We start from the raw sequence: 71,228 nt of genomic DNA on the forward strand, positions 1-71,228 counted from the left end.
ACCTCTCCAGTCGTTTTTTAGAAATTATTTGAGACAGAGTCTCACTAAGTTGTTGAGGCTGGTCTCAAAGTTTCCATCCTCCTGCCTCAGCTTCAGAGTCTCTGGGATTACAGGCCTTTGTCACCGAGCAGGGTGGATATGCTTTTCTTTTGGAAAGTGCAAGAATGGTGATTGTGACCAGAGCCATGGTGCAGCTGCATGAGGCAGCTGCCAGGTTTCAAGCATATGGTGTATAGGAAAGTCTGACCCAAAGGTGAACCTCCAGGAAAGTAAAATTAGCACTGCCCTACCTAAGTCTTGGAACGTCTTTTCAAACAACAGAATCACAAGAACTGTTTTTTGTTGTTGTTTGTTGGTTGGTGCTGGGGATAGAACTCAAGGTCTTGCACATGGTAGGAAAGTGCTCCACCGTTTGAGATGCACCCCCAGCTCCTGAAACCCATTTTCAAAGACTCCTGGCTTGGACTATGGTGGTAGTGATGAAAATGGGGAGAAGTAAGCAAATATGAAAGATATTTGGTAGGCAAAATCAATTGAACTTTGTGTTGGATTGGACAGGGATTGGGGACATTTAGAGAGATGACTGGTATAACTTATAATCACTGTTGGCATTCACCTGGCTAAATCACACTGCTCCTTAAAGCAGTGCTTCAGTCCATGTGGCCAGTCCGTAGACCCAGAGCCCAGTCAGGACCTGTGGAGGTGAGGCCTGAGAAACTTGGGATTTGCTCCCACTAGAAGGTTCTCTGCTGCTAGGGTTCACCTCTCCTGCTGCCTAGGTTTAGGGATTCCCCCAGTCCTGCTGACTTGCCCCGCGGATTTGTAATTGTCAAACTTCCTGAGGACAGCCTGTGTGCCAGTCTGGGTTCCCTAACCCCCTGTGCTCGACTATACTCCTTGATCTTCACTCTGTCCCCTGCCATCTGTGAAAACACCACATACGGGTGCCACTAGTAGCTAGGTGAGAAAATGTCAGGCGCTCACACCGACCCCCTCCCCACCACGCCACACGCAGTTTGGCCATGCAGCGCGGGCGTAGACCCTGGGAGCCCTCTTCCTTGAAGTTCCCGCCACCGAGTTTGTAGAAGGGCAGCTGCCAAATAAAGCCTTCCTGTTCCTGGGCGGCCGAGACTACCACTCCCAGGATCCTCCTGGAGGGCGCGGGTGCAACCGAAGGCGCCTGGGGATTGGAGAGGGTGAATAGTCCCTTGTAGGGTGCGCTGAGCCGCAGCTCACGCTGCGGGCTAGGAGGCGGCCACCCAAGAAACGCGACTTCAGGTCTGCAGGAGCCTCAGAGGGTGCCGTGGCAGCGTTAACAGTAGTGGTGGTCCCAGTTGGGACCAGGGCGTGGGGCGCGTGCGCTGTACGGACACAAACTGACCCGGCGACTTCGCAGAGCCACCAGGGACCAGTGGAGGCCAGGAGGTAGGACGGCTGCTGGATGGTGGTGACCAGTATCTTCTATGGCCACGTTGCCATAGTGACCACCATGCTTTGGCATGTGTGACAGCTATAGGAGGAGATCGGCATGGCTGGACCTGCTGACTACACTCCCCACTTAAGTGGCCTGTGCCCTCCGTCCCAACAGAAGATTCTAAATGCTCTGATTGTAAAAGGCCCTGAGCAGGAGCTCTAGTGGACCAAGGACTTGGTATGGAGGCCTCTCCTCAAATATAAAAGAACAGAGACCATGGAAGAACCAAACCCTGATAGCGGAGTGGAGAGGTAAGACACTCGGGCTGTGGTGGACAAGGGCAGAATCAGTTCCTTCTTTCCCCAAACTCAGTGACGGGGGACAGATGCTGTGGGGTGGCTGGGTCAAAGGAAGCAGGGAGTGCCAGACTGAAGGGTTACACCTAGAAGGTCTCTGTTGCCTTAAGAATGTCAAGTTATCATGCAGTGGAGTGCCAGACAGCAACCCTCAGGGACTGTACTGTTCAATAGAAACATAATGAGTCACATGTGCACTTTTTAAACCTTCTAGTAGCCTTACTGAGAAGAAAAAAAACTGGTGAAATTAATTTTAATAATGTGTTTTATTCAACCCAACATTTGCAAACGTATTAGTTTAACATGTGATAAATACAAAAAACTGTCAAAGCAATATTGTACATTGTTTATTTTTTGCATTAACAATCAGTCTGTAGTTAACAACAACACATCTTAACTCATACTGGCCACATTTCAAATGCCCTACAGCCACACTTGGCTCACTGCCTGCTTCATTGGACAAGACAGCTCCAAAGTTTTCTCTTGGCTACACCTACCATGGGGCTGGGTGTAGAGGAGTAGCTTACACATCACCTCCCAGCCTGATGGAAATGTTTTGCCAGGGTTTCCATCACCTTGGCTTTCAATCATCCCTTTCATCCTGGCTTCCATTTACCAACACAGTGCCATGCCTTCTATGTCATTTTGCAGTCCAGTGCCTGTGAGATGCATAATGCAGGCAGGGGTACTGTTTCACAGGTGAGGAGCACCCGAGCAATGTGGACTTTGCCAGTTTAGGTGCATGCATGTTTGCTGCAGGACATGGTTTCTTCCTTTTCCTCCAGTGTTTTCCTTCCCAGGACTCTGCTAGTTCCCACAAAAATGACCCAGAAGAAGGAGGGCTTCACTGATGAGCTCTTGATAGTCTGTCTAGAGGTGAGCTGGGACTTCTTTACCCAGAAGAGGTTCCTTCAACTTTTCGAGACATAATACATATATCATCCTCCCCTGCTGTGCAGTGTCTGTGCTCTCCAGCAATTTGAGCCTCTCATAGGACATCTTTCTGCAGTTTTCTGCCCTTCACTCACCATTTGACCATTTGTCACACCATAGAGACCTGCTGTGTGGCTCAGAGTTTTCTGTTATGCCAAGTATGAAACCCAGCCGTGGGCATCAAGGAACTTAGGGCCTTTTGGGGGAGAGGGAGCAGGACAAGCTGTGAGTGTGAAATGGTCAAATAACAAGAAACTGCAAAATGAATAACATATAATATAATTATATATGATATTAATCTTATCTATATAATAATATATGTTAATACATATAATGATCTATATGATATTCATCATATATATAATGATATATAATATTAATCACATATATAATGATACAATTTTTTTGGAACTAGGGACTGAACCCAGGGGCACTTAACCACTGAGCTACCTCACCCCTCCTTCTTATTTTTTATTTTGAGACAGGCAGTCACTGAGTTGCTTTCAGCTTTGCTTAGTTGATGAGGCTGGCCTTGAACTTGCAGTCCTCCTACCCTAGCCTCCTGAGTCATTGACATTACAGGTATGTGGCATCCCACCTGGCCCCCTTTTGATATTGTGAACAGAAAGTAATATGGGGAACTAAAGAAGGAGAAATTTAAGCTGTATTTGGAGATGAAAAATGGTGGCTGGCAATGATCCAGACTAAAGGAAAGTAGCAAAGGTTCAGGGAAAGAAATAAACACAGCCTTTTCTGGGAATGGTGAGAGACAGGCTGGAGTAGAAGGTGTGTGGAGGTCCACATTTCATGTACAGAGTGAACTCAGTGGGGTGTCTATAATTTTTTGTATTATGATAAAATATACATAATAAATATTTACCATCTTGACTATTTTAAGTGTATAGTCCAGTGGCATTGAGCACTGTTTGCAATTGTCACCAGCATCTGTCTCTAGAACTTTTTCATCTTCTCCAGCTGAAACTCTGTATCCACTAAACACTAAGTCCCCAATAGTCCCTGGCTCCCACCTTTCCACTGTCTATCTATATGAATTGGGATGTCCTATAAGTGGAACCCTCCACTATTTGTCCTTTTTTGTCTAGCCTCTTCCACTGAACATAATATCCTCCACATTGAGGTTGACACTCTTGGCTTTCAGCTTCACTGGAATTTATTGGAGACACCGAGAAGCAGGACAAAGTAAAAGATGAGCATTACTTGTCACAGGGGGTCATTTAGGAAAAGCCTATAGGGTGTGTGTGGAAGGAAAAAAGATCCAAAGCATCCTTTTTTAACATGGAAGACTAGCAGAATATCAATACCCATATTACTTAAGTGAGAAACCATTAGCAGGTCTTAGGAAACCCTCCAAAAGTCCATTGTTTTACACAGTAGAAATATTTTAAATATCTAACATGCTAAACCATGCTGATACATAAAAAAGAAAATAAGCCCCCACTTTTTCCCTGCCAGTTAGCTCAATTAGTAGCTCACATATTGCTGGAGGATTTCCTTCCAGGGTTCAGTAATGAGGGTCAACCTAGTCAAACCTGTACAAGAGATCCCCAGGAAATAGTTGGTGGCTCTTCAGTGCCAGCTAGTTCTTTTCACTGGGTGCAAGGAAACCCAGGCAGAAGAGAATTTAATCTTTTTCTGCTGTATTAGGCAAAATAAAGTTGTTTAATTCTAGTGATTTAAAGTCAGATTTCAACTAAGAAAGTCAGATCAATTTTCAAAGTAGTATGCTTTAAAATAATACATTGTATATGAGATGTACACATCTAATAACATCAGTGGAACTCTTTTCAAAACCAGGTAAATGAATTTAGAACACAAAATAAATGAATAAGATTTCAGGTTTCCTTTATCTTGATTGCTTGTATAAGAGGTATGAATTAGTACAAAGATTTAGGAGACTTTGAGATCTTTACCATAATTTTGGCTCATTTGTTAAATATAGCTTATATAGTCCAAGACACTGAATTTAAACTGTGATGCTGAGACACAGTTTAAGGAATCAGCTCTTTCAAATATATTAGAATAAATGGAGTTCTGTGGTATTTTATTGGCTAGCCAGAGTATACAACACTTTAGTTTGTATTACCTCCATTATATAAAAATGTTTTCCATCACATTTAGAATACCGTGTGAAAATTTGACTGTGTGGCAGGAATGTGTTGTTACCAGTATCGACTTTACAATACCAGTCTTAGTCCCCCACACTGGGACTGGTTGGTTTACTTTTCATTAGTGACTTTTGTGGGCACAGGGACTGGAGCACTGCTATTTGCCTGTGGGCTACAGGGCCTACTGATCTCTGGCCTACTCATCTTTCCTGTGGGTATATAGAAATGCCTGGGATTCTAGAGTCAGCCTGTGACAAAGACAGCTCTTGTAGAACCTCTCAGAGGCTCTAGTATCTGAGATGTGTACCAACTTGAGGTACCAAGCAAGTATAGTCAGACTTTATCTTGCCTACTTTGCTATAATTTGGTGCGTTACTGCTTGTGGTGGTATTTTTCAATAATCAATAAAATGTGCTATAGCAACATTAATAAGTTGTTGAAAAGGAAATTGTTCATATCTCTGTTACTGAACACAGCTGATTTCAAATTTGAGTATTTCCTTGTGTCTTCATTCACTTCCTCATCTATTCCTGTCACCAAACTCTCCTTTTTCATGTTTTCATGTAATTTTGAGTGTCAGAATATTTTTTAAATACCTGAGGAAACAGTAAAGGGATTCTTAGAACCAGGTGGTAATTGCCTTTGAACTTGAATTGTTTTAAAGGTAAGTACAGTAGCATTGGAGACATAAAAGAGCATAATATACTAAAGGAGCAGTGGAAAGGACAGATTTCCTGGAGTATGGGATCTCTGGGGCCAAAAGTAGGAGAAGATGAGGCCAGATAGGTAACTTTGGTCTAGGTTGGGAAAGACCTGGAATGCCACTTAAATGAACTTGATTTTGTCACAGAAGTACCTGAGAGGAATTTAAACAGAAGCCTACTATGCCTAGGTTTGCGTTATAGAATAGCTATGCTGGTACCATGTAGACAGTAGAACAGTGGAGTGTGAGGTTGGAGGTGTTAGGAAGACCACTTATGAGATCATCACAGTAATCCAGCAGAACTCTCCATGAAGGCCATGACAGTGGAGACACCCCCCCAACAAAACAATGGAATAAAAGGGTCTTGAACCCCTGCTGTAAGGAATTCTCCTGACATAGGCCAAGGGTGTGAAGCATCCTATTCAAATCTTACCTTCCTTTAAAAGCCACCTCCCTATAAAGCTGCCCTTGTTTGTCCAGCATCACCATCCTCATCCCAGACTCCTCCCTTCAGCAGACCACATGGCCTACACCATAATGTTAGTCACTTGGACTGGGGGTACAGATCAATGATGGAGTGTGTGATTAGCATGCATGAGGCCACTTGAATTTGAAACAAAATCCACTTGAATTTGTACTTAGGGCTTTAATTCTCAAATCATTTCATTCAACTGATTATCCTGTTTATTATGTGAATGAAACAGGCATAGAACTGAAGCTGAAAGGGATTGGAGTTGGGAACTCTCAGTATATACCAAGGGATAAGGGAGTCATTTCTTTGCCACTGAATTTCCCACCCTGTTATGTCCAGCATGTGAGAACATTTTGAAATGTGCTTTAACTCTTCTTCCTAATAAAATGACTTTCTTCTCAGGAGCAGAAAAGCATCAACTCCTTTCTGTAGCTTCTGTGAAGTAGAGCACTCAGCTAGGCACATACTAGGTGCTCAGTATGCATTGGACTTGGTGAAAAGGGGCATTTAAATACTTTTGCACTCTTCCCGTCAGTCTTCGCCTCTTCCTACAATGCTGCCCACTCCAGTCCTCCCTGAGGAGGTTCAGGGTAAGTAAGAATGGTTTAGATCTTTTATGAGTTTGTGACATTCATGCCAGGAGGAGGGCGGTATACCTGGACCCCACTCAGAGGGATGTGGTAAAGATGAGATGCTTGCCAGGTACAGGCTCCTGATCTTCCTGGGTAAGAACAACATTCCTTCACATGGACCCTCTGAGCTGGGACTGGAGAACCAGGGGTCAGATTTCCATTTCCTTGGCAAGCAAGACAGATAGTTTCTGTTTCTCTTCCAGGTTGAAAGGCCAGTGCCAAATGGCATTATTGATAAACTTATTTAAACTGCTTCAGAGACTCGGGTCTCTCTGTCCATCTGATCTTCTAGACCAGGGGTATTATCATATCAGGTCCCTGTGATTCTTGTGCCATCCAGGTGGGCAAAGCCAGTTGTTCCTTGCAGCTGTCAATTTCTTGCTTCTGCTGCCATGCCCATCCCCCCTCCCTACTTTCAGGCCTTCTTGAAAATTGAATTGAACCTGTAGAAATAGTCTGTAGGATCTCCTAAGATGCCCTTCCTCCCTGAATACCAAGCAATTGGAGTGGAACTCTAGGATATCATTGTGTTCCAGCACAAATACCTAAGTCTCCTTTCTTTTCCAAAAACTAGGGATTCCAATTTCCAAATCAGACATGTTCTCCCAATTAGAACCAACAGAAGAACCATGGGTACTGGAAAGAGGAGGGTTGCAAGGCTCCTGTACAGGTGAGTGGGTGAAAACAAGGTAAGTCAAACCATTCTGGTCAGTGGAGGAGTACATGACCTCTTTCAAGTTCTGCTACTGAGACTAGTTTTCTGTTTATTGTGTATCATCTGTTATAGGCATTTCTATTTGATCAATTCATACAAAGCCTGGAAAGTAACCATTTGGAGGACCTGGATTGAATAGGGTTTGCAATTTCCAGTTCTGAAGAGAAAAAAAGGATCATTTTAAAAGTATGGGCATTTCGTTGGTCATTGGTACCTCTCCACATTTAGTATTCGTTGTTTATGATATGTTCCTAATTGCATTCTTCTCGACAGGACATTCACATTCCAGTTCAAAATATAGCATATTTAATGACGGCACCTGAACTCCAAAGAAGGGACTGGAAGGAGAGTGACAAAGGAAACAAGTTGTTTTTTGTTTTTCAAGACATTCACTCATTCATTTAACAAACAGATATTTTACCCAATTGAATTTGTCTCATTACCAAGATAATATGAGCCTATTCTAGAAATAAAAAAAATAGAGACATGAAGAAAATGCAAAAATCTTGAGATTCTACCACACAGTCCCATTCACTATCAACTTTTGCATGAGCATTCTTTCAAGCAGGCCTCTGCAGTTATGTGCAGGAACATGAATATTTTGGTGCATGTGCTGTGATTCTCTACCTGTCATTTTACCCTTAGTCATGTGTTGTGGACAGCTTTCCATGTCAGTGAATATGTATGCATACCTAGATATTCATTCTCTGGAATGGCTACATAGTATTCTGCTGTACCCCTATATCATAATCTATAACCAGCCCACTATTAATAACTATTTAGGTTGTTTCCAGGTTTTCATTGTTCTGTGCAACACACAAATGAACAAACTTACATTACATCTTTACAAACTTGTCAGGATATATATTGTGACTCATTTCCTTAGAGTGAGATTGATGAGATAAATGGTAAAGGGTAAAATGTCTAAAAACCTCATTTCCTTTCCATGTGCAACACTCTTGAGTCATTTTAACTAGATACAAAGTAGAATTGAATTGGTCTTTAAAGATCAGCAGATCCAATTAACTTCAATTTCCCTCCCCCTGCTTATTGTGTGTTAGCATCCATATATCAGAGGGAACATTCAGCCTTTGGTTTTTTTGGGATTGGCTTATTTCACTTAGCATGATAGTCTCCAGTTTCATTCATTTACCAACAAATGTCATAATTTCATTCTTCTTTATGGTTGAGTACTATTCCATTGTGTATGTGCACCACATTTTTTATCCCTTCATCTGTTGGAGGGCACCAGACATAAGTTTCCTACATTCATATATGAACACACCACCAGTGAAACTCCACATCATGTACAACCACAAGAATGGGATCCTAATTAGAATCAGTTATACTCCATGTATGTGTAATATGTCAAAGTACACTCTACTGTCATGTATATCTAAAAACAACAACATCAACAAAAAAGATTAGCAGAAAAATTCCCCAGGCCTATGAGGAAGATGGATGATATTGGGGTGGGGGCAGCATTGCCTTTAAACTCCTTATCTTCACCCAAGCCTCTCATTTATTATCCCCACTTTTGGGGGACTCTAACAGATTGAAGTTTCCCTCTATTTCACTGCTAAACCCTTTACCATTCACTCATCCTACATCAAGATGGGAACAAATATTAAGAACAACAAACCTTGTGTAGCATTTACAGTGTGCCAGGCATGCTTCTCACATACAACTAAGTTGGTCTTCTAAAATGTCTTAGGTAGAATATTCCATCCTCTGTACTTTGTACATGAAGAAACTAAGGTTCTGAAGAGTCTGTAGTTGGTCTGAGTTCATAAGGCAAATAAGTGGCTGAGTCAAGAGCCAAACCCATGCAGTCATGTTGTAACTGATGTGCCTTCCTCGTCAGGTCACACAGATGAGCCACACAAGTGCTTAGTGCTCTAGCCTATCTGCTTCTGTATTTGGCCAGGAGCATCTCCTCTTCCTCTACATCTCATTTGAGGAATGAAGATGTGAGTGGTTTCCTGTGCATATTTGGTAGGACATGCTCCTCTTCTATGTGAACACATCCTCAAGGGCCAACATGTGGCTTCTCATGCCTGTCCTGGCTCTTTGGAGAAAACTGAGATTTCCCCTTCTAATTTGGAATTTGGAAATAATGTCTCTTGGTGGAGTTTGTTTTAACCATAAAATACCATGTGTTCATAATAGAAAAGAATATAAAGAAGTAAATAAAATCACTTGTTAGAGAAGTGCAACTAATGTTTTGGTGTATTTCTTACTAGTATTTTATGCATGTTTATAATTATATATGTATGTATAGTTATATATCATAATTCTAAAATTATGATTTTTCTGTTACTTGTGTAATTTTGTATACTAATTTTAATCATAACTCTTCACACATCATTAAAATTCTTCAAAATCATGATCTTTAATGACTATGGAGTATATCATCATCTAGCATATAAATTATTTAATCATTTTCCTATTGTCAGACTTTTTAATTTCCCACTTTTCAGTGACTGTTCACACTGTTATAAACATCTTTGTACTTAAATCCCTCTGCACAGCTGTTTTCCCCCTTCTATTGTAAATTCTAGAACAGGAATTTTCAAGGTGATTGATTTGTATTGCAAATTACTTACCAAAACGTTTCTCTGATTGACTCTTACAGCAGCGTATTAGAACATATATCCCACTATAACCTGTCAGTATGTACTGCTGCTTTTTTGAAAAAAAATCCTTACCAATTTGAAAAGGGAAAAGTAGTTTCATTTTTATTTCCAAGAAGTTGAAAAAAATTTTTTCAAATGTTTATTGACCATTTCTTGTTCTCCCCTCCTCCTGTGGTCCCATTTTTATGACAGAGACCCTGGGGGGTACTCATACTTAACCTGGACATTTAGACTCTCCTTCTGAGTGTCCTCTCAGAAGATTGCTCTTCTACTTGCACTCTGCAGCTGTCTTAAGTTGAGCTATTAGAACAAATTACCATAAACAGGTGTCTTAAACAATAGGCATTTTTTTCTCGCAGCTCTAGAGACTGGGAAGTCCAAGATCAAGATGTCAGTAGATCCAGTGTCTGTTGAGGACCTGTTTCCTGGCCTCCAGATGGCTGTCTTCTTGCTGTGTCCTTACCAGGCAGAAATATGGGACTTGCTCCTGTCTCTCCCTATAAGGGCACTAATCTCATTCATGGGGGCTTCTCTCTCATGACCTAATTACCTCCCAAAGTCCCCACCCTCTACTGTCATCACCATGGGGATAGGATTTCAATCTTGGAGAGACAGAAACATCCACTTCATAGAAGAAGCCTTCCTTGATTCCTCCTCAGACTCTTGCCTCTATTGTTATTCTGTCTCCTACTTCCTAAAATTCGTCTCTTTCTCCTGAAGTCATACCTGCCTTGCCTCCCATCAGGGTCAGAGCTTAATACTTGATCTTGTTCCTTCTTGTTACTAGTGTGTTTCCTTAATTTGAAAAATTCCACATATGTGTGCTTAGAATCTGCTCCTGTCCCTGAAGGAGGTCCTGATCAGCCAACCTCAGCCTTGTTCTCTTGTGTCTCTCTGCCACTGGGCACATGCAGGTTTTCTTAAAATTTTTCAGTTTGCCTGATATGCACCAGTCACATCTTGTTACACTCCCTGTAGCTGCATCTCCAAATACTTCTTGGTCCCCTCCCCTTCAGGAGTACTTGTCACATACCTGCTCTCATTCAGTTTGCTTTCTAAGACAAATAGACCTTTTGGTTATTCCCCTCTATTAACTGAGCACTGTCAACAGTGGGACAGCATACATAGTAAATACCAGGAGCTGTGGGCCTCAGAGTTCTGAGAGAAACTTCCTAGTCCAGGAGCTTGGGAGGGTCCTATCTTCCTCTTAAAGTTAGGCTTTCCTTGTCAAAATATGGTGCAAAACCAAACTTCATGAAAGTAGTAACACTATACAAACTGTAGGTTGTTATCTTAGTCCATTTTGTGCTGCTGTAAATAAAAGTACCTGAGACTGGCTCATTTATAAGGAACAAAAGTTTATTTCTCACAGTTCTGGAGCCTGGGGGTCCAAGATCCAGATGTCAGCTTCTGGTAAGAGTTTTCCTGGTGCATCTTCACATAATGGAAGGTAGAAGAGCAAAAGTGGACAAACATTGTGTTCTCATGTAACAACAGAGTAGAAGAGAGTGAAGCTACCCCCATCAGCCCTTATTACAGTGATATTAATCTATTCTTGGTGGCAGCACGCTTGTAAACTAGACACCCCCCAAAAGGCCCACTAATCCACACTGTTGCATTGGGGATTAAGTTTCCAGTTCATGCATTGGGGGACTCATTCAGACCATAATGATTATCTTTACAACAAACTTGATAATTAAAAATTACTTCTCACATACTTCTGTCTGTGGTTCACTAGATCTTAGAATTTCACATTTCCACCAGTGCCACATGATATAACTCTAGACTGTAGGATAACTAAGCCACCACAGCATCAGAATAGACATGTCAGTAGATGAGAGACAGAATATGTTACTGTGCAATTCACATGCATATGTACAATATAAACAAAGGGAATATCAATTATCACTTTTAAAAAATACTGTAAAAAGGGACAAGAAAATTTATCTATTTAGAGGAAAAAGTGTAGATCCACACATCACCCTCCAAAATATATATCAAAAATATTAAAGGGTAAACCAGGCACGGTGGCATACACCTCTAATCCCAGCAGGCCAGGAAGCTGAGGCAGGAGGATCTCGAGTTCAAAGTCAGCCTCAGCAAAAACACAGTGGTAAGCAACACAGCGAGACCCTGTATCTAAATAAAATACAAGATAGGACTGGGGATGTGGCTCAGTGGTTGAGTGCCCCTGAGTTCGATCCCTGGTACCAAAAAAAATGGCTAAATATACAATATTAGAATAAAATGCCAATGAATATTCACATCCTCCCTGAATAAGAGAGAATTATCTAAGTTTAAAATCCATGAACTAAATTGCAGAGGAAAAAAATCTTAATACATTCAAATGCTATAGAAAATTTAAAGACATTAAGCATCATTGACATAACTAAATGGAACAAGACAGCTGCAGGAAATATAGTGGACTAAAGGTTAATATATGACATCAGTCTTAAATTTCAAAGAAAAAATCAGAAGTCCCCAGAAGTTAAGTGGGTAATTGGTAGGTACAGGCAATTCTTCAAAGAAAAAGCACAAATAGCCAGTATTAAGTCCTGCTGCAGTTACCAAAGAAAGGCCAATAAGAAAGGATAACTTTTGCCATGTGTAAAACATAAACATGATAATTTCAATGAAAACAGCAGGCATTGCATTTGTTGGCAGAGAAGGAAAATGGTTGAACCTTCTCAGGACCTTTCAGGAGGTAAGTTGGGCAGAACACTGGACACAGGAAGGTTCAGGGACTTTCCTGAAGTCACACAGTTCATCAGTGGAAGCATTTGGATTCCAGCCCAGGCTGGTAGCCCCACAGTGCAGGCCCTGGAAATACAACCAAGGGACTGGAAGTATGCTAATGGTGACAGCCTCTGGAATCATGGTCAAGGGACATGCAGCATGTACTTAATGGAGAAACAACTGTAGGACACTTGGCACATGGTAAACAGACATCAGTGCACTTTAAGTGGCAAATGCCAGTTGCTTCTGTAATTGGGAAAAAAATCCCAATCAATTCAGTATGTTTTTAAGTCCTCCATTAAGGAAACTGGAAGGGCACACATCACATGCTCACAGTGAGTACCTCTGTCTTCATGGGGTCATAATGGCTGTGAGCTCTCAACTTTCCTCCTTGAGTGTCTGCATTGTCCCAAGCATCCATGGGATCCTGTGCTTCTGAGGCCTAGCCTGCACAGAGCAAGGGCTAGTCTCAGCTCCCACTGCTCCCACTTTTCCCAGTCAGGGCCTGTGGTCAGCACTCTGCTAGACCAGGGTTAAGGCATTTCTCAAGCAACGTCTAAATGATCACATCCCAGCCCCACCCTGTGAGTGCAATGTCTCTTTGCATACCATCCCACTGTCAGGCAGGTGCTTCATTCTATGTTGGATGGCAAGCAAAATGAACAGCTCCTGCTGAAAATGAAAAGGAAGAGAACAGTGGATGGCTAAGGTAGCTGCCCTAGGCTCTGTTCTAGAGAGCCAGACAGAAGGTGTGGAGGTAGGTGTGGGCTCTAATCCCCACTGTGCCTGACCTCAGGGTTCCTGTGCCCTCCTCTACGTCATGGAATAGTTGCCTACCAGGAATCCAATTCCCTATTAGAGGTGAAGAAGAAAGTCTGACAGAGGCCTGGCAGTTTTGTAGTTGGAGAGAGAGGCCCATTGTGTGTGGGGAAGGAAAAACCTGAGGCTGGGCAAGAAGGCAGAGACACCCAACCCTGAAGGGCCAGTGAGGTCAGAGTTGGCTCAGGGGATGCCTCTGACTACCTCCCTCCAGAGCTTGCAGGATCCTTCTCAATGCAGATACGTCCCTTGGAAGGAGACCTGGGGAAGACCCTAGACATGTGGTAGGGCCAGTGCCCACAGGTGCACACAGACCCAAGCAGCCTGGTAGGTCATGGGCCTCCTTCCTCTCACCATCAGTTGGCAGCAGCTACCCAGTTTGCAACCAGGAGCATTTGCCCCTAGATGACCCTTGGTGTTCCCAGGATGCTGCTTCCTTGGCCCAGAGCCAAGCACATCTTTTGTTGTTGGAGGCCATCAACCTTGTTGGGAGACAGCCCCTGGCAGGTGCCTCCCTGCCGTCTGCTTCCTCCACCTTCTGGGGCTCCATCTGCAGGTTCAGCCCTGGGGCCCTGCAGCCTCAGGCTGTGTCACTTGTCTCTGGATTTTCCCGAGGGACCTTAGGATGTGAGTAGCTGTCCTCGGGCCTGACTCAGGCCATCCTCCCCTGATGTGAGTGTGGGGAGAGGAGGATCTTCTATTTCTCAGTTATTCAAGAAGGGAGGGCAGGAATTCCCATGCCCTAGCACAGAGGGCAGTGGCCCACCGAGCCCACCCAGCACCACTCTGATCTGGACAGAGACTTCCCTTTGCATGCCACCATTGTGCCCACAGAGGGCCTGCGTGTCCTCCTCCTGTATCAGGGATCAGAACTGCTGAGACCATCCAGGGGTCCTCTCAATCCTCCGCTACATGGACTCCAGCTTCTCTTGCATCTCCATCCTTGACAGCCCCTTTGGTTTCTACCTCCTCCAGGACTTCGACTTTAAATCTGCATAAGGAACACAGGTTTTCCCTTTCTCTCCCTGCCTTTGGTGCAGCCAGCAGCTGGGTGACTCAGGATAGCAGTGGGGCCAGGAGAGGAAGGAAGGGACAGGATTTGGAAACACCCAGATTTGGTTTCTATATAAATCTGCCCCATCTCTCCAAACACAAAATCATGACATCAGGGACTTCATATCCATCCTCTCCTTTCATCCAGTGTCCTTTCTAAAAACCTCCTCTGGACCAGTCTTATACCTGATGCTGGGGATTCAACCATGAATGCCATAGTGAGGCCTGCTCCAGAGGTCCTTGTATTCTAAAGATAGAAGCAATGATTACTTGGAAGAATGGGAAAACATGCAGTTAGATATCATGGTAAATGTACAAAAAACAAAAAATAAATGTTAAGAGGGTGTCTAGTATAGACAGGGTGATTTTAAAAAGTGAGTGAAGGATACTAAGGAACCCACAATTGGGAGGACTCAGAAAAAGTGAGTCCAGGGTCCTTCTAGGCCACAGAGAGGAGTCTGAGGCCACAGAGGGTTCTGAGCTGATAGGCCTTCAAAATTACCTTGACTGCCCTGTGGAGAATGGGTATAGAAGGAAGGGAAACTGTGTGGGAGCAATGGTGAATTTTCCAGGCCAAATGTAGCAGTGACATGGAGAGAGGCAGTGAGTTAGAGCACTGTGTAGGCTGCATACCATAACCTCCTTCAAAAATTAGAAGGGCCCTTTTGGATGGACATTCACTTTTTTCCACATCAAAATGGGCATTTTAATACATTTTCATTGAATAAAGAAAAAGTCCCTTAAAAAGAGACTGAGACTGATTGGAAGCTTTGTGCATACGGTGGTGAGGTAGAGGAATGCTACTCACTGAAGGGTTTTGTGTGATAGGATGACTTTTTAAAGGTGAATTTCTCATAGCTAATGTCTGCAGGTGTTCTCTTTGAATATTTTTCCCCATCATACCTAAATCCTTTCATCTTCTTCCTGGTCACCAGTGTTTTTGGATCAGAGTTGGAAGACTTTTGCTTCATTCTCTAGTTTTGAGTAAGTGCTTCTTCCCTGAGGCCAGTGTTTGCTTCAATATTTCTGTATAAGAAACAGCCCCCAGACTTTAGTGTCTTACAAAAACACCTATTTCTCAATATAGGGCCTTTGGGTCAGTTGTGGTTGTGTGAGGTTATGGGAATGGCACCAGGTCTACTTCACATTATCTTCTCATTCTGGGCCCCTGAAGGAAGGGACAGTGGTTAGCTGAGTGAGGCAATGTCTTGTGATAGTTCACTGCAGGGGCAGAACAGGACAAGTCAAATTGTGCAAGCATATCAAAGACTTGGGCTGGACATGGTGTACCTCAAGTCCATTCAGTGGCCAAAGCAAGTCATGGGTCAAAGCCTAAAGGCAATGAGGTGTGGAAGTATATTCCACCTACAGTGAACTATGACAAAGGTAGTAAGGGAAGGAGCTAAATGAACCTTTCTGCTACATCTGCTGAGGTAGTCATATTAGAATGAAGACCTTCAGGGTGGGAAGGTGTTAGCCATCTGGAAGAAGAACATTCCCAACAGAGAAGATAGCACATTAGAATGTGGTATATCCCCAGAAGGGAGAGGTCTGTGACTGGAGTCAAGTGAGTTGGGAAATTGGCGCAGGGGACAGCCGATGGGTACTGGGCTCAGTGAGGCAGGACTTGAAGGCCATGGGAATGAGTCAGGGTTTATTTCCAAGGGTAATTGGGGGCTCTTGCTGGCATGTTTCAGAGAGGAAAATGATGGGATCAGGTTTAACTGTTACAGGATTCTCTCTCTCCTTTGAGGAAGACAGGACAAGTGAGGCTACAGGAGGATGAGATAGGGGATATAACGTAGCCAGTAGTTAAGGCTAGAGATGATGGCAGCTTGGACTCAGGGTGTGGCCGTGGAGTTAGAGAGAAGCAGATTAATTGGGAAGATCATTCAGAAGACAATATTTGGTGACAATAAATGTTGTGAAGATTGAGAAAAGGAGGCATGAGGAAATAGTCCACAGCTTCCACCTTGGACTCCCTAGGGAATGTGGTGCAATTTAGGAAGAGAGAGAGAGATTATAGAGCACAAAGAGTGGGGTCATTTCTAAACTGGTGACTCTTGTTGGGACATAGATCTCTTCTGACAAAAATGCCCAAGTGATTCTACTAAGGTTTCCCTTAGCCTGGCACATCTGCAGCCTTTAGGGTCATGAACCCCTTTGAGAACTAAAAGGTTGCTATGGGTCCTTCCCTGTAAACAGGCCTGTGTGCCCAAACCCACAGTACAGCACCTCCTCTGGAGGGGCAGGCACAGGCACCCTGGCCCCATTTGTGGCCACAGTTTGAGCCTGGTTCCCAAAAGTCATATCTATACTGTTCCCATGATGATACTTTGCCATTGTAATAGGTCCTGGAGGAAAAATCAGAACTAAACAATCAATGTTTTTATTTATTAAAAGTTTTGTTTTTTTATTTCAAAGTTTAATCGAGCCTTGTTTTTGTCTTAGAGTAGAAGGTGTGTTTTTGTCCCACAATAGTAACATGGAATTTTATATGTTCAAGATCTGGAGTTTCTTGGCATAAGTTTCAAGCTCCTTTTATCATCAGGCAAAGGGAAATTATTTGCAAAGAATTGATGACTGGAAATTTTAGGGACCATTCTGGTAATCTGGAACAGAACATTGTGAAACTTGGTGATTATAAGAAGGTTGTGATACCCTTGTAAATCTTGAAAACACTGAAAACACTGTATTGTCAGGAAATGATAACAAGAAAAAGTCTGCACATGTTTAGCACAGATGCAATTTTTTGAAATATTTTCAAACAATAGTTGCTTGAATCTGAGAATGTGGAGCCCATACATACAAAGGGCTGGATGTACTGAATGTAGTATTTCTCTAGTTACTTGACTACATGTCTTATCTCTGATAGACGCATATAGACACAGTATATGGGACAGACTTATTTATTTTTCTCCTGCTTGTTTTCCTAGGTCAGGTTTATAAGAGGCAGTCAGAACATGTTTGGGACTGAATTTGGCGGAGTGTGATGCTGTAGTGGATACCTGTTACTTATTTGTTGGATTAAATTAAATTTGCAATGATGCCAACAGTGGAGATGCTCAGCATGCAGAAGGAAAGTGGAGTTGGGCTAATTTCCTTTTGGAAGAGATGCCAAGGATAATAAAGGAAATAATGTTTGGTTTTGAGCACACTGCAAATGAGAGGCCCAATTTCCAGTAATCATAGAAATTTGGGTCTAAAGCTTGGGACAGAGGTAGAAGGCAAAGGTACAGATTTTGGAAGCCATCATAAGAGGTTCTAGTTGAAGCCAGGATGGAATTATTCAGTGAGAATGCAGAGTGAAGTGAAAACCGGGTAGTAGGGGAAAACCCAGCAACTATAAGCACTTTGGGGGCTCAAATCAGGAGGAGGAAAGGAACAGGAAAGACAAACAAACAGCAGATGGAGGGGAGGGGAGAGCCATTTTCCCTCAAGCCTTGAAGATGTATGTGAACAGTCATCAAGGACCTACAGGTAGCACCTGACCCTGCAGAGGGGAAGGGAGGGGTTGGCAGAGTCTGATGCCAGGATATTCAAAGTTTGGTGTTAAGGAGAAGGGGAAGAGATGATCTGCAAATGGAAATGCGTATCAGACCCAGGAGGACATTTGCCTCACATCTTTGTCCAAGTATACAAGGTGCATGTGTTAACCCTCAGTCTTCACAGACCTACACTCCAGTATCATTCTTGTCACACAGATAAGGTAAGAAGGCTCAGAGAGTAGGAGTATATATGGAGAAGCTAGGACAAGCAGTCTGACATCAGAGCACTGTGCACATTGTCTCTCAAATGAAAACAAAAGCAAGACATCCTGAACTAAAATATAACTTCCCTTATGGGTTATTTTAATCACACAAAACATGTTGCCTATAGATATCAAAAGGTATGATGAATATAGAAATCACTAGCCCTATGAGACCAGATGTGCCACATTAAAGACTATGTAGATTGGTCAGGGTAGGACAGGCTATGCTGTGAAGCTGACATGCTCTAATATCCATCACTTATTATCACAAAGTCTTGCTCATTTTGTCCATGCTGCAGGTTCTTCACAAGTCAACAAGGGTCTTTGTTCCATAGAGTCGTTCAGGGACCTGGGCTGATGGAAGCTCCACTCCTTGTAGCTGCATCCTCTCAAACAGAGAACCTCCTCAGACCCAAAGAACAAAGCATGCCAGCTTTTGAGTATTTAGGGCTAGAAGCAACACACATCATCCCAATTATAGCCCACTAGCTGGAATGAATCACATGATTCCACCTAACTGCATAGGGTTCAGGGAGGAGGGAGGTATCAGGAAATGTTAAGGAGGAAATAGGATCTGTGGTTAGCACTACTACAAGGATGTTTTGCTAGAGGGGCTTGGGCAACTTGTTTCATATGTAGCTTAAAAAGTCCTTGGGGGATTGCTTTGCTGGTAATTTTTTGGTTAGTGTGTGTTTGCCAGTCACATGAGACTTTAATATTCCTGCTATTTCTCTAGTTTCCTCTACCATTCCATGCACTCATGCATTCACTCACTCTCATTCAAGAAGTATTTGTTGAACATCTACTATGAGGCAAAACCCTTTTTCCTCACAGAAATGATGCCCCAAGAGGAGAAGAAAATTGAAATAATGCATACATGAGACCTGGCAAATGGTAAAAAAAGAAAATCAAGCAGGGAAAGGAGATAGGGTGCCAGGCATGGGGATGTGCAATCAGAGAAAGCCTCAGCAAGAAAGTATCTGAAGGGGTTAAGAGAGCAAATTATGGACCTTTCCAAGGGAAGAGAGTGTTTTATCAGACTTAAATATTTCTTTTGATGGTGGGACACTGGCCTAGACAAATGGTAGAACCCTGGTTACTTATGAATCCTAATGACAGAAAGCTGCCATGCAGGGCTATACAGAATGTAAAACCTGGGGACAGGTTAACAGTAAGTTGGAGCTATAGGGGCAGCATACTGATGGCAAGTGGGGTGGCTAGGTTTTCTGGGTTCCATGTGGATTGGCTAATTTGAATAATTTCTCAGGTTCCGGGACATAAAGGCTCTCCCTAGTTATCTGGTTCCTGGCATCAGGACAATTAGGGGAAGAGAAGAGTGGTCGAGAATGTGAGATGTGGTTGATGTGGTTGGACTTTGAACTTAACCAGCTACTTAATAAGAGTAGCTTTCCTGTCCCTACACAGGACTTCAAAAACTGGTTCATAACAGCATTTTAACAGCAAAGCCTATATTGCATAAGGTTCCAGGCAAAACCCCTGAAGATGGAGGGTATCTGATATATTAGAGTAAATCAATGAGTCCAGTAGGAAGGACTGAATGAGAGGGAGCACAGGTGAGACAGAAAGAGATAAGGGCCATGATGTAATGAGCTGTGAGCAACACTGGAAAGACCTGGTCTTTCAGTTGGGGTTGAGGACCAGTTCCTGGAGTATTTTTGACCAATGATTGATTTATCATGATGTTTTAAGAGGATCTCTTGGTCTACCAGTTCTGCCACAAGGAAGGTGTGTAAGTGGTAGGGGTTTGAGGATGTGGCTGGCATAAAACAGAATCAGGACCACCAGTTTAGACGCTATTGCAATACTCCAGGAGAGGTGATGGTGACTCGGATCAGGGAGGTAGTCCTGGAGGCAGTGAAATGTAGTCAGATTCTGGAGATATTCTGAAAATAGAACTAACAGATTTGCTTGACAGTTTTTTGATCTGAACTACTGGAAGGACAGAGTTGACATAACAGAGATGAGGAAGGTGTGGGAAACATAGGGTTGAGGAATAAGAAAAGTTTTTGGTTTTGATCATGTTAGGTTTGGGATGTCTAATTAGATGTTCAAGTGGAAAAACATGCATGAGTCTTTAGTCAATGACGGGATGGAGAGAGAAAGTTGGGAGAAGTCAGTGTGTATGTATTTGTGCACATAACTCCATGAGACAGAGGATAAGAGGAAGAAGTGTAGGTTGGTCTAATGGGAAATCACCTGAAAAGGAGCTGCTTGGAGGTGGGGAGAAAACCAGAAGGGAATGATACCTTGGTGGCCAAGGAAGAGAAACTGAGTTACATGCTACATTTAATGTTAGTGCTGTGCTATTCTTTTCTCCTTTGCACATGTCTTTGTTACAGCATTGTTCATAAGAACACCTGCAGTGTAACCAAACTGAATCCCTAGGTACATAATCTCCATTTTCATGGGAATATTCAGAGCTCTGTAGACTCTCCCATTCCTTAGGCAGTATGTTCCCTTTTAGATCTTTTACCTACTTTCTCAGAACATTTTTATTCATTAAAAGAATTATTGAGCATATTTACCTGCTTAAATATTGTGAGTTTATTGATGAATCTAACAGAGCTTTTAAGTAGGCAGTGATGCACCTTAGAAGAGAGTTACACAGAGTTTGGTAGTTCCTAAGAGACAAAGGTCACCTTCAAAAGCTGGAGTAGGTGGTAGGATGGTAGAAGGTTGATAAAGCTGGTGTTGGGGGCAGAGGGCTTGACTCTATGCAGTTATGAAGTTTGTTCCCTTTTCCTACTGTAAGTAATTCAAAATTAAGTTGACAACTTTGTTCTGATGCTTCTGTCACTTTCACATCTCCAGGGTTTCCATTCTGTTGCCACAATGTATTTCTGAATCCTTCTGAGCAAAAGTGCAGTCCTGTCAGACCTCATTCATATAAACAATTTCATTGTCCCCTTACTTTATGTATTAGTGTACAGGCAGCTGAAGCCTTAAGTTATGTCTTGAACAGCTTATATCCTATCTTATCACTTGAAAGTAACTGGATGGTATTTCTCTGTGTCACATATCTTGTCCACCAAAGTGTTTGACTTATCAGTGTGTTTTCTTCCTGAGTTCCTTCAAAGGAAATTCTTCATCAATTTGATTAATTGGCAGTAAAACACATTTCAAAAGTAATTTTTTGCAAAGAAATCACCATTCTACCATTGTAAACAATGTTCACAATCTTTATCAGCTAAACCATAGCATCTTTCTGCTTTTTGTGTACTCCTTTTTCAGAAAAAGCTAACTATCAACTAAAATAAGGCATGAAGATTCTGCTTCTATGCCTGAGTTTTTAGTTTTCTACCCTGACAATATGCAGGGTTGACTGGAATGGAGTTAAGGAACCCAGCCAAGAGGCCATTAGATAAACCAAGCAAATAGAGATGACAATGCAGAAGGGATTTTGTTATGTCTCCCAGTCCCAGAATGAACTCTTGGATCATTATCTATTGTTCCTCATATCTTCCTTCTCTGCCGCCTTTCCTGTGCCTCTCTTTCCCAGCTGCTCTCTGTCTTCTCCAGACCCTTCTGGGTGATCATTTCTCATGTACCATTTGTGTCACCTGATCATCAGCCTGCCTGTTCACCTCTCCTTGTTCTCATCCTCTCTTGAAACAGCACAGCCAACTCTGAGGGTTGTTGATGTCATGAATGCCGTTGGGGCCAGGTTTCCATCCCATGGTCCTGGTCCAATTTCCCCTTTTGTATTTTCTTTCAGATTGGGGAACAAGACCTGAGGCTAGGAATCAACTTTCCAGCAGGACATTTCTGAAGACGGTTCATTCCAGGGAACACTGATAGAGAGAATGGCAGGGAAGAGTCCCTGGGACTCTATGTTGTGTGAGACCTGGGGGTATGAGGGCCACTTAGTGAGATTTCCCAGACAAACAGGAATAATGCCCAAGAGAAATTCCAGGGAGGACAGCCTCAATGAATGCAGTGATTTCCAAGGACGCTTCAGCCTCCAGTCGTCCTGGTTTCACAGCCAGGAATTCCTACACAAGAAAGTCTTAGGACATATGACCCACATGTAGGGAGCCTAGGCCCAAATTTAGACCTGATTACTCAGCAGGGCTTCTTTATGGAAAAGAAACCTTGGCAGTGTACCCGAAAAGGGAACTCCTTCCAGGACCATTCCACCTTCTTTGGCCATCAGGAAAGTCACACTGGAGACAAACCCTTTACATGCAAGGTCTGTGGGAAGGCCTTCAGCCAGAGCTCTTCACTTAAAAAGCATCAGAGGTCTCACACAGGAGAGAAGCCCTTTAAATGTAGTGAGTGTGGGAAGGCCTTCAGCCAGAGCTCCTTGCTCATTGACCACCAGAGAATCCACGCCGGTGAGAAGCCCTATGAGTGCCACGAGTGCAGGGTGTCCTTCACCAAGAGCACACACCTGACCCAGCACATGCGCATCCACACCGGGAGAAGCCCTACACCCGTGGCGAGTGTGGGAAGGCCTTCCGCCGCAGCACGCACCTGACCCAGCACCGCAGGACCCACACAGGAGAGAGGCCCTACGAGTGCCGGGAGTGCAGGAAGGCCTTTAAAGATGCCTCCTCCCTCACTCGTCACGTGCTGATTCACACGGGAGAGAAACCCTGTAAGTGTTCCGACTGCGGGAAAGGCTTCAGCGGCCTCTCGGGGCTCGTTCAACACAAGAGAATTCACATGGGAGAGAAACCATATGCCTGCCCCGGGTGCGGGAAGGCCTTCAGCCAGAGCTCATCCCTGATCAAACACCTGAGGTTTCACACGGGGGAGAAGCCTTTTCAGTGCAGCGAGTGTGAGAAGGCCTTCAGCCAGAGCTCGTCACTCATCCACCACCAGACAGCTCACACCGGAGAAAAGCCCTCCCGGTGCAAAGAGTGCGGCAAAGCCTTTGGCCAGGGCATACACCTGACTCTTCGCATCCACATTGGGGAGAGGCTGTATGGGTGTAATGAATGTGGGAAAGCACATCTCTCATCGACCACCAACGCATCCACACTGGAGAGAAGCCGTACGAGTGCAACCTCTGTGGGAAAGCCTTCACCCAGAGCTCATCCCTCATGAAGCACCTGCGCACGCACACTGGAGAGAAGCCCTATGGCTGTCCAGAGTGTGGGAAGGCCTTCAGCAAGAGCTCATCCCTTAAGCAGCATCTGAGGTCTCACACAGGCGAGAAGCCCTACGAGTGCCACGAGTGCTGGAAGGCCTTTACCAAGAGCACGCACCTGACCCAGCACATGCGCATCCACACCGAGGAGAAGCCCCACAAGTGTGGAGAGTGCTGGAAGGCCTTCCGCCACAGCACGCACCTGACCCAGCACCGCAGGACCCACACTGGGGAGAGACCCTATAAATGTGATGAATGTGGCAAGGCCTTCACGGACACCTCGTCCCTCTCTAGGCATCTCTTTGTCCACACTGGAGAGAAACCCTACAGATGTGGTAACTGTGGAAAAGCCTTCAGTGGCCCCTCAGGGCTGGTTCAGCATCAGAGAACACATACAGGGGAGAAGTCCTATGAATGCACAGAATGTGGGAAAGCCTTTAGCAGAAGTGCACACTTTATGGAACATCGTGGAATTCACACTGGAGAGAAACCCCACAAATGTAAAGAATGTGGGAAGGCCTTCAGCCAAAGCTCACACCTTTCAAAGCATCTAAGGACGCATACTGGAGGGAAGCCCTATAAATGTAAACAGTGTGAGAAAGGCTTCAGCTGGAATTCTTCCTTCACACATCATCAGAAAACTCATTCCAAAGAAGAGTCCTAGGGATGTTGTAATTCCTTCAGTGAATCCTCAGACTTGGTTCAGCAGCAAAGTATTCACTCTAGAGAAAGCCTATAAATGAGCAGAAGTGCTCTATGAGGTCTTCCCTGTAGGAATTACAGCCGAGGAAACTTCAACATTCCTTCTCACCCTGGGATGTGGTTGTAGGAAATGTTGCTTAGGATTGACTTCAATGCTATGTGGGTAGGACACCATTCCAAGTATATCTCTCTCCCCTGTAATTTAGAGGAAATCCAGGATTAAATCTTGTTGGGGCTTTGAAATCAAAGATGAATTTAAGTATAAATGTTGAGTATTAAAAGTATTGTTTAAATATTTACAAAAGACTCAGTTGGAAATTTTCAGAGCATGATGATCTCATGTGTAGTTATTATTGTTATTATTTATTTCTGGGCCTCTAGAAAAGGCCCAAGGTGACAGACACCAGAAGGGAACACAGCTAGAGTGATGCTGACAGTGGGTAGGGTTGTATAGTGTGAAAAGGGGCAGTAGGGAATGCTGAGAACTCTGGATAGAGGGGGAGAGGGAAAGAGAAACACGTTAGAAGGTTATGTGGAGTCCTCTGGTCTAGAATTTTTCAAATGTTTAAAGTCACATAATATGTGTAACATTAAACATTTGGAAGAGTCTGGAAAAATTTATAGGGAATTCTTTGGTTCACGGCAAAGTTTTAAGTCAGTTTATATTAAGGCACCAAATTAGAGGTTGGGGATTGTAATACAGTTCATTGCTCTGTCTTTGTTCCATATCTAAGTAATAGTCAAATGGTATACCAAATTTCTTTTATTCCACATTTATTCTTACCAAGTTGAACACAAAGAGATCAAATTTAACATACATAAAAAATTTACCCTTTGAATAAATTCTTCTGTGTTCAATGCCAAGTTGGATCTCTCTTTTACTTGGTGTCCAAGGCAATCAGTTGTTTTCTCCATATCCAAGTGTCAACAGAACACCTTAGCAACTGTGGTTCTCCTGGTGGCTCCTGTTTTTCCTTCTGAGTTCATGCTTCACTTTGGCCCCCTACCAGGTTTTCATTGCCAGAATTCAGACATACCTGAGTTTGCCAAGGAAGTGCCAGTGCTGTGTTGCAGGTGAGAGCTGGGAAATGGGACTGATGCCTGCATTCAAAAACTTGCCAAGTTACTTCAATGTTGAGAGAGCCTATAGGGTAATGACTGACAGGAGAACAGGAGTGTCCCCTACCTTTGGATCTGTCAGGTTTGGTAAGAGATGCTAGTACTTCTCAACTTATCTGGTGCTTCAGACTTACTTGGAGAGGCTTAATAAAAATGCAGATTCCTGGGACCATTCCCAAGCTACCAAATTAGAATCTCCAGGGTTAGGCCCACTCTCAGAAATATACTTTAACAAGGGTCCCAGGACAATTTTGCTGTTCAACCATCAGAATACATACTGTATCAATGCCCAATATAGCCTTAAAAATCTTAATGTAGAAAATACATGTGCATGATACTCTCTTTTGATTCTGCAGGAGTTTCCCAAGTGAATTTTCCTTTGGTTTTGTTTTATTCAGCTCTTACCCTATTTCCAAGAAGAAAAATAAGAAAGGGGGAACACAAATTATCATCTCTATGCTTCTTAGACAACCAGTCCCATATTTCCCTTCTTGCATTCTGAGAAAAAATATTTACCACTTTTTTTCTATATGTAGTAGATATGCTAAACCACCCAAACATCTGTTCTCTTTCCTTCATCAGAGAACCCCAATTGTGCTCAAGTGATTCACAAGGCCAGTGGTTCTCAGGGGAGTCTGGGATCATGTTAGGTGTCAGAAGGTAGATTCCCCATTGCTCTTGCCAAGGATCGGATTAGGCCTAGAGATGTGAGGCACAGGAAAGGTATTAGAGGAGGAGTTCTTATTCCTTGCTGACAACTATGTGTTACAAAGTACTATAGCACTTGTGTCTTCACCATGAAGGAAGCTAATCAGGACACAGATGACTCATTAATGGTTGGAATTAATGGTTGGAATGGATGGAAAGAGCCTGGCTACTAATGACCTACAAGGGCGACTGTTTTAATAATCCTAGAGCTCCTGCCTCAGGACTTCAGGTGATGTGAGATAACAGAGCTTCCATATTGTTGGGACTACTGGGAAGTGGGCTTTCTCTTTCTTGCTACTGAAAGCCAAAGTATCTTAATCTCTTTTCTTAGGTACATCTATGTGTCACACACTGTACCAAGCATATGGGAATTTTTCTCATTTATTCTTCCTAAGGACTCTGCCTCAGATGGTACCCTCATTCCTATTTTATAGATGAGGAAATCAGTGTTCAGAATGATGTAATAAATTGCCAAAGCCACATGACTAATAAGTGAAGGAACTTGGGTTCAAAGCCAGGTCAGAAGGAACCTAGTCTCTTGACTCTTGCCTTGTTCCTGGGAACCTGGTTGTCACCCTATCTGTCCTGGTTAGCTCCAGTGACAGACTTTGTCTCAGTGCCTATGAGTCCTCCCAGCCCTTGCTGGCCCACCATCAACACTCAAGCTTCCAGGCTACATCCTGTTCTTATTAACTAGACTATCCTGTTACTAGTCATATTAGCTTCCGAAGGGCTGCCGTACCAAGTCACCACACACTCAGTGGCTTGAATAACACAAATTTATTCTCTCATAGTTTTAGAAGTCAGAGTTTAACATGGATCTCACTAGGCTAAAATCAGCAGAGCTGTGTTCTTTCTGGAGGTAGAATCCATTTCCTTGTCTTTTCTAGATTCCAGAGACTACTTGCATTCCTTGGCTCATGGCCTCTTCTTACAACTTGTAAGTCAAGGGTGTGGCATTTGCAAATTACTCTCTGACTTTGCTTCCATCATCATATTTACTATTACTCCGACCCTACCTTCCTATTATAAGAATCTTTGTGATAATAATACTTCCACATGGATAATCCAAGAAAAATTTTTAATAACATCTGAAAATTCCCCTCTACCACATGGGGTAACATTCACAGGTTCCTGGGATGAGCATGTGGACATCCTGGCAGGGGATGTCATTCTGTCTATCACACTAGTGGGCCTTGAAAGTACCCACACACCCAGCCTCTATAGACCCTACACATTTCTCTGGTGTGGATATCTATGCCCCCTACCTCCCTAATGTGACCTTTGATCTGGTAGATCGTTCTTACTCAGATCAGTGTTCTGACACCACATGTTAGAATGGGAAGCCTACCTACCACTCCTCATACATACACAAAAGGAAGAAAAATGTAGGTCCCTGGGAATGGTTACCAGCTGTGTCTTAGTCAGCTTGGGTTGCTGTAACAAATATACCATAGACTGACTGGCATAATCGGCACACATTTATTTCTTATGGTTCCAGATGCTGGGAAATCTGGGATCAGGACACAAGCAGATCTGGTGTCTGGTGAACACCCATTTCCTGGTTTCCCATCTTCTCAAATTCTCATATGGGGGACTACAAAAAGAGAGGAAGCACGCTCTCTCATGTCTCTTCGTATGAGGGCACAAATTGCATCATGATGACTCACCCTCAAGACCCAATCACACCCTAAAGGCCCCATCTCCAAATAACCATCACATTGGGGATTAGGTTTCAACATATGAATTGTAAGGGAAAACAAACATTCAGACCATAGCAGGAAGTCATAGGCCTTATATAAAATGTCCTAGTGCGAGTATCGGCCATCTCTTGAAGTATATGAGAGTGGGGATGGGGGCTGCATCCTTGGTTTTTGTGATCTTAGGCCTGCCTGGGGTGGTGGGATAGGATTGTTTCCATCTGAAGATGTAGCAAATGCCTAAATCAGATAACAAAAAGTTGTCCTCTGGAAATGCTCTGGACTTGGAGAAGGCTCTGTGTGGCAGAAGGTATATGTTTGCCCCTGCTCTCGGGCTCCAGGTGGAAGTACCTGGGGAGGGGGTAGGGAGCCTCATTTCAGTCTTGACACTCTTTTATTTCCCCATTACTTATTACAATGTTCGTTTTTAAATTAAGGATTGTGCCTAATTAGAAGAACTGTTTTCCATCGCCCCTTCACCCAAGAACCATTTACCCCATCAGTCCATGGCCAGCCCAGCAAGGCATGTGACTTGCTCTGCACCCTTCCAGAGTTCCTAAAAGCTTAACTCCACAGCCTAGTTTATAGGTTTGGTTTCAAACTATGAGGGGACAGAAGCCCAGGGAGACTGACCTGGAGGTCCAGAGACAATTGACAAGGAAATCCAGGTTCTCTTTGGGTATGTTTAAGTGCTTGCAAAAGCAGCTGTTCATGGGATCTGGGGCTGCATCACAAGCTTTGATGCATTTAGATACTTCTTAACAAAGTACACTGTCAGATACTTGCCTGAGTGGCAAGTAACTGTGGCTGGCCATTAACAAAACCAAGATAATAACTAGGAAGCATGCCTCCCAAGCTGTGGTTCCTTCCATCATAATGGACTGAGAAGCAATAGCTTGACAAGCACCAGGACCTCTAGAATAGTAGAGATGGTGGAGCCTGGGAAATGGAAGCCTCATAGCCCAACAAATCTGATCATGAACCTGAGAGATTCAGACCCAAACTGTGCTCTGAAAGTTGGTGTTCCCTGAAAGTTCATGGCTAGAAATTAGGAGGTACTCTTAGAAGCAGAGTAGGGAGTTTTGAGGAAACTTGCCAGTCCTGAAAATATTGAAGGGAAGGGCAAGCCAGAAAAATGCTACAGACTTCTGTCAACATTTCTCTCAGTCCCATGGATAGGGTTAGTTGTGAACAGATGCAATGAGCTAGGTCATGGAGAAAATGGTGGAGTTGAGAATACCCTGATTTTAAAACTCCAGGTTTCAGTTAATTACCTCAGTTATCTATATTTGTTATTATATAGCCAGTCAAGAAAATTAGTTGCATAGAGCTGACTCAATTATTCAATAAGAAAAACATGCAATATTTTAAACAATATGGTTTCTACTCTCTGGCTTCCCCTTTTTTTTCTAGCTGTCTATTATGTGCTGTTTACCTAAATATCTCTTCCCCTCTGTGATGACCAATCATCATTTCAACAACATAAAACATTCCAATGACTAGAAAGTGAGTTGATATTCAGCCCCATTTCACAGATTTATTGAAGCTATTGTTATATCAGCTTAAATGAGACCCTTGGTATTCATATGCCTGCATGGTACTTACATATCATCAAACAAGATATATGTGAGAAAACTAATATTTCAGCTATTGGTGCTTTACATTGTTATTCAGATTATCCCTAGCATGTATGGTTAAATAGATATCTAGGTCATACAAATCATGTAGAACTTTAATTCATTATTTCAACAAGAATTAGGAGAATTTTGTTGGGAAGAAGGCATTTTCAACCTCATGTATTCACATATATAGCTCTAGTTACATATATTCAACTCTTGTGAGCTTCATAGGTAACACTAATCTATATGACTGAGTCAATATTAAAGTAATAAGAATTTAGCTTAGGAGATAGATATTTTCAGCTTCCTGTCTTTAGTAATTCTAATTAAAATTAGATATCCTTATATAAACCCTACTTGAATGATTCTGACTCTAGTACTAACAATATGCCAGGAATTTGGATGAGAAGTATCTGCTTTTCCATTACCTGTGTTTAACAAGTAGATCAAGTTAGGGATAGTAAAATAGTTACATAGGTAACAATGATTATGATTAGAGTTAACATATTATTTCTACAATACATAACATCTATTTTCTAAGACTTTCTAGATAACTAGTAATATGGGTACAAGGATTTACCTATAGTATTAATATATTATTCCAAGAAGTGATAATAATTTAGAGTTGAGAACATTGTTTTTCAACTTCCTTTATTCAACCTAATTTCCTAGATATCAATACTCATCTAATAAACTAGTTACTTAGGTCCCACTAATTCCTTATAGAACTAATTAAGAAACCAGAAATAGGAATTCATCCCTGGGGAAACTGCAGTAGTAATTCAGCACTTTCACTTCAGCTATTAATGTAACTTGTGTATAGGGCTGACTATGACTACTCATTTGGTCCCACACGAGACATTAAGCATTAATTTCATTATTCTAAGATGAATTAGGTCTTAATAAGAATGTGTCTGACCCTTCTACTCTTTCACAATCCACCCTAATGTTATTTTCCATCAGAAAAGAGTAAACAGTGTACTTCTCAGTGATGCCATTGCCACCACACCAAGATGTTATTTGTTCTGGCAGTGTCATCGCCGATCTCCAAGGACAGAAGAATTGTGCAGTAGGACCTCTGGTCTCACATAACAAATCATATCTAATATTCTACCCCATTGTTAAAGCCAACTCCAGTGCCACCATCTTCTTCCCTGGCTGTTGTTGTGCAGGTTTGAAGCTGCATGTAGGTCTCCCCTGGGTCACAGAAACCCTGTCACAACTCTGTGCTTGTGAGCCAACAAGTCCTCCCCTACACGGAATGATATTCTATACCGTGCCTTGGTTTGGCATCCCCCAAATCCATCCCCACACGCCTTCTCTCGTTCACAGAAGAACGTTTCAGCCAGGCCCTGCGGTTCAACCCAGGGGAAGGCATCTCCCGCCCACACAGGAACTGCACTTCCCTCCCCTGCTGTGATGGGCTGTGATCTTACCCGCTCACGCTTTACCCTAGTCGTGAGTCCCACAGCAGGGGCAGTCAACAGGACGGATGCCGCCCAAGACGAGCAACATCTCTCCAGGTGGCTCCCTTAGAGATGGTCTTTGTGGCCGACAGGAGTAGGTAAGTTGCTCCCCAATTCGCAAGGAATAGGGGATTGCCCATGCCAGGGTGACGGCTTGGGGGGGGGGGGTTCTGGGTGCTCCAAATTCTCCTGCTCATCTGCTTTCTAGGTCTCAGGGCTCCACTCCGCCCTCGTCAGTTCCCCACACGGAAGTGGAGACCTGTGTGCGCAGCGCACACCGTCTCTCTGCAGCACTGCCAAACGGCCATTAGTGCCGGGCCTGGCCTTCAGCAGTGTGCCTCACGACTGGAGGAGGAACCATCCCCTAAACATAGGGGTTTATGATGGGTGACAGGTGGGACTACGGCATCACACAAACCCACCAGTGATGGAGATCCAGCAGGGACCCTGACTCAAAGAAGAGAACAGGAGCTCACTTGAGACATGAGCACCTCTCCTGGATAAATGTGCCAGTTGCAAATGAATGTGAGAGAGACCAAGAGAGACCAGCTCCCCTCCCTTCACCCCAACCCACAGAAATCCACCACCTGAGAAACACGGGGAAAGGTGGGCCTCTGGATTCAAATGAAGGCAGGCAGCCCGTGCGGCTGGTGACTACTTCTCGCCAACAGGATGAAGTAGCACATCCCTGTCCCTCAAAAGGGAGGTCGTCACTTGGGTCACAAGACTCCCGTCCCTTCCTACGGCACCTGAAGTAAGTCTACCTTTGGAGCAGAGTCTCAAGTCACAGCTCACTTGCTCTCCTGACTTGGGAATGAGGGAAAGTAAAGGGAAATATTAGAACCCAGATGCTAACATGGCCCCAGCAGAAAGCTGCAGCTGGGTGGTAAGTTTGCCTTGGAGAGAGACAGGGTCATGCAGAAGCTAGAGTGTGCTGTCTGGGTGAAGGGGTCTGCACAGAGGGCCGAAGCCTATGATTCCCGGGAGCCCAAGGGTCTTGGGGGCCCCAGGAGGCTGCTCTCTGTCAGGCAGAGTCCACAGAGAGGTAGGGCAGGCCTGACACCTGTATGATTTGGAAGGGCCACATCTCAAATTATGCAACGTCAACCATAAACGTGACATTTATTCGGAATGAGCCGGGAATTCACAATGAGCCTTCAAAACGACAATAGCCACCATGATGACTTCCACGGTATCATTTTGTGGTGAGTGTGCTTATGCGCTTTCGTGGGTGCTCCATCTGAGCTGTGGTACAATTTCAAGCGTGGCGCAGCAGGGGTCGGAGGGGAAAGACACGACGGTTTAACTGTGACTCCAGACAGCCACCTTGCAAGTCTGACAAAAGCACCTGCCAGGGGAGCACACGGCATAGCCTCAGGAGAACAGGGGACTTCCTCCAACAGCTACCAACCCACTCAGGATCCCGTCAACCCGCAATGCTTTACTCATGTCAGGTTTTCAACGTGAACTGGTTTTTCTCACGTGTATTCTCAGAAAGGCGTTTGGCTTCAAGATAGTATCAGAGTTTGTGGGCTTGCACACATCTTTCGAGGGTGTATGTTTAATTACATTTGGACGATGGCCAGGTGGAGCCGAGCAGAGGCTGTTTCTATCTTCCGTTTGCAACTTGGCAGCCCCGGTACTGGCACTGTGCCAGCAGCCTGGAAGGACTGACCCAGTCTGCATTTCTGCCGTGGGAGCCTGCTGACCCGTGAGCAAGTCAGGGGATACGCCTTGAGACAAACGTCTCCGTTCCAGGGCAGGTGGGATCCAGAGCAAAGTGCTTTCTGTCCTGAAGCTCATCCTCAGCAGATGGGCCCCTTTCCCAGGTGCGCAGTGGCTGGCCCGTGCACAGAATGACTAGCTGCAGTCTACCTGGGGACGGATGGCCACGTGAGGAGGATCCAGCCGCTGCCAGCGATGGGAGGGGGCCTGAGGCCTGTGTGCTTCAGGAAGCTGCTGCCCCTCAGCCCGTGAAGAAGGGCGGCTCCCAGCCGCCAGGGGTGGAATTTCACGGATGCCCCGAGTCAACGCTCCTGTGCAAGGAGCCACGAGACAAAAAGGGTCCTTGGGTGCCAGGATTTCACCCGTGCCCAGAGGACTGTGTGCTGGTGATCCGGTAACTCTGTGCTTGGTTCGACTTCCAGAATGGCTTCTGAAGCAGCGTCAGAAGGTAATGATATCACAGGGGAAAGCATCTCTGCCATTGGCCCGGCTCCCGGGGCTATCTATCGTTCAAGAAGCAAACAGGCGTAGCAGGGAAAGTTTGGGGATCATGTGGAGAAGGAGCTCCACGCATATGTGCATCCACGTGTCTCTGGAAGCGTGAAAAATCCAGTGGCTGTTTCTGTGAAAAGACGCATGAAGTTTCCCAAGTTAGTGTGGCCGAACAGCTGAAGCCGGTGCCTTTGCCCGTGAGGCTGGTGTGCGTCCTGTATGAAAATATCAAGTGGCGTCGGTGGGAAGAAGGGTCACGAGGAGCAGTGGTATTTTCCTCTGGCAACTCTGTCTCCAAAGGGGCGTCTCAGCCTTCCAGCCAAATAGCGGGCCAGAGGTTCAGGGACAAGAAACGTGGCCAAAGGTGGCATCCGCCAAGGCGAGAGATGGATCCACCATTTGGAGTGCACATCCCCAGAGTCTGGGACGTGCGAATCATATTTGCCTGCCTAGAGAGGGGTGAGGCGCTTCTTTCACACAGACAGGCGTGGCGATGGCTTAGGGAGAGGAGGAGGCCCCTGCCGAGGCGCCGGGCTCGGGAAGAGGCCTCACCTCCTTTCTCGCTTTTTCCGATCTCTTCCTCACCTGCTTCAAGATATCCTTGTCAAACAGTTCCTTCTCGCGGCGACGCACGGGCGGCCCTCGCAGGTACTTCTCCTCGGCTCCCTTGAGGTCGAGTCCGTCCAGCGCGGCGATGGAGCAAATGATTGCTTCTGGCAGAAGGACCTCCAGAAGAAATCTCACTTTCTCTCCTCTTATCAGAGCCAGCACGGCCTGGTCTGTCTGCTGGTAGATTTCTTGCAGATGCTTGACGACCACGTCCAGCTGATCCTCATCCTCCAGGTAGGTCTCGATGCAGATCACGTACCGGTTGGCACTCAGAAAGGACGTCAGCCACCTGGACTGCTTCCTGCCCTTCACGATGTCCAGGAGGTGGTGGTCGGCGCCCCTCCTCTTCACGATGAAGTCCACCAGCTTCTGGTTGGCTCGGTCCCGGGCGGCCTTCATGCGGTCGGGGAGCAGCTTCCTGCAGGGCCTCCTCCCGCCCACGCCCGCCGAGGTCTCCTCCTCGGAATCCTCCAGGTCGGCATAATTCACCTTTGGAAAATCAACCTCCAGGTCCCCCTCTTGGACGGCCTTCCGGATGGGGTAGCTGGCGTCGGCCGTGTAGTAGTCCAGGAAGGAGCCCACGAAAGAGCCCCGGCCGACCCGCTCTCTGTAGTGGGCAATCAGCGACAAGCACCAGTTCACGCTCTGCCGGTACGCTTTGCTGGCTCTCTTCAGGAGCTTCTCCTTCTCCTCGCAATCCAGGTGCTTCAGTCTGTGCAGAGGGACCCGAATGCCGCTCCGTTCCCGGCGCAGGTTCGCCTCGATCAGGAGCACCCTGGCCGTCTTCTGCGTTTTGCAGACGCTCTTGACCACTGCGGGCCAAAACGGGTGGTCCTGAAACTTGAACCAGACCATCATCCCTCTTTTGATCGGGCAGGGCTCCGGTGCCACGGCCCCTTGTGCAGCTCTTCCCGCTCGTCGACCGCCAGCCCTCTCGGTGGTGGCCACGGCGTCCATCGCCTTGGGGCGCGCGCGGCACGGACGTCCCTGCAGTCCTTTCTTCGCGTCTGGCGCCCGGAGCGTCCTTTCCGCGTGGGCGAGACGGAGGGCACGACGCAGGCGCAGGGTAGGGCAGGTGGAGGACGCTGCCGCCCCTGCCGAGGCCGGCTTCGAGGCACCCTCGACGGGGCCCTCCGCCTTCTCCGCGAAGGCAGCGCTCTCCTGGGAAGCAGCCTGGCTCGCTGGGCAGGTGTCGCCCTCCTCTGGGTGCTGAGCTTCGGGCACGGCGGCGGCGGCGGTGGCGGCGGCGATGAGTCTCGCCGGCGGTGACCCAGCCCGCTGTTCCTCTTTCGCCCACACATCCTCCCCGACGGAGGGGCCCGCCTCTTCCACGCCCTCTTCCTCAAGGTCACCTCCTGAAGGCGGCAGGCAAAGCGGGAGCACGCGGGCGCCTTTCGATGCGTTCGCTTGCATTTCGGCTGGAGACCGGCCGCTGGCTGTGTGCACCCTGTGCACCGGGGCCTTCTCACCGTGCAGGTCACGCCTCTTCTGTGAGCCGGCCGAAAGGGATCCCGGGTGTCCCCTTTGCCCGGGACGTCTCCAGAAGCGCCCTTTGCCTTTCCCATGCTTTCTGGGAGGTCGCGAGCTGGCTGGCTTTGGCGGGACCTTTGCGGGCACCTTGGCAGTCCCTTGTTCGTCCGGTTTTCTCCCTTGATCCAATCGGGCTTTGTCAGTCAGAATCTCCAGCGCCACTCTAAGGGCCCTTCTGTACCTTCTTTTCTCCCCCGATGGCACGGTGGCCCTGGACCACGCCCGGGCCGAGGTGGCCAGGGCTTCAATGTCCGACTTATTCAGGGCCCTCGTGTCTTTGCTCTTCACGCTCAATTGTTCCCCTTCAGAGAGGATCTGCACTTTGAGAGAAAGCACCCTTCTCCTCTTATATTTTGGCAAAGTCCAAGATCTGGACAAAACCTTCGCTGGCCACGGGTGGCCTTTCCAACTGCATAGGACATACTCCGTGTCCGTTGGGGTCGGCATCGCGGCTCGGGGAGTGATCAGGGGAGGGCGGGTGCCCGGCTGTCAGAACCACTGCGCCTGCAGTTCTGCCCTAAAGCAGTGTCCGGTCCTCAGGGACCGCAAAGGGCTTGCTGCTGGAGTGGGCTCTCCTCCCGGATGCCGAGTCTCCCTGGGTCACTGGCCTGAACGTTTGTTTTCAACGGTGATACAGGAGCAACCTGGAATCCACAAGAGGAAAAGCAGAAGAGCGTCAGAAGAGAAAAGTCCTTCCTTGGAGGTAGAAGCACCCTGCTCTGTGAGATTGTTGAGGGACAAAAGAAGGAAACACGGAGTGTGTCCTTGGCAGAGGGGCTCTTGAACGGAGAGTAGTTGGAAACAAAACCCTGGAGGTGACACAGGGGCTCCAGAACAAGGCAAACCCGGTGTCTTGTCCTAAGTGTAAGGATTCTGCACGTCAAAGAGCGTCCGCACGGGGAGGTGGGTGTCATGCCAGGGGACCCTTTCTCTTACTGCACATTCTGTGCCTTTTGGGCTCCTCGGGCTTCGTCCCTGGAGAACGCCTCCGATTTTCTTCTTTTCTGGCGTGTTTGTGCTGCCCTGCACCCCCACAGCAAGCCTGGGGCGATCTCCTCCACACAGAGACAGGGTGTCCGTGCGGTGTCCCATTCAAGAGCATGCACATGGAACCCAGGGGTTTGTGAAGGTCCTCCTGGGGATTCCTGCCCACCCCGGCGGGGAAGCACGGGTGCAGGCACTGCTCTCTCCCAGTTTACATCTTCTGGCTTCCAACACCAAATCTGCGATTCTTACCGTGCAAACAGGGTCTGAACCGTGAGGAGCAAAGAAGACTGCACGCACCCTGCACGAGGATATCGACGCTAAACGACTGAGGACAAATGTTCAGTCAGCGGGAGAGGCTTACCCAGGGTCGCCAGGCCCAAGACAGGTCCGGTCCCACGTCCGCCGCCGCTGCAGCTCCTCACTTGAAGACCCGTCTCTCTTCCCCGTGCCTCCAGAGTGCACCCTTCCTCCAGGGACTCTGGGGCACCCAAATGCAGAGGGCCACGACCTGCTGCCCTCTGACGCTAATCTGGAAAACGCAAACGGGTAGGAAAGTAAGTCAACCGCATGACCACCGATGGATCAGTTTCCCTTCCTCAGCTCTGGACCGCGTGGCGACTTCTGCGGCAGAAGCCACGTCCTAATCTCACCCATCAAGCAGACGTCACGTTCATTTTCTTCCTTCTTTCGCATTTCAGAGTATTTCCACCTTGTGCTGCTCAGTGTATGCTGGTCTCTTCTCTTGCAGGAGCATGGGGCTACTCCTTTCAGGACCTCATCTGCCTTGGCCACGGGGATTCCCTCTTAGCGGTCTGGGTGCTCCTGGGTGCGCAAATCAAAAATGCGTTTGTCTGACTCTCGACCAACGTTAACCCGGCTTGCCGAGAACATGAAACGCACAGGAAGAGCTACCGAGGGTTAGCACTTGACAGCCACTCGCTCTTGTGTTTTTAATTTCTTATTTGTTCTTTCTAGATACACATGGCAGTAGAGCGTTTTTTGACATAACGTACTTATAACTTCCCATTCTTGTGGTTGTAATGATGTGGAGTTACGCTGGTCGTGTGTTCATATGTGAACGTAGGAGATTGTTGACCAGTGCATTCTACTGTCTTTCCATTCCCAGCCCCTCCCTTCCCTTCATTCCCCTTTGTCTAATCCAGTGAACTTCCTTTCTTCCCTGCCGCCTACCTCATCTTGTGTTAGCATCCATATATCAGAGAAAGCATTCACTCTTAATGGAAGGACCTGTGCGCTTCCAACACGTTACCCGTGCATCCCGGGCAAAGCTCATGCCCAGGGACTGTGGAACGAGAGTTCCGATCATAGGAGCACATTGAGATGCCTCTTCTTGTGAATGGCCACTTTCCAACATCACTGTCCTACCCCGAGTTTCCCCACATCTCCAAACTTCAACCACAGAAACTTCCAACCTTACCGAAATGTGTAGGGCAGACCACGTAATCGTTCTCGTGATCCTTCTCTTCCCACCCTTCTACCCCCAGGTACTCAGTGGAAGCCCTCTAGTTCTATCCATTGCACAAATGTGTATTATACCTCCTTTATATATTTCACCTTATGAACTGGTTACTTCAAGCAAATGCTGCTGGGGAAGCTGGAACTCCATATGTAGCAGAATGAAATTTAACCCTTATCTCACCCTGCACAAAACTCAACCCAACGTGGATCCAGGACCTAGGCGTGAGACCAGAGACCCTGTGTCTACTCCAAGGAAATGCAGACCCGATTCTCCATCAGGTCGGCTTAGGAACCGACTTCCTCAACAAGACGCCTGAAGCGCAAGAGGGAAAGTCAAGAATCAACAGATGGGACATTACCCAACTAAAAAGCTTCTTCACAGCAAAAGAAACAAACAAGAGCACAAAGAGGGAGCCTACAGAATGGGAGACAATCTTTGCCACCGGCACCTCAGATAGAGCATTAATCTCCAGGATCTATAAAGAACTCAATCACTAACACCAGAGGAACACATCACTCAATCAACAAACGGCCAAAGGAACTGAAGAGATGCTTGACAGAAGAAGAAATACAGTCGGTCAACAGACGTATGGAAAAATGTTCAGCGTCTCTAGCAATTGAGAGAAATGCAAACTAAAACAATGCTGAGATTCCACCTCACGCTGGTCAGAATGGCAATTATCAAGACAGAAGCAACAATAAATGTTGGCGAGGATGTGGGGGAAAAGGCTCACTCACACATTGCTGGTGGGACTGCAACCTGGTGCAACCACTCTGGGAGGCAGTATGGAGATTTCCTTAGCAAGCTGGGAATGGAACCACCATTTGACCCAGTTATCCCACTCCTTGGTCTATATCCAAAGGGCTTAAAATCAGCACAGTAAGGTGACACAGCCACATCAACATTTACAGCAGGTCATTTCCCGATAACTGAGCTGTGGAAGCAACCTAGGTGCCCTTCAACTGATGAATGGATAAAGAACATTGGTATATATGCACAATGGAACATTACTGAGCCACAAAGAAAAATGAAACTATGGCATTTGCCAGTGAATGGATGGATCTGGAGACTATCACGCCAAGCGAGATAAGCCAATCCCCCAAAACCAAAGGCCGCATGTTCTGCCCGATAGGTGGGTTCCAGCACACAACGAGGGGAGGGGGAAAGAATAGAAGTTCACTGGATTAGACAAAGGGGATGAAGAGAAGGGAGGGGGATGGGAATAGGAGAGACAGTAGAAGGCATCGGACGTCACTATTCTATGCTCACGTCTGAATACACGACCAGTGAAACTCACCATCGTGTACCACCACCAGAATGCAATCGTAAATAGAATAAGATACATTCCATATATATGTTTCTAAATACAGTCTAGTATCTAAAAAGAACCAATAAACCAATAAAAACTATCATAGGTTACACTGAGGGCAAAACTGTTATCTTTGTCACGACGAGTTTTAGCTACACACATCATGCGTGCAGTTGAGTCTTCACGTGCTTCCCTGAGATTTCATTTTGTGGCAAATTCTACATAGTTCCCTTTAGAACTGTTTATACGGTGTGTGAAGTAGTACACATATGTGACATCTCTGTAATACTCATGTGGTGTTTTGTATTGTTTGTTATCCTGGATGCGATGTGAGCAAAAATGTGTCTGGGCCCCAGAAACCCCTTCCTCACACTTTACTAGTTGTCTCTTCTTCAGTGCACATCCGCTTTCCTCCACCCTCCAGATTTCACCTGTATGGACCAAAACTGCTGTCTTTTTATATGTTATTACGGTTCACAGGGGCCGTCATTTCTATAAGTCCACGCCACTGCTGGGGGAGTGTCATGTCTTTCGATCGCCAGAGAGTTTTCACAAGTGCGTAACAACAACTTACACTTACACTCCACCCCGCCTCCGCAAGGAAACCCAAATAATATGTTTCCTGATGTAAAAAGGTGTTCCCTAAGTAAAGGCAGGCATGCACGCCTTTGGCCACCCAGACTGGGAACAAGAAGTGTCTAAGAAGGAAGAGCCAGACCTTGTTCAGAGTAACCTCTGCAACCTCTCTCGGGTGAGGGTGTCAGATGGCACAGGTTTGGTGACCTCCGATGAAGCGAACTGGGAGTAGGGGGCCGTCGAGCACCTGAGGACCCAGGAGAAGAGGGGCAAGGCATAACAGGGAGCTCTGCAGCTTCTGTCTCTCCTCAACTGACCTGCTGGCCCAGCCCCCACAACAGGCGTGACTGTGCACCCTCAAGCCCAACCGCACCCCAACATGCAGCCACTGGGGCGCATGCACAATCAGAGCCCTTGATGTTAGAGACACAAGATGCCTGGGTCGTGTGTTTGCGTGCATGTGCTGTGTGCTCACCGCCTGTCCACCTCCCAGTCCCCGCAAATGTTTCTGCTTCCGGCAGAGATGCTATTTTCAGGTCCACTAAGTTCCTGATATTGGAAACATACATGGGAACATCCAAACCGATGCTTAAAATGAAAGAGTAAGCAATGTGCGACGCATCTGTAATTCGATCCCCAGGAAAGCAATGCTTCCCGCCAACCAATGAGGCCACGGGCTCCAGCAGTTTATTTCCTCTGACAACGCTTATCTCTACAAGGATCTGAGATGCTTTAAGGGCTTCGCGGCCTATTTGAATATTGTTCAGCATTCCCACTGGGCTGCCTCGTCTCAGGTGCGATGCACTTTCACAGAGGACCTTGAGCAGGCAACGAAAACATCTCTTACACAGGTATCTTTCTGGTCACAACAGCAGTGCCTCCTTCACAGGGACAAGGCAAAGGTGTGTGTGTTTGGCCACATAATTAGCTGCTGCTCTGACCACGTGCTTTGGCCCACTGCCCAAACACCTGCTACGCAGGAGGCCTTGCATACAGCCCTTGCACGTGGGTTTCTGTTCGCATTTTGCACAGATGGGAAAACAATAGCCCTCTCTCCCTCCAGAGAGACGGACAGGCAGGCAGTAAGCAGGAAGATGGATGGAAGGACGGCAGGGAGACAGAAGGAAAGCGGATCGGTGGGCAGGCAGAGGCAGACGTAGGACTGACCGATTGACTGGGATCCACGCAGGGCTGGCAGAGTCCCAGATTCAGAACCAGGGAGCAGCACCTAGGGTAGAGTGAGCGGCTTCCTGGTCCTGTAGCTACATCCTTCTCCTTCCAATCAGACAGATTTGGGAAAGACCCCAGCCACCCATCCTGTAAAGCCTAGGCTTTTCTGGAGCCACACGGTGAGCACAGAAAACACCTCTCCCCGGGCACGTGCGGAAATTCCACACGGTCACCGACCAAACCGAGACTCTTTGTGAAGGGGCTTCTGTGGTACTTACTGGTTTGGGCTGAATGCCTCTAACTGTGATGAACGCGATGTGTCTGAGAGAAGACTCTTCTTGTGGGTGTGCGCGTGTGTGTCAGCACCTAGGGTGAGCGCAGTACCATCGCCTGGGCTACACAGCAGGATTTTCCAGTCCTGCCCCCCACCTACCCGTCCCATCACTCACTGGCTTCAAGTGTCTCTCTCCCGATCTCCCTCCACGCAATACGTGTCCATGGCGAGGAGTTGTAAAAGGAGCAAAGTTACACGGTACAGGGTACATGCGACAATCATGAAACAGAGGAGCGATTCAGAAAATACGAGGGGATCTCTGCTTTCATGACTCAGACGACAAAGCCCTCACACGACAGGTGTCACCTGGGGACAACGCCACGCGGCTGGGGGACGGACCACACGTTACTCGGTCTCCCCAGCCCGCCTTTCATCAGGAGCCACCAGCCTCCCTAACAAACAGAAGGGACGAGAGCCCTTAATGTGCAATTGAAGGACACACAGGCTCCCGACGCGCGCGCACACACACACACACGCGCGGGCGCGCGCACACACACACACCCCCACGCTCACTCACGTCAACAGCAGACACCTACTAGTGTTGAGGTTTCTACAGTTTTTCCATCTCTCCAGTCTGTAAGTATCCTGGTGAAATGTGTCTGCCACCAGGAAGGAATGGCTTGCCCCGGTTGTCATAGAAACCAGAATGTCATCAAAACGCTCTCCTTGACGTTAGCTTACTATGGAAACCAGGAAGTACTAATACAGCCTCAGAGGCAGGGTGTTGCTCTCCATCTCAGTCTTTGGGTCGGTGGGTCGGTCACACCCGCCCCTTGATCCAGTGAGTGAACGCATGCACCAAGGGGTGAATGAAGGCGGGGAGCACTGGACAGGCGACTGTACTCTCCCTGGTACGGGCTTGGTGGGCAGGGACTTTCCACTGAATACGTTTCGGGGCAGAGTGAAAGCGAAAGAGGTTCAGTTCTCCCTTGAGACACAGACTCAGGATCAGCAGGACACCTGCCAGCACGCACGAGGCCAGGTCCATTCCTGCAGGTGGGATGGAGGAGGCCTGGTCACTTCAAAATGACCTTTGGGACAGAAACCTTGTGAAACAAAGCAGCTGCAGGCCAGAGGAAGGGGAAGCCAAGCCCACGTGGTGACCACAGGACCACAGGACCCGGGTCTGCGTGTACCCGAGCCTACCAATGGGGCTGCTCAGCACACGAGAGATACTGGGAAGAGACTGAGTGCACAGGGCGCCTGTGACCTAGGTCGTAGGGAGGGGAGGACGGACCTCTCACTTTGGGGTCTGCTGGGCATGTATTGCCTAAACCTAAACAGGTCCTGTGCATAATGAGCTGGGAGGAAAGTCTCTTGGCACCAGGCACAGAGCACACACTTCTGGTCCCACAGTCAGCCATTCACCTCTGGAGCAGAGACCAGAGAAAGAGAGAGAGAGAGAGAGAGAGAGAGAGAGAGAGAGAGAGAGAGAGAGAGAGAGAGAGAGAGAAAGAGAACTCCTCTTGTGGTCAGTCCTCAGGAAGGAGGGCATAGTTCTGATGGGCAGGCCGTTCCTCTCCCTTGCAGTAAAGACTCCCACTGTGGCTGCCTTGGAGCCCTCCAGCAGGAGGTCCCTGAACACGGGTGGCAGGGTGGTGTCCACAGTCAGCCCTGGTGACACGAGGTTGCAGGCAGCCCCGGCACAGCACCGCGCTGATCAGACTGGGCTGTTGTGCGGTGGGTGGAGTGGGGGGGTGGGTGTCTACTGCCCAAGACGAAGCACTAGATTCCATAGGGCATCCACAGGAGGACCGGTGAACCTGTGCACTGACCAAAGGAAGGGTTCCTCCTCCTGCGGAGGAAAGGTGGACCTACCACCCGGCCTCTCTACTTCCCCAGGGAGGGCCGGAAGTGGGGTGCATTTGTGATGCACCTGTTCCAGTCAGAGAGACGTTCTCAAAGAAGGACGTGGATCGGACTCCCAGCCCTGCCGCTCCTCAGCTGTGGGACTTGCACCTTGTGCCCTCACGCCTCTGACCCCGAGTCTCCACTTGTCAAAAGAATTATTAGTGTGTCTACTCTGGAAGGGTCGAGGGCAGAGGAAAACGGGCCTGCAGCAGTTCCCCAGTGGTGGATTTGCAAGCCCTGAGCAGTGGTCCCTGGGACCCCGTCGGGCTGGCTGGGGAGTTCTTCCCTTCAGATTGGAGGCTCTGAGCCTCCACGCTGCTCAGAGCACTCCCCGAGGCAGTGCACTGCAGGAGGTGCAATGAAGCAGCTCCTCCTCGCTGCACTGCAGGCAGGAGACTGGCCAGCGGAGAAAGATGCTGTCCCTTGCAGTATGTGTTCTCTTCTCAGCAGCAGATTTACTTTGTAAGCCATGTTTATTAGTTAGAATAAACGGGCTTAATGGAAATACTTAGGAATTCGCTGCTTAAGCTTTCTCAGAATGCTTCAAGGCTTTGTGACTTAGTCTAATAACGGCTGAGCTTCTCTAATTAAAAGTTGCTTATCCAAGTGAGATTCACGTAACCTGAAATTAAGCCCGTGAAGGACGTCCTTCACTGGCATGAAGTAAATTCACCACGTTGTGAACTCATCTCCTCCCGGCGCTACACAAGGTTTTCACGGGACCCCAGGGAAACCCGGCGCCCGTGGAGTATCCGAGTATGGGCTCCTCCTCGCTCTCGCCTCCCCCTCAGCCACTGCCACCCAGAACCTGCTTTCTAAGATTAGATGAGACAAGTCAGGTTTCCAACACAAATTTTAGGGTCTGCCTCTCTGTACATTTCCATGGACTCAGACACTGTGTGACTTTGGTGTCTGGCTCATTTCACTTGAAATCATTTCCACGTCCATCCCAGCGAGAACGGGCATCGGGGCCTCATTCCTCTTGCAGGCTGCCCAACCTTGCCTTGTGGGGACAGACCATGGTTTGGTGATGCTGCCTCGTCGCGTGCTGATCACTTGGGAGGCTTCTCTTTGGCTGCCGTGAGCGTTCAGTTACTCGTACTCGCTTCAATGACTCTTTTACCTTCTTTGGCACACACCCGGGAGGGAGCGAGTGAGTGTCAATGTTTAATCGCTGCGACCAAATGAGAGGAGGGAGAGTGGACTTTGGCTCACGGTTTCAGAGCTCTCAACAGGGTCGGCCGACTCCACTGGTCTTGGCCAGAGGCGAGGCAGAACACCAGGGTGGAAGGGCGGTGGCAGAGGAACGCTGCTTGCCTCGTGGCGACCTGGAAGCAGAGAGAGAGAGGAAGAGGAAGGGGCTGCAGGGAAGAACAACCCTTCCAGGGGACCCCGTCCCCATCCTCCAGCCACACCCCACCTGTCAACAGAGACCACCCAGCCAGTCCTCCAAACTAGGACAGACCGATGGAGGCCGCAGCACTCACCATCCAATGGATCCACCTCCTGCAGGAACACGGGAGACACCTGGGGGAGACACCTCACGTGTGCCCCATCGCAGAGCGCAACCTCCGTGCCGCGGTACCCCTAGGACACTAAACCATCACCTACACCGTCACGGAGTGCAAGTACTGCATCCTGGTAATCTGAGATTGAATATCTAGAGCCACCACAAAACTGTGTCCACTGTAGCTGCGCCATTCTACATTCCCACGTGCCATGTGTGAGGCTTGCAACATCTTCACAGTCTCAGTGGCAGTTCTTAGCTTCCTTTTTCAAAGAGACATCCAGCAGGGGCGGGCGGGCCAGCGTGGGGGGGAATTACTGGTGTTGATTGATTGTGGTTTCGTTTGCATTGCCCTGACCGCTCCGGAGACTGAGTGCCTCTTCACTGTGCCTCCCAGATGCTTGGATCATGTTGTCTTTCGACATTGAGCTGCGGGAAACTCCCAGTGGTACTTCAGGAGCCGATGTCAGTGTTCCATCTGTTGGGATAGTCACCCCAAAGCCCCACTCTCCCCTTGAGTTCTCTGAGCCTACTGCTGGGCAAACAGCACGCGGCCTTTGGGCTGTCCAACGACCTTGGCAGATGTCCACACCACAGTCTTCTAAAAGAGCAAGCAAGTATTTGGTCCCGAATTCAGGTGACCCGAGCAGCAAACGGGCAACGCTGAGCATGGGGGGGTCCTTATGAGCAGCATGCTCTTCCAAGACTCAGCACCGAGTCAAGTCCTGAAATCCAGGCATGTGTGTAATAAATTCTCTAGATGGTCTCTTGGGGCCCATGCTGAAATCCCCACGTCGTCTTATTCCATATGTGTTCTTCCCAGTAGTAACACGCCAAGGCGGACAGAAGGGGATCTCAGCAAGTGATTGCCACGCCTGTAGAAGGGGAAGGATAGAGAGTCTTCAGTGAGCACCATCGTGGGAAACCCCACCCAATCACAGCATGACTCAGTGAGCAGCTGGTAGCTCGGGACAGGACAGGGGTGCTCCTGGCCGCGGTCCCTCACCCTCCCTCACCCAACACACAGCACCCTGCTTCTGAAATGCGGAAGAAGGGTTGAGTCGCCTTGCCTTCGTACCTTGGATTTTTGTAACACTTTCCGGCGAGGTTGTGTTATTTCCAGAATGAGAATAAAGTCCCGCGGGTGGAGCATGAGTTTCCTCAGTGTGCCCCATGTCGTGCTGGTAGTGGGAAGCTGAAGGCTCTTCGGGAGCATAACTCTGGCAATGCATGACACACGTTGGCACCGTTGTGAGACGCCAGCACCTTGGTGTGAGGACCCACAGAGGGCCGTGGCCCCGTGTTCCGGCGCCCTGGGATGGGAACGGAAAGGTGCCAATTGGATGTGCCCTCAACATTTTAGCATAGAGCACCTTGCTGTGGCGCTACACAAGTCATGGGACGATCCGATTTATTCTTTCTTTTTTGAAATACAGTTTTTAGTTGTAGATGAACACGATACCTTTATTTTCTTTGTTTATTTCTGTGCGGTGCTGAGGATCCACCCCAGCGCCTCATTCGCGCTGGGCAAGCGCTCTGCCGCTGAGCCACAACCCCAGTCCCCAATTTAGTCTTGATTGTTCAGGGAGCGGACTCGGCACCCCTATCCCTTGTTCTCCTTTCCCACCTGCCCAAGGGTTTCCTAACGGGGATGGACAGGATTCTCAAAAATGAAACAATGGTGTCAAGCAGCCACCAGAGGGCGATGTCGAGCCGCCATTGTGAACGTCAGCCTACAGTGGGGGCCTGCCAGTCAGTGAGTGGGTCTAAGGTTAGTGGTAGGAGAACACTCAGAGGAGTCATTTCAAATGCAGCTTCCACGTACCCACCCACAGGGTGAATTCAGCAGGCTGTGCATAGGGCCCAGGAATCTGAATTGTAACAGCCATCTGCCCCATGACCCTGATCCCCACTGGACCACAAACCATGCCTGAGATGCTCTGATATAAATGGTCATTATAGCCATGGGCACACAGGAAAGTGTCCACAGAGATAGAGAGTATAAAGTAGACGCGACGTGAGTAAAATCAAAGCCCAGGAAGGAAACCCCATCACATGAAGGCCCCTTGGAGGAGGTAGAGCTAGCAAAGGTACTGAGAAGTGGCCAGAAAAAAGAGAATCACGGGACAGCGCAGTGATAGAATAAGGTGGGGGGAGAGGGGGGCAGCAGTGCCGACTGCTGCTGCAAATCCAGTGAGATGAGGTCCAGAGAATGTCCTGAGTCCCACCAAGGCCCTTGGGTGACCAGGGTGAGACCCCTCGTGGAAGAGGTGTGGGGGACACCCCAGCTTGCAGTGTGTGAAAGAGCAAAGTGGGAGGTGCGAACACGGAGGCCATGGGCAGGGATGTTTCTTCCGGGAGCACTGACCCTCAGGGGAGGAGGGTGGTGGGATGATTCTGGTTGAGAATGAGGCCCGGGTGTTGCAAGGGGGAGGCGATTTGACTCTGTGCCAAGGTGAATGGGAGGGATGGAGCGGTAAGAGAGGCTGAAGATAGGGGACAGAGACAGATGATGGGAAATGTGCGGTCCCTGGAAGACAGGGGAGAGGACATCGCTCCTTTCCTGATGGAGGAACACGTTGGACACCGGTGCAGGGGCCTTGGAGGTTTGATGGGGGGAGTTTGGGAGGATTCAGCCCGGAACGTGAGGTCAGAGAAGTGGGGGGTCCGATGCTGAGCGTGACCAGGTGGTGCCAGAGGAGGTGCCAAGTGTGAGTAGAGTGGGAAAGGGTTGAAGTGGCACTGGGAAGGGAGACAAAATCCACCAGCTGGAGATGGGATGCCCGGGAGCCATTTGGAAGGCCTCCTTGAGGCCAGAAATCATACATTCAAGATGGTGAAACTGGGCCACATTGGGCAAATTCCCCCATGGGCACTGAGGAAGGGGCCGGCAAGGGGGAGGAGCATTGGGTTTTTACGGAAATAGGATTGTGCTGAGCACATGCAGGGAAAGCAGAGGAAGTGTGCTTCCAGAACAGGCGGACAGAAAAGGCAGACCTGGAATCTAAGCAGATGGGAGGGGCTCGTTTGCAAGGGGGACTTGGAAGGAGGAGCTGCTCCAGGTGCAGCCCAGGAGTCGGGGGACTTGGAATGGCATGCGGCATCAGGTCATTTTAGATGGGGACATCAAGGAGCCGAGAGGCCAGAAGGCATGGGCAAGGGGTGGGAAGATTGTCCCAAAGACGATGGTGAGGGGACGCAGGAGGACAAGGGGTGGAAGACACGGCTGGCTGCCAGACGGGTCTCCCCAGGAGATTAAATTTGCAAATTATGCCTCTGAGTCTTTTAAAGATCGTCACAAAAGTCTGAAAATTAGTTCTGTGTAGTCTTGCCCCTTTTGAACCTTCTAAGGAGGCTGGGATGTTCTGATGAGCCGGGGTAAGCTGAGGCTGCAAGAGAGAGTCAGGTCGTTCACACAAGACAGACGGACAGACCTGAAGCACAAGAGCCAGGTGCCGAGCCAGGAAGGAGGGAAAATGGAGGCGCCAGATCGTGGGGAGAGAGGAAAAAGAGAGAGCAGCAGAGAGGGCTGGCAGCTGGCACGAGGCATGGAGGAAGATTCTGCTGGATAGCTAGCTTCAAACACAAACCATCGTCTGTCTTTTTCAGGGCTGGGCAGGGATGAGTCGCCCCCACTGCCCCTGACGTCACCTGGGCTTGCTCCACTTGGGGCTGGAAGATCCACATTCGAGATGACTGGCTACCATGGCTGGAAGTGGAGCGGGGTACAGGCTGGAAGCTCAGGAGGCCAGGGCCAGGGCCTCTGGTCCTCCCCATGGGTTTCTACACAGGCTTCCCCCAGGCACAGCGGGCGGCTTCCCGGTTCGAGTGGCCTCAAGAAGCAAGGAGTGATTTCAGGGCCTTTCCCTGACCTCGTCTCTTCACGCACCTATCGTCCCATCTGTGGCAGAGGCCACCCGAGTTCAGCACGAGGGCAGGAGGCCTCCACTACTTGATGGGAGCAGTATCACTGTCACATTGTAGGGAGGGGCCGAGGTACTGTGGTCATCCGTAGAAAACACAGTCTGCCAAAACAAGTTCGATGACCTAAAAGGACCTACATCACGGTGCTTGAAACGGCACGTCTGGAAAGGTAGAAGGAGTGAAGGTGCAGAATCTAAAACAGGATCCTAGCAAATACACCTCGTGGAGCATCCCGGGAACAGTTAGAAAGCTTATCACAGGGCAGGTCTCGAATGAAACATCGGCAAGTGCAGGAAAGGAGAGGGATCACAAAGGACACCCTCTGAGCACAGCACGATAGTGCAGGGAGGCAGGAAGAAGCAAAACTCCCCCTGCCCCCACTCCAGAACTCATAAAGGCCGGGCACTCAGGCCGTACTGAGTGAAAGTGGAGACAAGAGGGGAAATCATGTCGTAGTACCTGATAAATGATTATAAAGAGCCTACCTGCCAGAAACCCAGGTGTGTGTACACATGTATATGTATACATGTATATATATATATGTGTGTGTGTGTGAATATATATGGCATATATATATATATATATATATATATATACATATATATAAATATATGCATGTGTCAGTGATCGGAGAGGCACGACCATGAATACTCATCTGCATGAAAATGGGAACATGAGAATAAAGAAATGAATTCCCACCTAGAGATCCAGATAGAAACCTAAAAGTTGAGGTGAAAATAATCTTCATGCAGGCAGGCAACAAAGAGGGAATGAACAAAAACACTAGACTAAATCATTAAGTCAAGTTCTCTTTGTCAATCAGTGAAAGACATAGAGCAGACACAAATTTATTCAAAGGAACACTGCGAAAGCATATTTTACAGCTGATGGACAGACGGATCACACAGGAGCAACAGAAACGGTTCACACAGGAGAAACAGAAAGCCAGAAAGAAGAAACTCAAAGATTCAAGCGACCACTGTAATCCTATGCAGAAGTGCTGGCAAAACCAAATGAAATCTATAATGTCTTGGGAAAATGCACTTGGTTATCATTGACTCCAACATGGACTCGACGGCTTCTAAAAGACAGTTTCTGCAGAAAAAGTAGAATTATGAAGGAATGGCCCACAGGAGACCACAAGGCACACATTGTCTCACAGGGCATTCTTGCCAAACCTTTGGTGCCAAATGGGTCAACGTGCATAGTTTGGCTTGCAGCCTAGAAAAATGAAGCAAAACGTGGCCTGTCTCTCTCAGGGGAGAGCAAAACAAACTTGCCCAATCCCAATAATGGCAGCAGCATAAAAGACCGGTCAATGTCACTTCCAAACATTAATGCGGCAATCCTAAAAAAATATTGTCAACCAGACTCCTAAACACAATGAGGATATAATACACCGCTGCGGGGTAAGATCTATTTCAGGAAAACAGGGTTCGATATTAGGAAACTTTTAAAATTGTCATATCAGTAGACCTAAGGGAGCAAATTAAGATCACCTTGAGAGATGCTGAAAAATGTTCCAAAACTGTTGAAAAACAAAACATAAAATGAGCATCGTCTGAATCCAAAAAAAAAAAAAAAGAAAGAAAGAAAGAAAGGGGTGGGGATAGGTAATAAAGAGGAAGGCAAAAACGTCCAATGTGGGCCTGCCTTTTTTAACATTGCCTTGGGGGTCTTTGCCTATGCAATGAGTAAGACAAAGCAACTGATGCTGAAAGGATTGAAAAGGAAGTAAAAGGATCTCTAGTTGCTGAGGACGCCATAGTGTGCCTGGAGTAGTACTATATTGAGTCAGTACCAACGAAAACATTAAGTGCATCTTGCAAGTTTCCATTAGAGAGAATTAGCATGCAAAGAGCAACAGCGACTCCACGCTCGCGCGTGGGCACACACACACCCTAAACAACCACTTACAAGACACATCAAAAAGGCAAAGCAAATCTCATTTATGAGAGCCACACGAGCAATATCACTAATGAAAGGAAGACATTTTGAAAAACCACGAAACACTTTTAAAAGTCACCAAAGCAGACTTGAATTAGTGGGAAGAAATCTCTCGCTCCTGGTCATGTTCTTCCCACATCATGGGCATGCTACCCTCCCCATGTTTGATTGTCAATGTAAAAGGATCCAATACAAATATCCGGGAGGGCCTTGGCCTCACCCAGATATCAGGGTGGTAGCACAAGGCACACAGAAAAGTGCAAGGATAGCTACAGAAGCACTGAAAACAAAGAGATTGACCGGCCCCTGCCATAACCCAGTACACTCCAATCTGCCACAGTTCAGCCCCTGGGTACTGAGGTGGAGTACACAGACCGCCCAATGGAACACGAAAGAAAGTCCAGAAAGAGACTCGAGATGGCCTAGGAATCGGGGGAATTGCTAGGGGAGTAACTTTTCCGATGGGCAGGGACAAAGGATGGCTTTTGAGGAAGTTAGCTGGCAGTGGGGAAGTAGACGGACGCTCTTCAAGTAATGGGAATGGGAAACTGGAATTTCCACCTGGGATGGAAAAAACAAAAAAAAACAACTGGATCTGTGCACGGCATCGAGTGCCAAAATCGATTATTGATGAACACAGTCCAGAGAATGCCCAATACAATTTTAAACCCCTCTTTAGGAAACGGAGAACTTTGTATGACTTCAGAGAGAAGACGAAACTATTTCACAGATGTGGTACGGAAAAACACAGCCATCAAGACCGATATCACCATATAGAAAGCACGTCTTCACATCTGACCAGAAAACAGGGCCTCGAGGAGAAAAAGGTTCTGTTCATCCTCAGGGGTACTGAAATGAGAAAGGAAACACGAGTGGTCAGTGAGTGTACAAGAATGCTCCATCTTTTTGCCATCGGACCCACAGACAAGAAGACATACAGAGCTATCACTCTGCATCCATTGGAAAGGCGACATTAAGAAACGTTGGTGAGTGTGTGTAACACAGGACGTTCAGTTGGCCCTAGGGGTTACACCCGGGAAATGTTGGAAAATACTGGAAGAGGGGAAGGGCTGCTGCAAAACGAAACTAAATCTCTATCTCACCCTGCCCAAACTCAACTCAAAGTGGATCAAGGACCTAGGAATTAGACCAGAGACCTTAATAGAAGAAAAAGTAGGTTCAAATCTTCCTCATGTTGGCTTAGGAACTGACTTTCTTAAGTCTCTGAAAGCCCAAGAGGTAAAATTAAGAATCAACAAAAAGGATGGCTTCACTAAAAAGTGCTTCTCAACAAAGGAACGATATGTAATTGAAATAACAGTAACAACCCTTTCACAGGAGCCCTGCCTTGCAGCACACTAACCAGAAAGGGGCTGAAGAGCCCTGGTGTACCCACAGTGGCACAGGTCGCCACAGGGAACACAAGCGCAGGGGGGGAGGAGCAGTAGTTCACTAGCATGGTAGTGTAGTAGTCTACCATTGGTGGGAAGCCACTGTTGAACGAAAGTGGAAGTGGCAGAAGAGCATGTGTAACACAAGAGCATCAGCGGTGATGCCGCAAAGGGGCGGAAAGGACGGCCTGGCTGCGTAAGTACTCAGGTTCCAGCAGGCCTTTCGCCACATCTTTGAATAGGGGAAGGGCTGCCCGAGGCACCAGGTTCACCCGCCAGGGCGCCTCTCCTGCAGGGAAGACTGGAGGGAAGGCGGCAGAGGGACACGGTAGGTGCTGCCCAGTGGTCGTCTGTGCTTCCCGCTGAGGGGCAGGTCCGCAACCCTCCTGTGCGTGCCCTGCGCTCAAGGGGTCAGGAGCCGGGCTGAGGCGATGCGAAGGCTTGGCGACAGAGGGCCCCCGCGAGCAGCAGCGCCCAACTGCGCTGCACCAGGCCTCCGCTGGAGGGGCGGGGCGGAGCTGCTGGGGGCGTGGCTCCGCGCGGCCCCGCCTCCCGCATGCGCAGGGCGCCAGCCAATCAGCGAGCGAGGCGCCGGCAGAGGACCGGCGGGCTGCTGACACGCGCAGGAGGCCGAGGCCCTCAGAGGAGCGTCGCGGTCGCGGGTCGCCCAGCTGGGTGAGGGGTGGGGGTCGTGGACCCCGCGGTGAGGCGCCGGGCCTGGGGCGGTGGGATCGGCGTGCGTTTGCGCGGGGGCGGACGCTGTGGATCGCGGGTAGGGCCCCGGCCGAGGTGTGAGGTGGCGTCGCCCGGCATCGCCCGGCATCGCCCGGCATCGCCCGGCATCGCCCGGGCTGGGGTGGGAGAGGGCCCCGAGGGCGGCCCGGGCGCGCGGCCCCGATGGGATGTCCGGAGGGTGTGGGCGAGGCTGGAGGCCGAGGCGGGAGGATCGGGCCCGGCCGCCCGTCAGCAGGGCACGCGCGGGGCCCCTGAGGCGCCCCTGGGACTTGCACCACGGACAGGGGCAGTGTCCTCCCGAGGGTGTGCATGCAGGTCGGGTGCCTGCAGAGGGCTCCCTTCCCACGGACCTGGCTGGGGAGTCCTGTAGTGTGTGGGCCGGGCCTCCGTCTGCCCTCAGGGTCTGTCCTCCACAGCGGCCGCCGGCCTGGGAGCCTCGGGGCCTCGGGGCCTCGGGGCCTCGGGGCCTCGGGGCTTCGGGACCGGAGTGGCGAGAACCACCGAGGGGCCTGAGATGGAGGGGAGCGGGGCTGGTGGGGCTCCACACCCAGCCCTCCCGCAGCGGGACGGGACGGGACGGGACGGGACGGGACGGGACCCTGGTCATCAGGAGGTGTAGGGACGCGACCCGGCCGCCATCCTCCAGGTCCCGCCCGGCTCCAGCGCGCATGCGCGCCCCAGGACACGCGGCCGCGCCCTTCTCCGGCCAGACACCCGTTGCCCTGTGGCTCCTCTGACTCCTCCCGCCTTCTTTAGTGCGTCCCTGCCCTCTCGAGGTTCCAGAGTCGGTGCAGCGCGGGTGGCCACGGCCATGGCGCCCACGGCAAGGAAGAGCTTGGGGAGAGCTGCCAAGGCCCCGGTGGAGGCTCCGGACCTGTCCGTCTATGACTTCGACTGCCCAGGTGACAAAGGCTCCTGGCCCAGGGGGCCCCTCCAGCGGGGAGGCTCCGCTCTGCGCGCCCCAGGGGCGGCTGGTGCCCCTCCCGCCGGGCAGGTGCAGCCCTTGGGCGGATGGAGACCCCCTGGTCCTGGGTTGTGGCCGCCCCACGTTTCCAGTTTCCAGCGCCGAGAAGGCCCTGCTCCCCTTTTCCCGCTCCCCTGGGCCCCTGCAGCCCTCACTTCCCGCTTGCCCCAGGTGCCGGACGTGCTCTACCCCCCACCCCCACTTTGGCCCTTCACAGATGCCTGCTTAAAGTGGTCCCAGGCCCTGACCTGCACCCAAGGGATTCCACCTCTGTCTGTCTGTCATCTGCTCCAGGAACCTTTCCTTGGCCTGAGGAGCCAGGGGAGATCGCACAGGGAAGGGGATTTCTCCTGCAGGAGCCCTCGAAACAGCACGCGTCCTTCAAAAGTATCTTTCCTCTCTCTTTTCAATGCAGCAAGCAGTTCGGGAGTTGATGACAGTTGGGAGGAGAGTTCTTTGACAGAAGGACACGAGCAAGACCTGAGGTAATGCGTTCAAAGCAATTTTTGCCCACTCGCCACATAGGATGATTTCAGAAGAGTGGGCCTTCTGCTCGCACAGCACCCTGTCGACCTAATGTGCTTGGCCTCCGGTCCTTCTTCCTAAGCAGGGTGGTGTTTTGCCTGCCTGCGTTTAAAATGCTGATGTAATTTCTTCACAGGAATGAACTACAGAATATGTTGGCAAAGTTTCAAGGTAAGTCATGGGGAGCTATTTATAGTTTAAGTGAAGGGTTTCAAATCAAAGCCATTTATCCAAGGAAATATTAGTCTAATCGGAGGACCACAGGACCATCTTGAACACCTTGGTCTCAGAGGCAGGATGTTACACAGTGTGGATCAGTTGGACTTTGTAGATTCTCTTACGCATTTTAATTGTTGGTGTGGACAGCATGGTGCTTGCAGTCCTCAGGTAAGAGTGTGGTGCTTTTGTCCTGTACCCTGGGAAACGTGAAAAGAAAAGTGGGTGAAATAACCTGTACTCCACGTTAGGTTGCACAGTGAGGGTTACATCTCCCTGAAATATTCCACACTTTATTTCGGTTATTGTGCGTGACCGTCCCATTTCTTCTCTTTGGTCCGGGAGCAGTGAAGGTGGAATCCTCTCTGCCGTCTCCTCACTGTTTATTGACATCAATAACCCTGGTAGTGGAGGGCCGAAGCCAACATTGTTAGAATGTGAGTGTCAGATGCCGAGTCTAATCCTCGTTTGAAATTGCTGTGACTGATGTTAGTTACACTAACTGTTTTGGTGTCAGACTCCTAGACCAAGAGCCAGAATCAGTTTAGGTTCTTTTGCCTTGATGTAGCCAGCATGTAGAAATGATCCATGAGTACATTTATTCTTTCCCTTAAACTGTTGTGGTCTTTGTCCCGTAGTTTTATTTCTTCAGGAGCCTGACTGGTAAACTGAAATAGAGTTTTCTTGTTTTCATGTGCAAATAATTATCCGTGTGCCTTTGAGCCCTTGGTTGTGAAAGGGCTCAAATTTTGTGTTATCCGTGAAGCGGTCTGGCCACGTTCCCTCTAAAGGCGACCTTGAGTTGGAGGATATTTTTTACATCGGTTAAAAACTAGCTTTGTAAGTGTTTTCCCGTAAAGACATTAGACGCTGTCTCTTGAGACCCCGTCTGTATGTTTTGGAAAATAGAAGCCGTTTTTCCTTACCACGTTTTACATCCAGAGTGTGAAGACTGACGTGCAGGTGTCAAAATTCAAATCGATGTACTGGCCACCATTGATTTTCACTCGCTGAAGGGAAGGAAGCACATGGTCTTGCCTTGGACCGAGATGCCTGCTTGTTGACACTGAGTGTCCCTCAGACTGCCAAACCCAGATTACCTCATTGGCTTGACGCTGCATGTTAACAGGGATATGTTTTCCACGTAGGGGACATCAAGAAGCTTCTTCAGGCAAAGAGGAAAAGCTTCAAAATGAGCATCAGTGCTTCGGTCAAAACCATTAAGCAGAAGATTGAGCATGTTCTGAAAAAACAGCACCAGCAAAGGTAAGGTTGTTGGTATTGTGGGGCCAAACAGTTGTGTCCTTTGCTAGTATCCATGGGTACACACTACTCAAGAGATCTCGATGGTCTTCTCTTTGTTGGAACCGATATGGTAAAGCAAACTACTGGGCTTGATTTTTCTCTAGAAAATAATTTTTCTCTTTTCCTATGTCCTTGCATGAGGATGGAACTGAGCTTAATTTCTTAGAGGTCAGTCAATAAAAGATGACCTTTTCTGTCTCTTCAGGTTGCAATTGAATTTCCTTAATGGGAGGAAGTGAGTACTCATTCCGTGGAAGTTTGCTTTATTAAAATCAAACAAGTCACTGGGCGCAGGGACACATGCCTGTAACCCCGGCCACTCGGGAAGCTGAGGCAGGACAATTGCAATTTTCTGGTCAGGCTGGACAACTTAGTGAGGCCTTGCCTCCAAATCAAAATAAAACAAAGGGCTGAGGATGGAGCTCGGCGGTAGAGCGCCCTGGGTTTTATCCCCTGTACCCCACCCCCAACTTTTTTAAGTTAAATATCTGAGACCATTACTCGCTTCCAAGTTAAGTGTATTTCGTAGTAGCGACAAAGGTAGATCTTCCTTTGTGAATAATGTGTACATCTGCTGCATGGTGCGGGCACGGTGGCGTGCATCTGAAATCTAGCACTACAGCAGGTGGGACGGCAGGATCACTGGACCCCACGAGTTCGAGACCAGCCTGGGCAACACGGTGAGACCCTGGCTGAAAAGGAAACAAACAACAACGACAACAAAAACAAATGGATTGAATGGGGTTTCACCAGTGTTTTGCACAAAGTCCTTCTTGGGACCAAGTGGGGGGAAATGAAACATGCCTGCTTGGAAATCTTTGACGATGAACGTGAATGCGTATGATGTCCTCAATCAATGTATGATGCAGAAAAAAGATTATAGATAAAAATCTTCTTTTCGCTGAAGTGTATTTTCATGGAATGTTTGTATAATGTGGTAAATTTGCTGAGTTTTCTGGAGCCAAGGCACGTGGAGATCTCTCTCAGTGAGATAGGAGCCAGTGTCCTTGGAGTAAAGCTAAGTCACCGACCTTATTTTTTCCCATCTCCCCTCAGAAGATTTAGCTGATCTTTTGCCCCTCTTCCATTACTGGTACAAATCATGCCAACTCAATTTTGTTTTGAATGCTTTGTTTTGTTTTGTGTTTTTACTTCTTTCATACTGTTATGGAATATCATAGTGCTTATAATTCTCTTTTCCAGGGAGGAGCTTTATGAAGAATATTCTCAGCAGTTTGCGACTTTGGTTCAGATGTGGAATCTAGATGTGAAGAAAGTCAAGGAACAAGGAGAAAAATTAGCTGTTGGTATCAGACTTAGCTTTACGATTACCCGTTTGTATCACAGTCTCGAGTAGCCACAGTTCATGCAAAACACTCAGGAGGGAAGGTAGAGGGCAGGAGGCTAGCTGGGCAAAGGTGGGTGGAGGAGTTGGTGATGGGAGACTGGGATTGGTCCCCTTGGGATTGCTTGTGCTTCCTTAGAGAGGCGGTTAGTAAGGATGGGGAGCAGTCGCTGCCTTCAGGGCAGAGGAGAAGGCAGGGAAAATTTTCCTGTGAGTGGGCCAGCGGAAGGACTAGGGCAGCAGAAATGCCAAGTGGCGATTGGTGCCAACTCTGGCGTGTGACCTAGGGAGCATGGGTTTAAAGTGAAGCCGGTTGGCGTGGTCGTGGCCGAGCAGCTGGAGTTGGATTTTCCTGGATTGGGAGTGGGTGCCGGGCATATATGCAAGCGTGGAGGTCCGATGACTGACCGCGTAATGTAAGCTGGGACGGAAAACAAAGGGCGGCCAAGGGCCTGGGAGACTGCACAGCGAGAAGCGCTCGGTTCAGTAGCTGCTGCAGCCCGATAGGCTACTGAGCTGCAGTTCTAAACACAGGGACCTCCAGAGGTAGGGAGGCAGTGGCTGGACGGTGAGAAACCAGGGAAGCAGTGTGGTTCAGTGGCCAGGAACCTGGACTCTGCAGCCTCAGTGTTTGGGATAAAGGTCTGTTGTGACCAACCCTAGTTGTGAAACCATCGACAAGTCAGTTATCTCCATGGGGCTGTCCCATGCTAAGAGGACTTAACCTCACGGGGTTGTTTTGAGCACTAAATGAGTTCCTTCTGGGTAAGCGCATTCAACCTGGCTCAGAAACGGTACCCGGTGTGTGACACCCGTGTAGTCCTGGGCTATGAATAGCATTATGGAGAGTCTGTGGTTATCGGGATTGGCAGACGTAGAAGGTTCCTACCTCAGAGCACAGCTAGTGACCGGGGATCCGTCAGCATCATGGGCGGAGGGAAACAAAGTCCACCATTACTGGAAGCCTCTCACATGTGGTTCTTCAGATCTTCAAGACCTGAGCCATGTGTATCAGACGTTGTTAAAAAGGGACATCACCCACTAAGTGTACAGGAGGCACTTTCCGTACCTAGTTTCCTCTAGGATTGCTGAACACGTGATGGAAGCTTGCTCATGCTGTTAAATGAGGAAATAGACACAGTGTATCTCTGAATTACTGTGTTTTGGTAAGTTTCAGGCTTTTCTCCAATTGTTATTACACCTTTCTCTTTTTGTACTTGTAGAGTATCTTCCAGCAACAACAAAAGGCTTTCCAACAATGTCAACTTGTTCAGAGCCAGAAAATGAAAGCCTTTAGAGAGTTATGTGAGCAGTTCTTGGAGGTCTGTCATGTTTGGTAACACACGATATCCCCCCCAACTGTGTCTCTCTCTCCCCTTCCCTCTCCCCCCCCTTCTCTCTCTCTCTCTCTCTCTCTCTCTCTCTCTCTCTCTCTCTCTCTCTTTTCTCTCTCTCTCTATTATGTTTGAAGATTCTGTTTTCTGAAACATCCACAATAGATTTTTAAAATATGATCCTCATATTACTATTGTACCAGGCACTTTGTAGTTTGAATTCTTACCGATGCTAATTATAAAAAACCAGGGCCTTGGGGCTGTGGTCGTGGCTCAGTGGTAGAGCACTTGCCTAGCACAGGTCAGGCACCACCACATAAGAAGAAATAAATAGATAAAATATCGGTATCGTGTCGATCTAAACAAAAACCAAAAACATTTTTAGAAAAGAGCCCCTGTGATCATTTTAAGTTTATCGCAGTGTGCTTATGGTTATTTCTTCACTCTTTTTTTCTAGTGCACTAAGAAAAACATTAAACATCCTTTCCAATCATCCTGTGTGTACTGGGAGTTGAAGATGCTCTTTTCCTTTCCAGACCTGTGTTAAACACTTGTGCTTTCACCTCTGAGTCTCTGAAGCGTTTCTCGTGTGACATTGTCGTTCCACTTTAATCCACATGCTGAACGAGTTTTTCCTTTTAGGATTTGCTCATGGTGGTAGGTGTCACTTAGGACAGGAATTGGTAAATTGTCGATATTACCCAGAGTCATATGTACCACCAAGGAGTTTTCCTGAGAGTTCAACCCTGGCTCTTGGACCCACGGTCTGTTGCTTAGCGGAGTGGTGAGACATGAAAGTAGGAAGTCTAGCCCATCGTGGGCACTTTGATGCACACCTGTAATCACAGCGAGTTGGGAGACTGAGGCAGGAGGATGGCAAGTTTGAGGCCAGCCTCAGCAACTTAGCCAGACCTAATCACAAAGTTAAAAAAAAAAATCGGAAGGGCTGGGGATGCAGTGTGATGTTTTCACGTCCCTGGGTTCGATCCCCAGTACCACGAATAAAGAGAATGAAGTGGGAAGTCTATACGTCCTTCTTTACCGAATATTCCATGACACATTTGCTTTTTTTGTTATGGAAGGGACTGCAAATTACCCCACATGGCAGCTTGCATTCATGAGACAGGGCCCGGATGTGCAAGAGAATGAAAAAGTAAGTGGAAGGCTAACAGCTTGTGGATTGAGAATTATCTGCTGTCACCGGTGCATCTTAGCAAATTGTTCTCCGAGGCATTGGCCTCTGCTTTGTGCAGGGACATACTTAGGCCGCACTCAGTGAAGGGCTGTGCACTGTTCTGCCCCTTTTTCCTTTTTAAGACAGGATGTATTTTAATCTCCTGTTCACATTCATGTCGGAATCCCCCTCCTCCAAACGGGGATGGTCCCAAAACCCTAGTTTAAACAAGGTCATTCTTTACACTTGCATGAGGAGCTTGCACGAGCGCATGCATGCACAGGTAGGCACCTACACACATGCGCTTGCGCACGCCGACCCACACAAGGGGATGCAAAGGAGTCATTTTTAAGTGCTGCTAATGTTCCGTGAGAACTGCGTATTAATGGGCACCCAGGTTCAGGGCAGGCATTCTTCTCAGTGCTAGTGCTAAATGATGCTGCTTGGGCAGAAACGTGACCTATTTGGCCTCCTGCATGCCGTTATCCTTCCCATCCAGTTACCGGTAGGCCTGACGTTTTCACCTCTCCAGTGATAACTGGCATCGCCTGTGAGTCCTTGCTGCTCCTGCTGCTGCCCTACTTCTGGATCATCACCCTTCACTTGTATTAGTAAACTTTGATCTGGGTTCACTCCTCTCAGTCATCCTTCGAGGTCTGTAATATTACCTGCCTGAAACAGCCCACCTGTCTTCTAAAACTGTCACTGACATCCCCATCTACACTGTGGATATGTGGATCCCCACTGGTAACATGGGGCCCTTTGAAGCCTCATTCACACCACTATTTCCTTCCTCCCACCTCTCCAGGTCGATGACTTCCTCCGAAGTAACTCACGTTCCTTCCTTCTGTGCTTCGCTCTTGCTCTTCCCCTGGGAAACTTTCCACCTGTCTTCCTTACTTCTTGAGGTCTTATTCATTTGCTGACTTAGTGGGCACGGGTCTCCAGTTTAGCCACATAGCCAGCGTGTCGCCCTCGGTTTTTTCTTTACATAAGCTCGCTTATGTCGCCAGAATATGGCACATGAGCGTGTATTCAGTTTGTCATTCCTCCACGGCACTGAACACGTGGTTTTCCTAGTGAAGTTGAGTCTGACGATTTTTTTAAATGACTGCAAAGATTGAAATCTGCGAGTTTTGTTGTCCATGAGTCGAGGAGGTGATTCTCTAGACATTCTCTAGGTATTCCCCCTGGGGGAGTCATGCTGCATTGCCTACTGGTGGCAATAGGATGGGTTCACACCCTGTGATTTCAAATACGATAGGGAACGTCCACATTATGGCATGGATTCACGTCAGGTGGCACTCTCTCTGTGTTCCTTGTTGACCCTGAAAGTTCCTCGTCTTTTTGCAACACAGTGCCAGGCCTCTATCATGGCAGTCTTCCATTCAAATCACACATTTTGCTGTTTCTCAGGTGGATATTTTGGTCTTCCTGTAGTACGTAGACTATTTTCGATGCAGCACTAATAATGACCATCACTTGAATTTTAACCTGTCCTCCTTCTGAAGTACAGCTGCTCTGCTGACATCCATGACGGGAGATGAAGGGGGTGATTTAAAAAGAACCTGCGGGACTTGGGTTATTGTTCTTGCCTGTTGGGTAGAGCACTTGCCTGGCATGGGAGAGGCACTGGGTTGGACCCTCAGCACCACGTAAAAATAAAATAAATGCATTGTGTCAACCTCCAACTAAAGCAAAATATTTTAAGAGATGAATAAATGAAAAAAAAAAAAGGTTAAAAAAAAAACCCTGGGCTTTCTGTTGTAGAGTCTGCAGGACCTAGAGGAGAATCAGGGAAACGTTCTTGCTGGTAAACAAAGTGAACTTAGAAAACAGATGGCCATCTTGCAAACGAAACTTATGATGGAATCGGTAAGTATGGAGATGTAAAGTTGACCTCTGAGGACTGGTTTCAGCACCAAAAGGGTTTGTTTGCTAGAGTATGGATAATGTTTACACGACTATTGTACAAATGTTTCCTTATCTCCTTTCCCCTAACAGCAGCAGGAGGTGAAGACCAGTGCTCGAAAATCTCTTCTATCCCTGTTATTCTCGTGATGCCTTGAAGAAAGCAGCTCAACCCAAGTGATACGATACAGTCTTAAAATTATCTGCATGAGCCCGGCGTGGCTTGGAAGTCTGGTTGGAATGATCATACCCTCTAGGTTCACTGGTCTGTTAAGTGCGGGCTCCCTTTCTATCTAGACACAAACGAAACCTGAAGAGCTGAGTGAGAGCTGTTGAAAAGCCAGGCGTATGAAGTTTCCGGGCCTTTGGTAATACTGCTGGCTTTTGATGCCTGACACTGCCAACGAACTGTTAGCAATAAAGATGATTTCACGTTAGCGCTGGTGTCAGTGTGTTTGCATCCGTCCCCAAACGTAGAATGCCCAAGCATGGAAGGTCACCGTGTCCCTGCTTAAGGGGAACAATGAAAGAGACACAATCGCTTCATGTATATGCTCCTGTGAGGTCTTATGAAGAGATACAGACTCTATTCAAGTGAAAACAAGATTTCAAAGGAAAAATATTCTATAGGCTTCCAGGGCTTATTAAAAGGCAGTATGCGTTGGTGCCCCAGGACCTAGCTGCTTAGAATTTACCAAGACACCAGAGTCAGTTGTATAAACTATCAGCCATGAGATGCAGAACACACACACCTGGAATGCCATTCAATCGATTTGGGGACCTAATAAATGACTCGTGCCCTTAGCATTGATTAGAAGTACATAAGAGAACATAGACAACACTGTTTTACTTATGGTGTCAATATCTCACCCTTTTCCAAGGAGATACGTTAACCATAAGGATTTTCCCCCCTTGCTTGATAGTTAGTCAGTCTATGGATCCTCGATTATATATTTATCTGCAGATGAGAAAAGTTAATTCCTATACCTGGTCTTTTATAATGTGAGTTTTTTTAAAAGCTCATTGCAAATGAAACGCTCGAGGGGAAATGGTTGATTGAATAAAGGTGACGTTGTAGTTTACATCCGTGTGCTCCTGAAAGTGAAGGTGTCCCAGAGGTACCCAGCGAGCTCCCTGGGTTTCAGTGGCTTCCGGTATTAGAGGAAAGGCGAAACGGTAGATAAGGGGTGTGTGAACAACATTTGTGGATGGGGAGGGTCGCTGATGCTCTTAGGCATCAGAGACAGCTGTCTCGGGGCTCAGGTTGCTTTGCCCTCCAGTTCTGTGATTCGATCACTGTCCCGCTGTTTGTCCTGTTCAGTGAACGGTGCTCAAGAGCTCACACAGGTTGTGAGGGAGATGCCAGCACATGGAAGGGGAAGGGAATCTGGAATAGCATATACAGCACATCCTCATTTCTTCATTCCCTATTCCCCAGACCACAGACCACCTCTTAGTGTTTCCTGGCACGTTCTGGCCATGTGGCGCGCTGGGCCTCATGTGGCCTTTGGAGTCAGACAAACTCAGGCCCTAGCACTGGATAGTGCAGACCTGTCGAGTTACCCTGACTGCTCCTCAGCATCAATTTCTGTCAAAGAAGAACAAAAACAGATAACCAGCTCTGTGATGTGGAATTGTGGTTAGGGCTGCGCCTTGCTCGAAAATGACATCCGGCTATTCATTAGTTACGTTCCAGCCTCGCGCCTGGAATGTGGGGGGCTCCCAGTTAATACCTGCTGAGCGGACTGGATACTTCAATATAAATGCATTTTTACTTGAATCACTGAATTCACATTTTCTTCTCCTCTTTGGACTGCTATTACTGCAATTTTGGATGTCCTCCAGTGTTCTCGGCCTGGATTGAAAATCACTAGTTGGTGAACTAAGCACCCTTTCTTACCTATTTCCCCAAAGGAATCTGGATTCTGTCCCTGTTCTTATGGTAAAGTCATCCCCAGTTTTTTGGAATCACACCCAGCTGCCTTCCCCAAGGCCTTTCAATGGTACTCAGTCCCCAGTGGGAGGAATCCTCCTTCCTGACATCAACATTTCTTCATTTCCTTCACAAACTGGCTAGAGATTCAGTCTCCACAAAACCTTCCCTGTACTCACGGAACCAACAATTTCCTTGTGCCTACTGAGGATTTCTTCCACCTTCTGCAGACTGACTGCGTGTCATCTCGCTCATGGCTATGGGCCTGTGTTTCAGCAGAGTCACAGAAACACGCCTCGCATGTGGAAAGCGGAGGAGGTCGTGGTCCCGGAAGCAGGGGACACACCTTGAATGTCTTCTGTATCCTTCCACGGTGTCTAATGGGGTGCATTCCCACCCGTTAGCAGCAGTCACCCAGAGTGTGGACTTTGGCGTTCAACGTTGGGAGACTAGAGTTTGAACCGTGGGCAGCTGTAGCCTAATAGCAATATGAGAAAGTTACCCAACCTCTCTATCTCCTTAGTGCAATGGAGATCACACCCCGTTCATGGAGTTAATGTCAGGAAGAATGAGAGGCTGCTTGTGAAGCGTTTCATGTCGTGCTGAGGACACATCCATGTCCAATCGATGGTAGCTGCAATTGAACCCTAGGATCACGCTTGAAAGAGGTCCAAACCTTCCCTCAGGTGACTACCCATCCTGGATGGCATCAATTCCAGACGGTTTATTGCCAATGACTAATTGTCCTATGGGGGCAATGACGTGGGGCTGAAAGGATTCACAATTTGTATGATATTTTGGTAAGGGCATTTCAGCGTGATATTTTCCTTTGAGGGAGGGAGGAGCCCAAAAGGACCAAGGCAAAAAAGAGACAATGAGACAGGAATCAGTAAACTCGGAACGCCCATGCCAGGATCGGGCACAGAGCAGAAAACCTCGAGGAATCAGGCACAGAGGCAGCTGCACGGTGCTGTTCATGGGAAGGGAGCTCAGTGTTCCTGCTGTGTGCATGACTTTGTAGGGCTGTGCTTCATTCTTTTCATTGACATAACTGTGTATGTGTACAACAGGATGTTTTGAAGCACGCATAAATAGTGGAATGGCTAAATCGAGCTAATTGACATATGCGTTCCTTCGCACTTTCTAGTTTTTTGGTGAGAACACTTGCAGTCTACAATCTTGGCAATTTTCCACAATGTAACACATCGTTACAACTATACTCAGCATGTTGTCCCATAAAGCTCTTGAACCTCCTACTCCTGTATAACTGAAATCTTGTGTCCCTTGACTGACGTCTCTGCACCATCCCCTCACCCCTCGCCCGGGTGACGACTCTTCTACTCTCTGCTTCTGTTAGTTCAGCTTTTTCAGATTCCACGTGTCAGTGAGATCGCGAGGTGTTTTTTCTGCACCTGGCTCCTTTGACATAACATGACGTCTTCTTCCTTTGCCCGTGTTATCACAAGTGACAGGATTTAATTCTTTCAGTGTCTGGATAGTACTTCATTGTGTCCATAAGCCACACTTTCCTTATCCTTTCATTTCTTGACGGATACTCAGGTTCATGCCCTGTCTCCCCTCCTGGGAATAGCGCTGCCCTGACCATGGAAGTGTAGCTGTGTCATCAAGATCCTGGGTGCAGTTCTGCTAGATACATGCCCAGAAGTGGAGCTGCTGGATCATACGGTGATACCAGTTTGAATTTTTTGAGGAACTTCTGTACTGTTTCCACAAGGGCACTAATGATTTACCTTCCTACCAAGGCTGCACACGGTTTCTGTTTTTGTTTTTGTTTTCCCTCCACACACCAACACTTATCTTCTGCCTTTGAAAAATAGCTATCCCGACAGGGAGGATGCGATTTTCATTGTGGCTTTGGTTTGCATTTCCCTAACGAGTGGGAATGTCAAGCACCTTTTCAAATAGCTGCTGGCCATCTGTGTGTCTCCTGTGGACAACTATCTGTTCAAAACCGTTGCCCATTTATAATCAGATTAATTTTTGCTATTGAGTACAGTAGATTCTCATATATTTTGCATATTAATCCATTATTAGACAGATGGCTCGGAAAAACTGTCATCCACTCCGCAGAATGCCATTTGGCTCCGTAGAGTGTCACCTTTGCTGTGTAACAGCTTTTTAGTTTGCTATCAATCGCCCTTTGTTGCTTTTGTTGCCTGTGCGTTTGGTGGAAAATTCAAGAAACTGTTGCCAAGACCAATATCAAGGAAGGTTGCCCTATTCGTTTTTCTTATTAGGATCAAGTAACTTTTCCATAGGTTTAAGAATCATATGCCTTCTCATCTCTGTGAACTCTCCACTCTTAAGTATCATGCATTTTCTGTTGGATTTTACCATCTCCACAATTACTACGAATTCTTCTGAAGCAAATTCTGGATTGTAAAGTAACATTTGTGCGGTTTTACTTTTTTCCTTTATGTGTTCGTTTCATTTAGAATTTATTCTGGTATCTAATGCAGGTAATAGGTTTAATTTTGTCTTTTTCCATATTGCTATTCACTTACCCCAACACCAACTCTTACTCATTCCATATTCTCCCACTGATTCGAGAGGCCACCTCTATTGTATATCCACTCTATGCATCTGGCATTGGGATCATATATGGATATATACATATACATATAGTATATGATATATATACATATATATGTATATAGTCTACGATATATATACATATGTATGTGTATTAGTCTGTTTGTTCCATTGTTGTCTTCGTACACCCATAGCACACAATGAGAATTATAGAAACTTTTTAGGATAGGTTTAGTATCTGCAGAGATGTTTTTTCTCATCGATCCTTTTCATGGTTTCCTGCCTATTCTTGCTCATTTCTGTTTGCTAAATCAACACTAAAATCAGCCCATCTGGCCAAAAGAAAAAAGAAAAAAAAAATACCAGTATTTTCATTGTGATGGTATTAAAATTTCAAATCTCCTCTTCATGATTGACTCACCATTTCCAAAACCACGTTATGACTTTCCACGTGTTTTAAATTATTCCTTGTTTTTGTTATTGACATTTTGAGTATTTCTTGCTAAATTTATGCCTAATACTTTGCTTTCGCCGTTGTCGATGAAATCGTTCATTGTAATTCTTCCCGATTATTTTAATTTTCCATTGAATTTCTTGAGGGATTTGGTGGGCAAGTGCCTTAGGCAGCCCAGGCTCCCACCTGACATTCAACTTGAGGCACAGATGCGTGGTTGTCGGCAAAGGCAAGCTGGCCGTCCCCTGACTGAGTGGCCTCATGGCGTCTTGCCTGTTGGCCTCTCTGCATAAAGCGTCCTATGCTACTTGGTCCCTGGAGCCTGAATGGACAACTACCACCACAGTTTGCAAGGCAGCCATCCCCCCGGCCTTCATGAAATCATTACAGCAGAGAGCACCCGGCCTCCGGTGGATGTCTGAGGAGTGCCGGAGACCACAAGCCATGGACAACCCGAATCCAGAAACTTGAGGCCCCTCCGATACTCTCTTGCTTTGCCCCTCCCCCTGAGAACCCTATGGCTTCCTTTTTCATTTTTATTTCCTCTTTTTTGATATGCATGACAGTAGAGTGTATTTTGACATATTACGCCTACATGGAGTACAATTGATTCTAATTAGGATCCCAATCTTGTGGTGGTACATGACGTGGAGTCACCCTGCTCACGTATTCATACACGATCAGAGGAAGGTTATGTCTGGTTCATTCCACTGTCTTTCCTATTCCCATCCTCCCTCCCTTTCTTCTTGTGTATATGAAAACTTTTGTTTCTACGTGTTAGCTTTATTACCATTTCCTTACTGAGTGCTCTCAACATTTGTGGTGGGGTTTCCATTCATCCTTCCCTTCTGTTTTTATGTCTCTATTTGCTCTCTGTTTCTCGGATTATGTGGGCCAATGCCCCCGCCTCCCAGTTCAGCAGTGATGTTGTAGTGGGTATCTCTTGTCTTTTGGGCTGATGTTTGTATGTTTTATTAGTGAAGGTAATTTAAATGTGAGAAATGTCATTACGAATATGAGTCAAATCCGGCTCTGAGGGGAAAAAAAGGTGACCCCTTTACAGAGAGTGTGCTGTTTAATACCAGCTTCCACTGCAGAATACTACGCGCAAGAGAACAGGTTGGGGCTCAGTTACAAAGAGTGCACTTCGAGGAATGCTATCACGAGCACATTACATCTGTTAGCAAGGCTTCTGGCAACCCGTGCGTCTGGAGACTTGTATTAGAAATGCCTTTAATTGGGACATCACATAATAGAATTGAATAGCAGAAATATTTTAGTGTTTAAGGGGAATTTGAACAAAGCTGCCAGAAGACAACATTTTGTATTCGTGCGAGTGAATACATTTCCAGGGGTGGCTTCCCTCGATGTTCTCCTTCAAGCTTTTCTGATACATCCTTGCTTGTTGTTTTCCCTTAATGGACTTCAAAAACACTTTGTCTGTCTCCAGGGGGAAAAGTGGCATTTTTCTTAGGATCGTACTAAATTGACAAATTTACGTAAGGACAGCTGACTTCAAGATTTGTTCTCGTAGGTGCACAATCATCAAGCACATTTCCATAAATTTAAGAACCGCTTAAGCTGGTTACGGTAGTGCACTCCTGTCATCCCAGCAACTCTGGAGGCTGAGGCAGGAGGATCGCAAGTTCAAAGCCAGCCTCAGCAACTCAGCGAGGCCCTGAGCAACACAGCGAGACTCTGTCTCTAAATAAAAATTTAAAAGGGCTGGGGAGGAGGCTCAGTGGTTAAGAGCCCCTGGGTTCAATCCCCAGTTACCTGCCACCCCCGCCAAAAAGAAAGAAGAAAAAAAGAAAAATTCGGAACAGTTTCCATCTTTCTCTCTGGCCTCTTATTTCATGCATCGTCGTCTGTGTTCTTGTGTTAGGTTGTGGGCCTCTTCTCAATTAGACACTCTTCCTGGAGGTAGAATTCTAGGCTATAAAATAAATTGCATAGAGTATCATTTTCACATTTAGATCTTTCATTCACTTTGAATTTACTCCGGTATACAGTGTAGGTAATACACCCAACTTTCTATTTTTCTGTATGGTTCTCCAGTTACCCCTACGCCGATTTTAAAACTGCATCGCGTGCAGATTTGAAAAGCACCGATATCGCAGAACAAATTTTTGCAAGCATTTGGATCTACTTAGGCATTCTCCTTTGTTTAATTCACCTATCCGGGCAGTAATGACAGAGCAGCTTCAGTTTTCGCAATTTCACAGTGGCTTTTAATATCCGTGGGAGTGGCTCTTCTCCTGCCTTCTCACTGTTTCCTTTTGTGTATTTTCTCAAGTATGTTTGGCAGATGACCCTTAAATCAAAACTGTCTACCTTCAGAGAAAAACCTCACGGTCTCTCTGTCATGATTATATGTTATCAAATGTAATGGAAAGAACTACAGGGTCAGTCCTGTGATCCAAGACAATGGCATGGCTCCTCGGCTCATGCCTACTTCTGTGCCGTTCAGAATGCACTAGAGCTTGCCACATTTGGATTCTGGATATTTCTTGTTAAGCTTAGGCCTGGGTACCTTGGACTTGTGATTACTAATGGGATCCCTGCTACGTGTCCTCACAGCTTACTCTTACGTACACAGAGGCTTCGGTTTAGGTGGATTTTGTTACCGGATCCTTTCCAAATTCTTTCATTAGTTTCAGTGTTTTTCATGAAGTCTTCCTTTTCGCTTTGATGACCTAAATTACTTTCTCTCACCTACTTACATTGGGGAGTACTTCCTCTGCGATGTTAAGCAGTCATGATAGTAGGCGGCTTTTTGTTTCTGAGTTTAGTGGGGTATCTTCCAGTTAGTGTTTCCCCGCTCCGCAGGTTGCGGGGTCTTGAAGTGAGCGAGTTTTGTACATTTCAATAGGGTAAAGGAGCTGAGCTGGGTCGTTTGAGGAAGCTCACTCAGTACAAAACCCAAAAATGACAACTCTGAAAAAATTGCCTATTCTACATTGGCCACATTTCAAATCGACTTCCCCCCATCGGAGCACTTCAAGTGAAACAGAAGAAGCTGGGGGTGGGCATGAAGGGCAGATATTAGTAATGACACGTCCACAGTGTCATTGCTAGCCAGGCATTTGGCAGTACTTGCTGCAGTCTTGGCGAAAGGATTCCTTCGGCGGGCCTTGAAGCATGGGATTTATTGCCAGGGATATCGTGGCGGGTGTGTTAAGAGAATTTGTGTAAGAGTACTTGCAGTTAGTAAATAGAAGAAAGACTGGTGGAATAGAGGAAAGGGACAGGGGGAGGGAGGCAGGGAGGGAGAGGGGACTGAATTGTAGCGGATCAAATTCCTTGCTTGTCTTGTTATGCCAAAATGGACACCACTATTATGTGTAACTCTTCTGTACTGATAAAAAGAACCCAGAATCCTCAAAACCAAACCTAAACAAAAAATGTCTGCCAAATGAAGTTTTAAAAAATTGGCTGGAATTACTGAAAGCTCGATATATAGTCTCACGCATTTGATACCTCATTTCCAAATTTTTCTCCAACTTTCAAAGCCCTTTACTATCCTTTACTAGTCCGTGTCGGGTGTGCTAACAAATAATCGCGGCTCCACACACAGCCTGTGGCACCAGACTTCCTGGTACCATTCGATTCTGTCTCCACGCCACTGTCGTGTGCCTGGCAACGAGTCAGATTCCCTCACTTCTGTTTCTGCACTCGCAAGGTGGACGATCATCATCGCTGTCTCAGCAGGTCATCGTGACTCCTAGGCAATAGCGGATATAAAGATCAACGCAGAGGTAGGAGCACAGAACTGCTTGGTAAGGCTTGCTGCTATTATGTCCTCCTGTGTTGCTTGCAGTCCAGTTTCTTCTGTACGTTTATTTCCTCGTGAGTGACACTGAGTGCTGTCACTGAAAACAGAACATGACTTGTTTTGCCTATCGTCCAGTAAGAGTCACAGATAGAGAATTGATTTTCTGAGAAAGGACGTGTGTGCCGGGAAGGAAGTTAAAATAAACGTGACGCCAGGTTGACAATAATTTATGGTTTGACGTTATTCAAAAATCCTGCAAGACTGAACTATACGATTCATTCGCATAAATGCTTGTGCAATATTTCTACACATATTAATTCACACCCACTATATTCTGCTCGCTGTTCTAGGGCGCTAAGCTAAGAACCATAACAAAAAGTCAACAAACAAAATCCTCTATTCCTAGAGCTTGCATCCTAGTACAGGAGCAGAGAAGAAGCCACAGATGAACAAGCACACTCTGTCAATTGTGGTAGATGGGGATGAACGTCCTGCGTCCAGCACAGAAAGCAGAGCTTCCAAGATTTCCCCTACTTACAGGCTGACGAACAAGTCTCCTGTGTCATGGATGCTGGCAGACACATGAAAGTCCCGGCTCGGGGAACATCAGTCGTGTGACCAAAGGCAGAGAGTCCTGCTCTGGCCAGGCCCCCACAGCCCCGATTCCTTTTGAGGCCATTCGTGCGGGCCCAGTCGCTCGGCTGCACTTGCAGTGGGTAGAATTACGAGACAGGGAAACTGTGGGCCTGGCTGATTTCACAGCAAGTGGAAGCAACCCAGTCTCACACCGCTGGGCGATGGCCCAGGGAGTGGCCATGGCCAGGCACTCTTGCTGCACCCAGCAAGAGCATGCAGGAGGCTTGCGGCCCGTGGCGTTGCCTTTCCTAATGCCTTGAGAAAAATGCAGCAGGAACCGGAGGCCATGATTACTTAAATATTGTTGTGTTTTAGTAACAAATATAAAAACACTGCTGTCACAATTGACATAAAATAATGTTGTCTTGTGCTGGATAGTTTAATGGCTATATTTTTTAAAAAAATATTTTTAGTTGGCAATGGACCTTTATTTTATTTACTTATTTGTTTTTATGTGGTGCTGAGAATTGAACCCAGTGCTTCGCACATGCTAGGCAAGCGCTCTGCCACTGAGCCACAACCCCAGCCCAGTGTTTTATCTTTTGAGGAGATGTCCATGGTACTACTCATATGAGTGTGACCTCCAGTGTTATCCTCTAAGATGGAAGCCTTTGGTTGACGACTTCTTTTCCTGTAATCTTCAACAGTTAATTAAAGATCATGTTCAGGTAATCAGGGGCCCGTTGGTTAATATTTCCCTGGACACAGTTTGTGAGGAACCTAACAGGACTACACCTGAACCCTGTTCCTGTACTGGTGTTTG

The 71,228-nt window shown here is 47.3% G+C and overlaps 3 protein-coding genes and 1 long non-coding RNA gene across 4 annotated transcripts; 3 read left to right on the forward strand and 1 right to left on the reverse strand.

The window, feature by feature from the left end:
* The first annotated feature begins 1,222 nt into the window (after positions 1-1,222).
* LOC124972106 (uncharacterized) lies at positions 1,223-8,476 on the forward strand. Its single transcript, XR_007106437.1, has 6 exons — positions 1,223-1,725; positions 3,189-3,285; positions 6,407-6,594; positions 7,211-7,306; positions 7,424-7,537; positions 7,625-8,476. It is a non-coding gene; the product is annotated as an uncharacterized LOC124972106 (long non-coding RNA).
* A 13,969-nt stretch (positions 8,477-22,445) lies between these two features.
* On the forward strand, positions 22,446-24,385 carry LOC124971696 (zinc finger protein 420-like). The gene is given in 3 exon segments (XM_047535346.1): positions 22,446-22,785; positions 22,788-23,265; positions 23,331-24,385. Coding segments are annotated over 3 exon segments (1,611 nt in total). The 3' UTR covers positions 24,124-24,385.
* Positions 24,386-33,488: 9,103 nt separating this feature from the next.
* LOC124971697 (PWWP domain-containing DNA repair factor 3B-like) lies at positions 33,489-35,576 on the reverse strand. The gene has a single exon (XM_047535347.1). The coding sequence runs from the start codon at positions 35,574-35,576 to the stop codon at positions 33,489-33,491; it is 2,088 nt and encodes a 695-aa protein (XP_047391303.1).
* A 16,618-nt stretch (positions 35,577-52,194) lies between these two features.
* Positions 52,195-61,344, forward strand: LOC124972691 (synaptonemal complex protein 3-like). The gene is made up of 9 exons (XM_047537193.1): positions 52,195-52,280; positions 53,097-53,242; positions 53,720-53,789; positions 53,966-54,000; positions 55,194-55,311; positions 56,554-56,653; positions 57,919-58,017; positions 60,974-61,078; positions 61,208-61,344. Exons 2-9 carry the CDS (start codon positions 53,152-53,154, stop codon positions 61,262-61,264), a joined length of 675 nt encoding a protein of 224 aa, XP_047393149.1. The 5' UTR covers positions 52,195-52,280; positions 53,097-53,151; the 3' UTR covers positions 61,265-61,344.
* Positions 61,345-71,228: the final 9,884 nt, after the last annotated feature.

Source organism: Sciurus carolinensis, chromosome X, assembly GCF_902686445.1.
Source record: "Sciurus carolinensis chromosome X, mSciCar1.2, whole genome shotgun sequence".
Lineage (NCBI taxonomy): Eukaryota > Metazoa > Chordata > Mammalia > Rodentia > Sciuridae > Sciurus > Sciurus carolinensis.

Excerpts from the sequence above, each read along its gene's own strand:
- LOC124972691 (XM_047537193.1), top strand. The coding sequence starts at position 53,152 with ATGGCGCCCACGGCAAGGAAGAGCTTGGGGAGAGCTGCCAAGGCCCCG. Across the intron at positions 53,790-53,965 it reads GGACACGAGCAAGACCTGAG|GAATGAACTACAGAATATGT; the intron begins GTAATGCGTTCA and ends ATTTCTTCACAG. Across the intron at positions 55,312-56,553 it reads AAAAAACAGCACCAGCAAAG|GGAGGAGCTTTATGAAGAAT; the intron begins GTAAGGTTGTTG and ends TCTCTTTTCCAG.
- LOC124971697 (XM_047535347.1), bottom strand. The coding sequence starts at position 35,576 with ATGCCGACCCCAACGGACACGGAGTATGTCCTATGCAGTTGGAAAGGC.